This window comes from Prinia subflava, chromosome 1 (assembly GCF_021018805.1).
Source record: "Prinia subflava isolate CZ2003 ecotype Zambia chromosome 1, Cam_Psub_1.2, whole genome shotgun sequence".
NCBI classification, from domain to species: Eukaryota; Metazoa; Chordata; class Aves; order Passeriformes; family Cisticolidae; genus Prinia; species Prinia subflava.
In genome coordinates, this window is record NC_086247.1 from 122,134,723 (window position 1) to 122,187,949 (window position 53,227).

At 40.7% G+C, this 53,227-nt stretch overlaps 3 protein-coding genes, 1 long non-coding RNA gene and 1 other non-coding gene across 12 annotated transcripts; 2 read left to right on the forward strand and 3 right to left on the reverse strand.

Annotated features, from left to right (window-relative positions):
- Positions 1-4,975: 4,975 nt before the first annotated feature.
- LOC134557591 (uncharacterized) lies at positions 4,976-17,883 on the reverse strand. 5 transcript variants are annotated; one of them, XR_010082079.1, is made up of 4 exons: positions 17,572-17,883; positions 13,356-16,906; positions 12,375-12,410; positions 4,976-9,550 (listed from the first exon to the last, which is right to left on the reverse strand). It is a non-coding gene; the product is annotated as an uncharacterized LOC134557591 (long non-coding RNA). The 5 variants fall into 5 exon arrangements; XR_010082075.1 differs by having other exon boundaries at positions 4,976-12,410; XR_010082070.1 differs by having other exon boundaries at positions 12,375-16,906.
- Positions 12,033-12,120, reverse strand: LOC134563409 (small nucleolar RNA SNORD93). The gene has a single exon (XR_010083366.1). It is a non-coding gene; the product is annotated as a small nucleolar RNA SNORD93 (small nucleolar RNA).
- Positions 17,884-17,925: 42 nt separating the features above from the next.
- TOMM7 (translocase of outer mitochondrial membrane 7) lies at positions 17,926-23,140 on the forward strand. Its single transcript, XM_063410712.1, has 3 exons — positions 17,926-18,086; positions 21,690-21,738; positions 22,922-23,140. The coding sequence occupies exons 1-3, from the start codon at positions 17,984-17,986 to the stop codon at positions 22,935-22,937; spliced, it is 168 nt and encodes a 55-aa protein (XP_063266782.1). The 5' UTR covers positions 17,926-17,983; the 3' UTR covers positions 22,938-23,140.
- Positions 22,934-36,363, reverse strand: IL6 (interleukin 6). The gene is made up of 4 exons (XM_063410700.1): positions 34,049-36,363; positions 33,841-33,954; positions 33,476-33,622; positions 22,934-31,290 (listed from the first exon to the last, which is right to left on the reverse strand). Exons 1-4 carry the CDS (start codon positions 34,304-34,306, stop codon positions 31,099-31,101), a joined length of 711 nt encoding a protein of 236 aa, XP_063266770.1. The 5' UTR covers positions 34,307-36,363; the 3' UTR covers positions 22,934-31,098.
- A 1,487-nt stretch (positions 36,364-37,850) lies between these two features.
- LOC134563018 (uncharacterized) lies at positions 37,851-52,954 on the forward strand. Of its 4 annotated transcripts, none has more exons than XM_063420774.1 (5): positions 37,851-38,218; positions 39,113-39,276; positions 40,557-40,625; positions 44,893-44,997; positions 52,608-52,954. In XM_063420774.1, exons 2-5 carry the CDS (start codon positions 39,272-39,274, stop codon positions 52,675-52,677), a joined length of 249 nt encoding a protein of 82 aa, XP_063276844.1. In that variant the 5' UTR covers positions 37,851-38,218; positions 39,113-39,271; the 3' UTR covers positions 52,678-52,954. The 4 variants fall into 4 exon arrangements, with proteins under 4 accessions (XP_063276844.1, XP_063276823.1, XP_063276833.1 ...); XM_063420753.1 differs by having other exon boundaries at positions 39,113-39,264; positions 52,089-52,954; XM_063420763.1 differs by having other exon boundaries at positions 39,113-39,264.
- The last annotated feature ends 273 nt before the right edge of the window (positions 52,955-53,227 follow it).

The following is a 53,227-nucleotide window of genomic DNA, read 5'->3' on the forward strand; positions in this document are numbered from 1 at the left end:
TTGAGGTAAATGGAATTTGTTTGTCCTTGTTGCATGATGGACTGCAAGTTTTCAGATAAGATGGTCTTCTAATGGTGTTTATCAGACTTTTCACCTTTCCTCTGTGTTAACAGAAACTCTAACAGCCCCAAGGTGAGTGAGAACAAACACAGTTTGTGACAGTAGTGCAACCCTGCCTCTGGAGGAAGGGAACCTACCCCACTATTTGAAGATATTCTATAGTTTAGGTGTAAAGGTATTTATTCAATAATTTCAGTTTCTTCTCACTGGGCTGGTCAGGCCAGACAGTGTTGCTTGTTGAACAGCACTATGATTTTTCTAATGGTTCATATTTCACTTGCTAGATCTAATCATGACCTTCCAATCAGAGAGCCACTTGCCACCTATACAGGGCTGGGAGGGACCATGAGATTTTCTTACACAGAAATGCCAGCATGTTAAAATGCTCAGTTCCTAAATGGGACTTTTACAAGGAAAGCATGTCAGAAACACTAGTATGTGTCTTTTCCATTGTTTGTCTATGTGTTGTATTTAAAATATATAGAAGGAAATTATTTCAGTGAGGTTGGATGGGATTTTGAGGAGCCTGGTCTTGTGGAAGGTGTCCCTGCCTATGGCAGAGGGGTTGGGACTAGGAAATCTATAAGGTTTCTTCCAACCCAAACTGTTCTATGATTCTATGGTCCTATTCCATCTCCTGTCCACTCCTGGCAGCTTCCAAAGACTGTGCATGCGGCTGAATTCTGCACCCATGGTCAAAGATATTGCCATGACTGTTTTTGTATTATGGTCATATAAACTTCACAAGACAACTGTGAGAGGTGCCAGTCTTTCAGTCAGCTCCCCTCGGATTTCTCACTTGCAATTTGTTAACCAAAGCAGTATTTACCATCTACCTATCAGCAGATTGATAGAGCACCCTTTCCCTCTGTAGCCAGAGCAACGCACCAAACCTTTGCCTCAGCATGTACCTCATCTTCTTGGAGATTTGGTAGTCTGAGCTTCATTTGCAAGTGATGCCTGGGCTGGCCTCTTTGCATTGTGCTTCTATGCAAGCAGGTTCATGAGGCTTTTTTTTTTAGGGTTTTCCAATGAACTTCTTTATATTTTAATGAAAATGTTTATGTGATGGCTTCAAAACAGCTGTTGCACAGCTGAATGAGAGCTCACTACATTTTGGCAGTGGCTCATGCACCTCTTTTTTTGAGCTCCTGGTTATTGCCTTGCTGCCTGCTATGGAGCTGCAGCAGAACTGAGACCGAGCGCTCGTGGTGTGGCTGAAGTACTGTCAGTACCCAGTGCCTGGCTGCTTTCACTGCGTAATTAAACTTCAGCAGTGTAATTTTGAAGCTCTGTAGTTTAGCAATGCCTGAATTAAGACTCTTTATCCTTGAAGATTATCTAGCAAGTGGATTATTCGTGGTGCTGGGCTGCAGTGACCTGTCTTGCCTGACAAGTCAGAGGTTGATGTTGTCAACTATGAGCAAGGAAGACCTGAGCACCCCCAGTGGAGCAGCTTTTGTTGTCACCACAGGCTAGGCTCGACATCTTCCAATCAGGTCATTTCCTTCCTCCAGCTGGTCTTGGCAGTCATCTGAGAGTATCCCTCAGGTCACTTACCATGGTCCAGCTGTGTGAGGGAGCAAATTGGGTTTAAACCTATTTTTGCACATCACGTTTTTCACCCCTCAAATACATAGTTTATTGTGTGGCAGACACAGTTCTTAGCAAACCAGGCTTTTCTCCTCCCCAGAACTCATTTTTTGATTTGAGTGCCAAATATATATAAATGCAGAAGCTTGGCAAGCCTTCTAGGATCGATTGTAAGAGAAGAAACACAGAGTGAGTTTCTGCTCTTGAGCTCTACAGTTCTAGAGCGCTCCAGAGGACTGTGCTGGATTTAAGACATTTTACTTGGGTAGAAAAGCCAGTTTGTGATGTCAATAATGATAAAACATTTGGACACAAACTTGGTGTCTCAAAGATTTCACACTTATCAGGTTAGCAGTGCCAGGCATTGATCTCTAAGTAGCATCAACTCCTTATAGCACCTGCCCTCTTTCCCTTCAATTGCTGTGAGGGAGCAGCTCTTTTATGCAGCACTGAGCACACCACTAGTCCTTGCTAAATTAGCAGTGTGTAATGTTCTCAGTACATTTACAAAGACCAGCTCAAGGTTACAGCAGAGGCCAACTGGCTGGGGAGCTACCAGCAGACTTTTTACTTTCTGCAGAAACCTGACCTAAAATTGAAAGGATGAATATATAATTGTGTCAGAACAAACATGAAAGGTGTCTAAGATCAAATACAGCCAGCGCCCAGGTAACATCTGATCAGTCCTCTGAGAAAAGGCTTTTGCAGTACTTAACACAAGGACTTTGAGCCTCACTGACATCTGGCTGATGAGGTGAATGGACATACATACTGTAGCTTATTTTAGTGTTACTATGGTGAGGGAGAAGGACAAAGATATTTATTTCTCCATGAGGTTTTTACTGGGAGGTGCAAAGAGCCGTACAGTCTGCTGCCCTAATCTTGTCATTTACAGAAGTTGATACATGAACCCTATCAGAGCTTGTGAAAGAAAACACATCCAAATCTCCCTCTCTGCATGGTACAGCCCAGCCTTGCTGTAACTGAGCCCTTCTAGCAGTCTCCTTCTCTGGCTCTACAGATCCAGAATAGCATGGGGTGTTGGAAGGCATTATTCACGTGTCCTACCAACTTTGAGTAATACTGTGACTCTGGCTAAGTCCATATTGCCCTTGTATCAGGCCAACACGTTTTTTTTCCTCATTTTTGTTGTTCCAGGACTTACAGCACACTTTCTCAGCCTTCCTTCTTCACTTTCTTTCCAACCCTTTGTTTTACGTGTGGCTTTCCATGGAGTAATTTGCTTTTTATTAACTACTCAATTATGATCCAATGATTATTATACTTCTGTAGTGCATGGGTTTCCTCTAAGAAACTTAAATTCCATGTCTTGAAATGCTGTACAAAATCCATCTGCGTTGGGCAAACTTGCCTTCTGGAAAAACTGAAGGAGGAAATTATCATCTATGTACTTGCAGATAAATTGCCACAGAGTTTGTTACTATGCCATATCTTGGAAGAAATGCAAGAATTAGAGCAAGTAATGAGAATCTCTGTCCCTCTGTCTGTTGGGGAATTATGCTGTGGTCCTCAACAAGCATGACTGTTCATTTGTGTTACAGTGGGAAATGGCTGTAGCACAGGAATCAGTGTGAGAAAGCAGCATGAGATCTTATGAAAGAGAAGGTATTTATTTACAAAATCTTTAAGCAAGTTGATTTTATGCACTCAGACTCATTCTGCTGCAGAGTTAATTCTCTGACACTTGTATATTCTTGATCACCAACTCATAGAGTCCCAAGGGCCTGGCCAGGATCCCTTGAGCTTGACACAAAGAAATGGGGATGCTGCTGCCACTACAAGCCTGTGACTAGGCACAACAAAGTGGTTTCTGGACAGATCTGTTATTTCCCTTAGGAGGCATCAGCTGGTATCTTCTACCTCAGAACCCTCTTTACTTTGTTCTCCACAAATGATAGGCCAGGATTCTGCCCATTGCCTGTTTTTCCCTGTTTTCAACACATGTGTATTTTCCAGACAGGATAACAGGAAAGGCAGGGCGTATCTGATGCTGCAGCCTTGGTACCATCCTCCTGGGATCAGGATCCTGGGTCTTTTGCTGACAGGTCATCTGTGTCATGGCTGTTTTCAAAGTGCAGGTCTTTGGCCTTGATATAAACAGTGCAATTCCTTAACTTTTCTGCCGGGAATGGTTTTCTGCGTTAGCAAGTCCTTTTAACCCTATGTTCTGCTGCTTCTGCTGGTGCTTTCACACATTTTCATTTACTCTTAATTCCCATCATCTTTTGCTTCACTGTTACAGATTTCTATAACTGCTCTAGACACTCCTGATGCCCTTTTATTAGAATTTATAATCTCTCTAAAATATCTAATTTAATGCCCCCCTGCCAGGTTTGACAGCACACAGATGAATGCTCTGTTGAAGTGTAAATGAAGCTTGTAATTGTAATATATCATACTTGGTGAAAGAAACTCTAAAATTTGGGGACACACACACTGTATCCCCTATATCAGCTGAAGCACAGACTTCTTGAAATGCTGAAATATGTGTGAAATAATTAAAATACGGAGGTGGCCAATATAAACTCATTTAAAAATAACAAAATCATGCCTGCCAAAATAGTAATGGAAAATCCATAGTCTGTATTTCCCATGACGTGCTGGAAGATTTGAACACACTGCTCCCACTGATGTCATGAAATTACTGCTCTAAATTTACTGTTGGTAGGAGAAGACCAAACCATTCCTGGTTTAGTATCTTTTTGATAGTTCCAAACAATAGAAGTTACAGATTATTGCTGACAGGATGCAAAATGCTGACTCTGCCTTAAACCTTGAAGCTGAGGTTTGCTAGTGCTGACCAGTGCTGGGTATGACATTGAGTTAGCAGTCAGTGTTAGGTGTGCAGGTACGTGACAGCATTAGACACTTTGAAATGTAGCACAGCACAGTGAATTTACTCATTAGTCTTTTGCAGGTAGAAGCCAGTGCTAATCAACTGAAAACTCACCAGTAGGAGCTGGCATGCTCCTGGCTTTTAGCATTTTTTTAGCTACTCACTATTATTTGAAAGTAGAATCTCAAACCTCATTCTTTTAGTAACCTTATACCTCTTTCTGTAATTCCACTAATTTGTGACACCGAGGCTAAAACATGTTTCTGATGTCAGTGGCTTGTGACACAGATGCAGTTAAATGGCATGGCCTGAAAACTCCAGCTGCATTAAGGGGAGAACAAAATTGCAAATGCATGATACAGTACCTTAGAGAGAACAGAACTCTACTGATACAGCAGTTTACCCTGTGAGTTCTAATGCACGGGAATGTTTTCTAGGGACAAGTATTTGGACACCCAAGAGGACTGGAAGTTGCAAGGTTGGATTTATTAGAGTTGGAAATAAACCAAATTTTTCACAAGCTAGAACTTGCAATTTTTTTTCCTGCTGCTGAGTTTTAATAAAAATGGAAGTTAAATGCCACAGAAGAAAGCAGTAAGAGATGCCACACACTGTGCTATGTACAACCTTAAAGCAGAATCCTTGTTCATGATCTAGCATGCAAACATTAAGCCATGGTCTGTGAGTTTTTGTAACCACACACTTTCTGTCTTTTTCAGAGCTTGGATTAGACTCTGGTACAGCACTCACCACCACAACTGTACAGAAGTGCATGAAAACAACTTTTTAAACATTTGTTGTGGAAATTTGAGTTAGAAAAATCAGGACTACCTGTTCCTGCCTCTACTATAGAACTCCTATGTATCAACCTAACAACTCCAATCAAAGTGTTTCTAATTTTCTAATGACAAATATTTGCAGGTAGTTCCAGGTAGCTGAAACACTGAGGACTTCCAAGGAGCAACTGAAGTTTGCTATATGTGTCTATACATATATCCTCAGAAATTGTGCTGACACTGATATCCAAGCTGGTTCATTTTCAATTAATTCTGATAAACCTGCAGTTTTGTGTACATTTATATACATTTAATGCATAAGTGTCTATATACATAGACACTTATGCATAGAATCATAGAATTGCCTGGGTAGGAAGAGACCTTAAAGACCATCTTGTTCTAACTCCCCTGCTATGGGCAGAGGCACGTTTCACTAGACCAGGTTACTCAGAGCCCCATCCAACCTGGCCTTAAACACTTCCAGGGATGGGGCATCCACAGCTTCTCTGGACAACCTGTTCCAGTGCCTCACCACCCTCACAGCAAAGATTTTTTTCCTAATGTCTAAGGTAAGCCTACTGTCAGTTTGAATCCATTCCCTCTTGCCCTGTCACCATATGCTCTTATAGGAAGTCCCTCTCCATCTTTCTTGTAGGCTCCCTTCAGGTGCTGAAAGGCCATAATTAGGTCACCCTGAAGCCTTCTCTTCTCTAGGCTGAACAGTCCCAATTCTCTCCATCTTTCCTATGCGTTCTAACCCACTATCTTGGTGGCCTCCTCTGGGCTTACTCCCACAGATTCATGTCCTTCCTGCACTGAGAGACCCAGAGCTGGATGCTGTACATGAATGTGTGTAAGGTGCAGGTTTTTCAGAAGGAAGACTAGCTAGTTTGGTTACCAGTAGCATTCCTGTGGTAAGCACAATCTTCCTTTGCCAGTCATAAACCAATTTCTCCATGACAGGGACACTGGAACTTGCCTGATGAGAAATGTTTGTGCCTTTGTGTTTTCTTCAGCCTTCAGAAGGGCTGGTTACTCCACAACTCTTGAAGGTTTTCCCTGTCAACTGAGAATGCCATACTGAGAAGGAAGAATACAACCTTTGAAAGAAAATTTGATTAAATGTGTTTACTTAGGACTCCCATGTTACAGTAAGATGCCCATGAAATTACCACAGAGAAATAGTTTTATTCAATGCATTTAAAGTGAAACAAAGAGTCGTTTAGAAAAGGCATTGTAACCATGGGTTCATCACACAGCACCCATGGCAAGTACTGAATTTACTATAAAAGTATCCACCAACCAGAGAAGCAGAAAGAAAAATATATTACTACCCCCACCCCTCGCACCCCCCGGTGTGAACAAGGTTAAGAAACATTTGTGCAAATGGATATATTTCTAGCTTGGAGCCAACTGGGGAGAGAAAGCAATTGCTATAGATAGAATCCCAGAAGGTGTAACAGAAGTTTCAGCAGGCTGTTGGAGGCTGAACTATGTCAAGAATGAGGTTAGCAATTAGTAATCCCACAGACTTTTGTTTAAGTGGCATGTGCTCACAGGTAGCAGGCTCCACAGAAGTCTAAACATGGAAGCAGTTGCTGGTGTTCTTTCTACTACTTGGGACAGTAAGTATAAACATTTTTGATTTACTAAGAGAAGAACACTTTAACACATTTTTAAGGGTCCTGGCCACTTGACAGCAGCAGGCTTTAAATTCCATAGATGTATTTTCCCTATCATTAAAACTCTCACCTCTGAAGGACAATTACCAGAGGAACTGATCTTGATCAAACACGTATTTTATACATGGCATAATCAATTTTTTAAATTCAAAACCAAGTTTACTTTTCCAATAAGACAGAATTTTTTTGGCACAGGCACACAACAACATCATGTTCACTATTCAGACAGCACATACATACATCCCTTATTTTCCATGTAAAGAAGCACAGGGACAGGCTTTTGGCCAATGTGCCTACAGCAACAGCTACTGCTCTAATAGAGTTATTTTGTGTTATCTGTAATTCCCTCTCTAACTCAGTTGGACCTGCTCACACAACAAACACAACTTGTATGTAACAATGATGTGTTTCTGAGGCAGTAATATCTTAACTCCTCTTAAATCACTAATGTTTTGAATATTTCACATGTTTTACAAATAAAAGGGAAGGTTGGGTGCAAACAAAATACACACCATCTAGGATTAGTGAAAGAAAAGATCATCATGGAGGTAGAGGTGAAACTCACAGCAGGCAAAACCAGCCATACTCCTAAACCTCAGACCTATTTGCCCCTAATAATGGTTAACAGTTTTCAGCAATGTGTAATTAGGGATGAATAAAATAACTTTGATACTGGAAACCACATTTCTCAAAGCAGCAGTTTTCATTAATTGAATTGTTATCTTCTTGCTGCTTCTTGAGCTAAGGCATCCAGTGGTTTACTGTAAAATGAGGCTGTATACAAATGCCTTCAATTAGTGGTTATTTCGAGGAGAGTTTATGTTCTGCAGAAGAGCAAATGAACCTCTTCCCTTTTGAGATAATTGCATATTCAGGCCTCTGTGAATTATGGAAAGTGATGACAGTTTGGAGGTGACAACTCTTTATGAGGTGTACAATTACACGAGGTACTAGGAGAAGTGACCAAGATCTTTTTATAATACATTCTTACAAATCTTCACACAGTACTTAAAAATGTGTGATGCCATACCACATTACCCATAACAAGAGTCAGATACAGGATATCATAAGAGGTTTTTGGAAATACTATAACCTAACCTAATGAATGAAAAATATGCCTAAAAATGTGAAATACTTGTTTTAATAATAAAATACTACTTTAAAGTGACTCTTTAGGCATTTGATCTGACTGCCACCCATCTTCTTGGGAGGAATATTCTTCTGAAGATTTACAACTTGACTGTCAGGTTGCCAGCTATTTCATCAGTGTAAGCTCCTCAATCTCCACTATCTAGTCTGTTAGCAATCATTTCCATAATGTTCGTAAGAGTTAAATAGTTTATGTGTGCAAAGCACTGGATTAGATATCGGAAATCTGGATTTTGTTCTTGTTTCTGTATGTCACCCAGATGGGTAATCTGCAAGGTTACCACTCTATTCCTCAGTTTCCTCATCTGTAAAATGGGGGTAATTATATTCACTAGCTTTTTAAAAACATTTCAAGATATACATGGTTAAAGATCAAGCAGTGTGGATTATCCCTGATGAGTAACACACAGCTGCTGATACACTGACTTATTCACTTTCATATTAGCATCTTTATTTAAACATTCGCAAAACACTCATTTTGTCAAACAGCAACTGCAAAGAAGCTTTTATCGAGCACAAGGGTAATTAGAATAGCAGAGAAGTGATGAGACTTTGAGCTCAAGGCACTATCTGGTATTTTGACTTCAAGTAACTGCAGTAGCAAAAAGTTTCCAATTCAAGTCTGCCCTCCGCTGGCTTAAGCACAACACTGCTAGTAAGTTTTAGATCAATAGTGTCTTTCTGTAATGAAGGAACTAAATTAATAGAGGCTGATAAATTTATTAGTTGACACATTTATTCAGCATTTATAAAAATTTTGTAATGGTAGTTAAATGATTTGCAATATTTTTTTAAGTCCCATCTAGGCTCCCTATCAGATTCATGTTTTTCAGGATTTCAAAAGCCCATCAGCATATCATCCATTTTAAATGTTGCTGGAACTAAAATACAACATGGGAAGTAACATTCTGCACGTGGCTTTAAAGAAATTGAATAGAAAAACTACAGAAAAATATTCTGCTCGACACAATTAAGGACTCTAATACTAGTGCTGTATGTATTAGTCAAGTACTAATGCCCTAAAAGAGACCAGGATCAGTCTAGTCTAGTACTCTGTCACTAGAAGCCTGTCCCCTTAAAATATGAGAGGAAAAAAGAAGACCATTTATTACCGTGTTTATTTTAGAAAGAATTTTCCATCACAAATACCGCACACAAATAACTCATCTCTAAACTCGGGCCGACTCATTTTTCTTTCTATCTTTAAAGTAGGAAGGTAATTGGGGTGTGGGGAACTATCTCATTTATACTTACACAGATTCAACTAGAGTGATTTCAGCCCCAAGGTGACATTGGTGTCTGAAATACAAAATCTGTATCATTATGTGCTGGATGATGTGATCAAGCTGAAAAGCCTCTGGTTCATATATCTTGTCATCTTCATGCTTCGTTACACGTAACAGCATTTAATCTCTTGTGACTGCTACCTAAATCTAAAATAAAGGAGTACAATATTGTTTCTTCAGATGTGTACTTAATATACACTTGAAAAAAAAAGGGAAAAAATAAAAGTATTACAGGAATGGCTTTTTTTGGACTGTGTAAATGCTTGGAAATAAGGGTCAGATTCACAGTTTGTGCCAAATGTGCCTAACACACTTTATAAAGCAGAAGATAGGGGAATTTCACAAGTTCCTTGAATCTGCTAAAATTCTTGCTTAAATGGTTCTGATTCAAAAATGAAACCTTTAGGGGGTCTATTAACATTTTACAAGAAGCAGCAAAAGACACACAACTAACCTGCCATTATGGGTTTGGGGCGGGTTTGTTTGTTTGTTGATTTTTTCTTCTTCTTTTTTTTTTTTTTTTTTTCTCTAGGCAGGAAGCTATGGAAAAGCTACTGAAATCTCATTAATCACTGCAGTACTTGCTGCTACAAATCATCCTCTAAAACTGGACTCCAGCATCTAAAATGACTAAAATGCAGTTGTTCTGCATTTTTTGGAGAATAAATTTTGAGATTTTTAATAATCCTAACTGAAAGGCAGCAGTGATTGAAACACTGATAGGTATTTCCCTAAAGGTAATTTGTTTTCTGTGCAATAGTGGAATGAGTCTTAAATGAACTTACAGGCATGTGGATCAGGCTGACAGTATACATCGAGAAGACACACTAGTGTGTCTACTTGACAATGTTTTGAAATTAGTAAAATCTAAAAATGTTTGTCTGGGCTAAATATGGCATATGTCTCTACTAAAATAGACAAAGTATGGACAGAAATTGTGTATGAAAGGCAAAAGGGAAGCACTTTTAGAGACTAAATTTTATTTTAGTAAAATTGTAAAAACTTCACTAACTATGAATTGTGCTTCATTTAATCTTGATAGCACCAGATGAGACTTGGAAAGAAAGGCAAGAGGTTTCCTTGATCACCTTCAGTATCTAGGAAAGACCTTAATTACTTTGCATTATGATACTAAATTACTGATTCTAATCTTCCCTGTGCTGAAGATCTCAAAGAATTTTCAGTGAAATCTGAACTACTGAAATGCAAAAACTAAAGACAAACATAAACGTTGATACTTTTGTCCATATTGGTTGAATTCCCAAATTCTGAAATGCAGCTCTTGCTGGAGTGTCACCTTCAGCAGGAAGCTCAGGCAGCACAACCTGGGGCTTGGCCAGAGGAGATGTGAAATTCTCCTCACCTTATTGGTCATGGCTAGATCTTGCTGAACTAGGAATATGACAACAGGTTTGTCCTCAGGTTTCTGAAGTCAATTTACCCAAAGTGAGCAATGAAGATAAATTAATACTTATGTTCAGTTTAATTAAATAATTAGTTCAACATTTAGATTTTCTACAAACGAATCAGTTTGTACATATACCTGACACATTTCCTTTGCTGACTGGGCAATCTTATTCAAGATCTGAAAATACACATACTTTTACCTTTCCTTTTATGCTCTGGACTCTGTAATTTGCATTACAAGTTGTTAAAAACTATTATAATGACAAGACTAAAACCTAGACTGTGATTTGCTTTAAATTCTATTGAAACTAAAGCTATACTGAATTAAACTTTAAGTTACACTTTAAAAAAATCTTAGTTTCAACAACCACTCTTTTTGTTTTGGAAATTACAACCAAAAAAGGATACTTAAAAATATATACAGTAACTGAAATTACATGTAATTTGTTTTACTGGGACTTCAGACAAAACCCAGAACAAACTGGCAAAAAACCCACACAGACTTGTTCAGATCTACCTGGCATATTTCAACTCAGAGGTTCTTTTTTTAGCTTTACTGTATGTTTTATCTTAGCTTATAACCAGAGTTAATTAGTGGCTTGTTGTATACCTTTATCTTGCAAAATCTGAGCGTGCATCCAAAAGCTCTACTGTAAGTCAGTGAAGCAAGTGCTGTGCATCAGTTACATTTTCAAATATTTCATTGCCAGAAAAAGTTGTTTCAGCAGCATCTTTTTTGTAATTGGATGCTATGAAAGACTATTACAACACTCATTGAAGAGAGAAAGCAGAATGTGACTTATAGTTAGAATTATTATTTTTCAAATGCTGCAATTCTATGTCCTATACTGAAGAGAAATATGTCATTTATCTCTGCAAAGATTTACATTATCAGTTTCATGGTTGTTTCACCACAATACAATTTACTAAGGTTGGAACTGGTATAAAGGCAACCATATAAGCTTGTTTAAATCATAGTAAAAATCTGCCTAAAACAAGCATCTTTTAACTCCTTTAAAATCTTTATAGATATGTGCTGTTAAAACAACTTATTCTTCAGCAACAAAAATCTATTTGAGATCTGTTGACAAAGAAAAGGTTTACATTAATAAAATACCTTTAGAGGAAAATCCTCCTAGAGTTACCTAAAACTTTGCTGCTCAGCTGCTAAAAAAAGAGCTTAATTTAAAAACAATGAATGAGTAAATATGGGTATTAGTTTTGGCCTCAGAAAATCCTTTTATCCATCAGATTTTTGCGTATCACTGAAAGTCTGTAAGGAATCAGATTATTGTTTTCATCCTCGGCCAAGTACTGCAATCATAAAAAAATGCATTCAAGAACTGTTGTATTTTTAGAAAAACCATCTATGGTAAAAGGTAGCAGTATCTCTAAGTGTAACATTAAATTTTCATTATTAAGTAAAGATAGCCAGAATGGGAAAGTCACACTTTAAACAGCACCACAGTTGTGAAGCAGGTAATATTCAATTTTTAAGCACACCAACAGTTTTTCTCAGAGGTCTCTAAAAGCATTTAATGAGGTTCTTTCAATACTGTCTCACCTTAGACTGCTGTTTCTCCTTCCCTGGCCTTGGAAACTGTAATGAAAAATATTGAGATTTTAACTCCATGTCACCACTCAGTTTTGGTTAATTTTTAAGTAAATAAATTGCACAGTTACTGTATTAAATACACAAAATCACTACACTTTGCTGTTTGTTCCTGCCACTCTAATAATTCTACTAATTTTCAATAATTTTCAGCCAGCAGCCAAGCCCCACCCGCTCACTATGCTGCACATACACTGGGATCAGGAAGAGAATCAGAAAGGTGAAAGCCAGAAAACTCATGGGTTGAGATAAAGAAAATTTAATGGAGAAAGCAAAAGCTGTGCACACAAGCAAAGCAAAACAAGGAATTAATTCATTGCTGCCCAAGGGCAGGAAGGTGTTCAGCCATCCCCAGGAGAGCAGGGCTCCATCACATCTAACAGTTACTCGGGAAGACAAACATCATTACCCCAAATGTCCCCCTCTTCCTCCTTCTTCCTCCCACTTTATACACAGAGCATGATGCCCTCTGGTCTGGAACATCCTTTTGGTCAGTTGGGGTCACCTGTCCTGGCTGTGTTTCCACCCAGCCTCTCCTGCACCCCCAGTCCCCTCACCAGCATTACAGTATGAAAAGCAGAAAAAAAAAAAAGCACTTGGGTCTGTGCAAGCTCTGCTCAGCAATACCAGACACATCTCTGTATTATCAACCCCATGTTCAGCACGAGTACAAAATACAGCCCCATACCAGCCACTGTGAAGAAAATTAACTCTACTTCAGCTGAAACCAGCACAGCATCTGCCAATACCACTTTTCTTGGAAACATCCCATATCAGACTGATATCAGTGACTGATGTACGACCAACAAGTATCATACAGAAATTCATACAAAGAAGATTCTAATTTGGACAGAAATTCTTTATGTGCATTACAGCGCTGCATTCCAAGCATGTTTTGAAACTATGCTAAATGCAAGAACTCAATATACTCACCCCAAAGTAATCTAGGTCTCAATAACATTCAGGAGACATTTTAGAATTCTCATTATTTCGCACATGGCCTAATTGGACAGCCTAAGTCTTTGCTATTTTGACTGTAGTACTTTCCATTTCTCTTTGTCTTTTCTTGTCTTTGTGAAATGAAAAGGAACATTTCCCAGATCAGTGGTACTGCAGAGAAGCAGGCATTTATTAGATCCAATGAATAGGAATACTAAAATGGAATAGAAGGAACATCATTATTAAGACACAATAAAAATAAGAACTTTAGTCGTAACAATGAAGTGAAATGGAATGTCTAGTCATAATAGACTACTGTTTTTACTGACATCATAAAGATTCAGCCTGCAGTGGAAATCTGTTGAAGAGCTCTTTCTTATGTTCTTGTGCTACTTACACTGATTTATGGTATAATCCCCAAGTATGAAACATCCACCATAGCGTCTTTGAAATGCAAGTTCCTTCTAAATAGGGTCAAACTCAAACTTTGCTCCCAAGCAGATAAATTTAATGCAGCTTCTTGTTAGGAAATTGGGGAAATCTTGAAAGTGAGACTGCTAAGTGCATAATGGAGGCCTGCAGGGATTTCCTACGAAGTATACAGTGATTTTTCACAGCCTTCAATGTGTCACTGCACTTTGTCTCCTTCATCAGCCTCTGAGTTACATGTTCTGCTGCATGGCTTTGCTTTGTGGTTTGCTAAAACAAAGTTTTAGAGGTCTAGAATTCTTTAACCCAAAAGGTACCCTTTGCACTCAAAAAGACAAGTTAAAGCCATCTGACCAAGTGGCATTAATTCCCTGAACCTGACAATTCAGCAATTCAGTCATGTCTCTAAGAATCTCAATTCCCTCATTTACCCACAAAAATGGAAATATTTGGCCATTTTACCATAAGCATTAGTGATATTTATTTGCTGTGAAAACACTGGTGGAATTACTGCTAATCAAGTTAATAAAACAGTAGGGATTCATGTTCTTGTCCCAGTTGAAACCTCTGCAATTTTGTTTCTGATTTTATTGTTACTGCTGATCACATGAAACTACAAGGCAGAAGAAATTCAGAGAGATTTATTTTTTTTGCAACAAAAGACTTTCAACATCTATGGTATGACTAATTTTCTTTCATCACTCCACCAATTCCAGCTCTTTGTCTTCTTAGGTAATGGATACACATTTCCAAGGGGTTTTGTCTTCATTATCAGCCACAAGAAAAAAGCAAATAAAATCAAAATCTTTCATGGAAGGGTTACAATAAATTACAAACATGAATGATCATAGCAGACTCATGAAATACTGCTTCTGTGTTCTCGAGGCAGAGTCACCTCCATCTTACACTACCCATTTCTTTGGGAATTAGGTTTTGCCCTTTCAAAACAGCTGGATGTTTCATGCCCCATGACATTTGCTTTTAGAGGCTAAATTATGTGATTAGTGCTGTCCCATGAATTTGCAGGAAGGATGAATGCTGCTCTCCTTCCCCTTTGTCTGAGTCAGCAGATCACAAAGGACTGCTGAGCACTTAGACCCTCTAGGGTGACACAGGAGACAAATAAAGGCATGGAAAACTTCTGGAGTCAGCACAACCATTTACTGAGTTTTTTTTTGTTGTCAAGGTTTTGTGAGTTTGGTGGTTGATTGGTTGGCTAGTTGAGGTCTTTTAGTGCAAATATGACATGTTGGACAGTTTGAGACTATGGATATGTGTTATGATGAAATAAGTGCTCTTCGCCAGTCAAAATTCTTAGTTCACAGACATCCTTTCACAGCTTCAGTATGTAAGCCTGTGTAAATCTTGATCAGTACCTATACAGAATCAACACTGGTTTATTTACACACCAAACACACACCCTTGTGCTCTTATAGCACTGATTTTGTTTGTGAGAAAACTACAAACAAAACAAGGAAATACTAACTTTCTTGCTATTAATTTCCTGGCTTCTGAAGTTAAATCAATGAAATAAACTACATGCTTTTAATCAAACATTTAAATTGGCAGACATGAGAAATGAAGGCTAACAAGTTTCTGTGCCCTGAAAATTATTCTTTGACTGAATGTGTGAAGAGAAGAAGTGAAGATCTGGTACATGTGGCACACTTTGGTGAGCATTCTTTCTCAAGAACACCCACAATAACATTATATGCACTGTGTCACACGTGACACTGTTAAACCACTTCTCAAAGGAGACAGAGCAACAGTTCAACCCTTCATATCCGGTGATTTGTACACTGGATGTTGTGAATCCCACTTACACTAAAATTACAGGAAGGAAAAATACCTTTTGAATTTAATTCCACTACAGTAGGCCATATTTTATTGTAATATTTTGTAAGAGATTATTAACAAGCTGTGCGCTGTATGAACAGTTGGGTTTGTATGTTTAGAAAGAACAAGCTGTAACAGTGACTACAGTGTGAAAACAGATCTTACTTGGCCTCGTCTACAAAGGAAAACCAATTTAATACAAACTGCTGAAAAATAGATTCCTGCAAGTTAAAAAAACAGGTTCAATGGTTTGAGTTCTCTCTTGAGTATGACAAACCATTACCAACTAATGAATGTGCCTCTTGCATTCCACTGGTTCAGAAGAAGAGTTCTTTTGAAATTTTGAATGTTTGTACAATTCTACTTATGTGTACTAATTTGAAAAGTTTGATAACAGTGATATACCAAAAAACCTGAAATCCACCACAAACCTATAGATAGAAAGACTTGTTCTCTCAATTTTCAGTTAGAATTCCCAGAATTTCCCCCCCAAAGGCATATTCTTTTGGGAAAGGTATAGGCTTATAGTCCTATGAACTTCATATTGATGTTAGTGATGAATACAAACAGCACTAGTGCCTAAGCTCTCTATAGGGATAAGCTATCCAGTTTCTAAAGGACACACTCACAAACTCTATGCCTCCACTTCACTTGTCAGATATCATTGAATGTGTGTCAGTTATATGACTAGAAGTACTGGTGTATCCTATGTTTAATGTGTATGGAAGCACAGGGCACTGGGACTGGTGTACACCAGGAAAGGCTATGCATTCTGTAACATGACTGCACGTTTGTGCCATGACCTCACCAAAATATTCTTTCATCCCCCACACGTTGATTATTCACAGACTGCGGCAAAAGCAAGCCATGGTCTGCCAGAACCCCTCATGTTGCCTGCAGTTTGCTACCTGCCTGTACCTGGAGAACAAGTAGTGAGCTAAAAGCTCCTATTTTTATCATTTTGAAATGGCAGAACAGGCATCCATACACTGTAAGAGTAAATGGTATATCTGAATAAGTAATGTTTATTATATCCCTGGATTCTTTCTTGTCTCTAGAAAGCACTGATTTGCTGTTATTCTTAATGGACAAAATGGCAACAGAAATTCAAATAACTGCTGTAGGCAAACCAATATATATAGCATGCAGAACTTTGCAACAGGTAGCAGACATGATACAGCCTGATGGTGTTAACTGCTGCAGCTGCATTAGCAATAGCAGGAACCTGAAGACCTGCATCTGGCTTGGATCTGGCATTACTGCAAAAGGCAGGAGGTTACCTGAGAAAAAATGAAAACATGGTAAAGACAACTGGTTGAGTCAACAGCATAGACACTGCAGCAAGATGTCACGTAAGTTGTGTCAAACAAACAGTAGCTTGGTGGTTAGGGCATTGCAAGGACAGAGACCTCTCATTTATTAGATGAAAAAGAAAATGCCTCAGTGCTTATCTGGGCTCTGAGATGTTTAAGGACAACAAGCTCCAAGTGCTGTACTGGCAGTTCTTAGGTATCCGGTCTCTCCCCATATTTCTAGTCAAGTTTTCACTCTCTGAACTCCTTGTTTCCATGGACTGGATACATCACACAGCCTGGTATCAAAGACAACGGAATATTCTCAGCTGGAAGGGACCCACAGGGATCATGGAAGTCCAACTCCTGGCCCTGCAGGACATGTCAAGAGTCACACTAAGTACCAGAGAGCATTGTCCAAACACATCTTGAACTATGTCAGGCTTGGTGCTGTGACCAAGCAGGCTCTCTATAGGGATAAGCTCTCTAGGAGCCTGTGCCAGTGCCCGACCATCCCCTGGGTGAAGAATCTTTTTCTAATATCAAACCTAAACCTTCCTTGACACAACCTCATGGAGAGCTTTATGGAGAGGCATTTCCAGTTTCCTCTAGCGACACTTTTTCTTATCACTCCAGCTCTACCTTTCACTTACCAAAGGCACTTCCTACCCCTCCAGAGGCGCCGTGTGCGCAACACCTCGAGAGCTCCGGGGAAGAACAAGCACCAGAGGGCGGCAGGAGCCCAGGAGGACAGGAGGACGCACAGTGCTTGCCCCCTCACAGCCGCGCGGCCCCGCCGGGCCGGTCGATGCCGCTGCCGATCGCTCAGCCTGCGGCGCTGAAGGCGGGCGGGACGGGCCCGCCGGGCTGGCCGCGGGCACAGCGCACCCGGCGGGCCCCGCCGCCGCCATCTCCGCCCGCCCGCGGGCACGGCCAGCCCCGCTCCCCGCCCCGCGGCGCAGCGCAGCGATGGGTCCCGCCCAGCGCACGGCATTGTTACGAGCGCAGCCTCCGCCTCCTTCCCCTCCTCTTCCTCCTCCTCCTCCTTTCTGCCCTACCGCCGGGATGCCGAAGCTTAGCAAGGAGGCCAAGCAGCGGCTACAGCAGCTCTTCAAGGGCGGCCAGTTCGCCATCCGCTGGGGCTTCATCCCCGTAGTGCTCTATCTCGGTCAGTGCCGGGCGGGGGACGCGCGGGGGCCCTCGGCGGCCATTGCCGAGGCCGGGTCGGGGCGGCCGGCTCCGCTGGCCGCTCTCCGCCCCCGGCCCGTGCGGACGCTGGCGGGAGCGGCGGGGCCGAGGGAAGGGCCCGGGGACCCAGGGCCGCCCCGCCGCGCTCCCCCCGCCGCCCGCGGCCATCGCCGCGCATGTGCGGAGCGGAGGGCGGGGTTGCCCTTGGCCGGACTGTGAGACGGCGAGGCTTTTTATTAGAGTTGGGGTTTTTTTTCTTTGTGCGTTTGTATGAGTTTTGTTTGGTTTTTTTCCCTTTCTTTGTAAAGAAGTATGTGATCCTCCCAGTCTACTCGGCCCGAGCGAGGCCATGTCTGGAGTGCTGTGTCGAGTTCTGGGCTCCTCAGTACAGGAAAGACGAGGAGCTGCTGGAGAGGGTCCAGCTCTGGCACTGGGCCACAAAGATGATTAAGGGACTGAAGCATCTCTCTTATGAGGAGAGATTGCGGGTGCTGGGCCGGTTTTGTCCAGAGAAGAGAAGGCTGCGAGGGGATCTCATTAAAGCATACAAATACCTTAAAGGCAATTGCCAAGGGATTGGAGCCAGACTCTTTAGTGGTGCCCAACTACAGGATGGGGAACGATGGCCATAAACTATAACACAAGACATTTCACCTCAACATGAGGAAGACATTCGTTGCATTGAGGGTGGTAGAGGAACAGGCTGCCCAGGGAGGTCATGGAGTCTCCCTCCCTCCCTTAGAGAGATATTGAAAACCCACCCGGACACATTCCTGTCACCTGCTCCAGGAGACCCTGCTTTGGCAGGGGGTTTTGGACTAGGGGATCTCCAGAGGTCCCTTCCAACCTAATAATTCTGTGGTTCTTTAGTAATGAGGAGGTTTTGCCCCTTTTCTTCCCTGGAGGCCAATCCTGTGTGAGAGCTGGACAGCAAATGGGGCTGTGATTTAACCCTGTGTCAGGGAGTGCCTGCTGTAGTAGTCAAGGCTGTGCTTTGTGCCCTGGGGAGTCTGTGCTGAGGATAACACTGGGAGTGCTGCTTCATGGCACTGAGGGCATTGCCAGTCTTGCTGAGGTTGAATTTCCAGCAACAGGAGTACAGTCTCTCTCCCACCAAAAATGGTGTGGTTCCTATTTCCAAGCTGCAGTGGAATGTTAAGGGGATGCCTTGATGTTGTGCCTGGTGCCCAGGATATATTTTGCTGGCTCTTGTCGTCGTCAGGCTGGCCATGCATCGCTACCACATGGTAGTTCTCCTGCTGACTTAAAGCTGTATGCCATCAGCTGTCCTTGGTAGAGAGAGGCTGGGCACTTTTGTTCACTTCTGTTATAACAGAGGGCCCAAAAAGGCTGATTTCTGCAATTCATTTGGCTTGCTTTCTGCCCAAACTGTTGGGCCTTTTGGGAGGAGCACCTAAACCAGGCAGGCATCTCTGCATTGAATGCAAACATGAAGGAGGGCTGGGAGCTTGATGTGTTTCCAGTCAAGTCTGAGAGCTTGTTTGGATTAATTGAAGGGAATGCAGTGCCTGGTTTGAATGGCTTTCATTGTTTATAGATAACCACCAGGAAAACGTTGATCTCTTCAGCTGTTACAGAAGTGCTTTAACAGCTACAAGCAAAAGAAGTCACTTCAAAAACTATGGAAAAAACTGATTAGCATTTTTAGGTCTGAACTTTAATTGCATTTCCATTTTTAATTTATCAGTGATTTTAAATTAATAAGTTTTGGGTGGGAATTTCAACAGTGTTTTGTGACCTAATTAGTTGTTGAAGTTTTGTTTTGATTTTACTTCCATGACAGTATCTGGAAGTGGAAAAGCACATGTGGAAAAGATGCTCTTTTTTCTTAGTGACATCAGAGTGTCACATTAGTGACACTTACAAGTTATGTTAGTGATATTAAATAAGTTACAAAGCCACCTTATTGTATTTACAGTTGCACTTACACCAGGGTGCCTAATATATTTTTGTTATGTAGCAGTGAGAAATTTAAGTTGTAGTACTTTAGGTTCATATCTTCAAAAATAAGTGTGCTGTACACATCTGCATTTCCTTCTTATAAATTCATCTGCAGTTATGAAAGTACAAGCAGATGGGAAGAGGAAGTGCAGATGCCACCTTGATTGCCATAGACATTTGGAGGTGGCATGTACCCAAAGTCTGCAGGATTAGAAGAACCTCTTCTCTGCTGGGATTACTTTTGAATCTGGGAGGGAAGTTGTGATCCCTGTGTGTATAAAATACATGCTAAACTAAACATAGGCAAGGAAATGGTCAGAAAAATTGAGCCTGTAACTTTTCTCTGTAAGACTTTCTAGCTCAGGGCATGAGTGAGGAGCCCAGTATGAGAATGCGCAATTATAGGTCATTGGTGGGGTTTTGCTGTATTTTTTTAAACTTGCTTTGAAGTGGCTGCCCTGGTTTTAAGTCAGTAAATTAGACCAATATCGTTTAGTTAAACCTGGTTTGCGTATTTAAAAATACTGGTTGTGAGGGAAGGAGCCAGAACCATTCACACACACAGAGTATGACTGCAATTCATGAATTTTTAAGCTGAGCTGCTGGACAGTATGGCAGCCAAAGAACTTGGGTTAGGATGTCTAATGGTCTCAAATCATTCAAGGTTATCTTCAAAGAGCTTTTCCAGTGCCTGTGAAAATAATGGAAGTTTTTTCATTAACCTTTGTGGCCTGTGTTTCAGGCACCATTACATTAATTATTTATTTTCTGTAAATGAGGGAAATAATATATTTTTCATGAAACATTCACTTCCAGATAGCCAGTGTAGTGTTGAACAGTGTCTGAATTGCATGATTCTGTTTCAAGACTTTTATTTTGCAATCCAGAGAGCAAAGACACTTCATATACTAAACCTTCAGTTGCTTCCTTAGCATACATATACTTTAGTCAGTTGGTATATTTGAGTCATTGGGGATTGGGGATGAACTCTTCATTTCATTTTCCTGGGTATTAGAAAACATCTTGTTTGTTTGCAAGCCATAGTAGTATGTAGCTTTTTTCCAAAAAGTAACAATCAGAATAGAAGACTTGATGTTTAATTGATGTAACATTTAGCATTCTGTCATGCTAAATGGAGTGAACTTACTGAAATATTGCTTTTAAGTTGTGTGTCAGATGTCATTGGACAATTGCCTGTTTAGGCCTTGAGGTGCTCATTCTACACCAGTTTTAGGTGTCTTGGTTGGTAGAGCCCTGCTACGTTTTTTTCTGAACAACGATTAAGATGTATAAAAGTATCTGTGTCTTGATCTCTGGGATAGATGACTTCCTTCATCTCAAACAGTTAGTTGACCCTGAATTTTAAGTCAGGTAAAGATGCAGGTAAGACATTCTAAAAAAAGAAAAATGTACACTGGTATTTATTTTCTTTGCTTTCTAACCCTCATAAGAATGTGCAGTTTTTATTCAGATTAGTGTACAGCTTCATGAATCACAATTCTATGTTCAGTAGTTTTTTATTGTTAATGGGCTGGAATAACCTTATAGAGATTTAACTGTGTAGGAATCTGCACATACTTGTTTATTTTTATATATGTATGTAATGTCTGTTTCACTTCAGGTTTTAAAAGAGGTGCAGATCCTGGAATGCCTGAACCAACTATCTGGAGGTATGTATTGGTTCTAAATGTACATACAAACCCCGTGCAGATAGTTACTGCTTTGGGTGCTACCTCCGGCCAGCAAGAGTTGTGACTGATACTTCCATCCCTTGTGTTTAACTGTGGTTATTGTTTCTTAGGAAAATCAAATGACAAGTCAGCAAAGTTCTAGTTCTTGGGAAGACTTTTCTTTTAATCTTGCACAGTTTTTAAGATGCAGAACTTCCTGTGTCTTTTGCATGACAGCTGCCCATCTAATCTGTTGTAGAGCTACTTTGTGCAAGTTTCTGCACTGAATAACTTCTCAGATTTCTAGCACGGGTTGAAACCAAACCCCAGTCTCCTGCCTTTGCAAATGAGGGAATAACACTGCCTAAAAGGTGCATGAAATAAAGGGCTATATCCTTCAGTATTAGTCACTGTCATAAAGCAAAATGCCTTTGGCTCGTGTTGCCTCTTTCTTGTGGGACTCTTTGTTATGCTGCGATATTATGGCATTAGTAATGCTTAAGTTCTAGTGACACTAAAGTTTTATTGAAGGGCTTCCTTGGGTCTAAGTAATGAAAGTTTTGGGAAAAGAGTGGTTCTCAACTAATTCCTTTGATTACTGTGCAGGATGAGGTATTCCTGAAACAAAAAATTGATGGACTGTATTGTTTGCCAAGTCATAGATAAACTCTTCTAGCTTCACATAGTTAGAGTGTATAGAAATCCCATTTTTAGGATTCAGTGATTCAGTAGAAAATATGGGAAAAAAATAGTAAGATCATATTACAATTTCAGTGGAATCTTCTGTTGTCTTAATAACCAAGTTGCTGCAGTAGTTTGCTTGCTCACAGTGTTTCTATGTTTAGCTTCGCTCGTGATTTGAGACTTCTTTTTTTGGTGTGCGTCTGTACAGAGTAAAAGATGTGTTTTGCACCAGAATATATATGTGTAGATACCACAAACAGATGTTTGGTCTAATCTGAAGCTTACAGATGCTCATTTTTGTGAGCACGTGTTGGTGCTCTGTAGGCTTAAATTTTACTTTAAAGGTGGCATTATTTCAGTTATTGCGGGGTGGGTGGGCTAGTGTTTATTCTGTTCATTTGTAAGGCTGTTCCTCCACACTTCTGTTTTACAAATGTCAATTTAAAGACAGTTACATGCTGCAAATCTGACTTCCATTTCCTCCCCCGTCCCCTTTCAGCCTGCTGTGGGGATGAAGGCAGTGGTGGTCCTGTAGTAGCGGCAGCCGATGGACGGAGTGTCAGAAGATGCGAACATTCCAGAGGACGAGGCCGACACTTAGACCAGCTGGCTCGGTCAGCTTGCTAATGCCATAGGTTGTACATACAACAAAATGAAGTTTATATGGACCTAACTTATTTGCATTACGGTGTAATTAAATAAATACTGTTTGAATGGATGCATATTGTTTTTAAGTCTTTACATACTATACTGTAGCTGTTTATTTATTACAGAAACCCATGGGAGGATTTTATTTTGTTCTGCTTTTTTTCCAAAATCTACTGATATTTAACTCCCATACTTATCCCTGTTAACAGTTGCCTTTTGGGTAAAGATTCCACTTTATCTTCACAGTAACCAGAAAATTGACCTAATGTTTTAAATACTTCAGTGTTCTTCATAGGTTCCTTGGACAAATGTTGGTAAGCCTTTGTGGCTGAGCCACTTCAGGTTTTTTATTTCCTTCTGGATTCTTTTCTCTATGGTTACAGTAAGGATTGAGGGATGTGTATGTTTGTGTTTTCTAGCACAGTCAGATACTAAAAAAAGTATACTTTTCTGCTAAACTTACCTTTAAATGCTATCTATGTTTTCTGTGGTGGGAAGACACAACAGTTGAGTGCTCTGTGTGTATGAGTATAAATGGCTCTCACTGTAAGGGAAAGTTATTAATGCATAACTGAAGGAAGAAAACAAGTACACTAAACAAGGTATGTGCTTCACTGTTATGCTGAAATCCTGCTCTTTGGACCATGGTTGTTTTGGTTTCAATTGATTTTCTCCCTTTTAACCCTGAAGTTCAAGCACTAAAATGGTGACTGTTTGGTGTCTGTTAAATAGAAGCTGTTTTGGGTGGATTGCTCTCTCTCTTCCAGAACTGTGCAGGGTAGTTTGTATCTGTGGTGATTTTTAAAAAATAATGTTTATTGGCCCCAAACTGTCATTGCAACATAGGTATTCTAGATTTTAGCATGGGTTTTTTTTCAACCCACAGATTTTCAGGCAGTTTTTACATTAATTAAATGTTTAAGAATAGGAGATTTATCAGTTTTTAATCTGCCATGACAATTCATGGCAAAATGTTACTGTGTTTAAGGGCTGTGATTGGAAAATCAGAGAGAAATGAGCCAAGGGAAAAATCTTTAATTGAAAGACAAGGATTAGAAAGAAAAAAGTGAAAATGCTTATAACAGCTAATGCAAACCAGCATGTTCTTTAAAATTCCATTAATCATGATAACTCAGTCAAATGTCATGAAATACTGGCAAGGCTAATGCTGATAGACTGCTAACAGTGGAACAGAGCAAGGACTGAATGCAGAACAGTTTCTCATGACCATTGATCCTTTTGCTATCCTAAAGCCTTTCTAGTGCCTTTTCTCTTATGCTAACTTGAGATTAAGGTAACTGCTCATATGTCTTAAATTATGAAAGAAATTAAATTTTTGATTCTTTTTCTTCAGTTATCCTAAGGATAATAATAATGAAATAATCTGTTGCTACTTTGCATGGTTTTAATCATGATTAGGAGCATTTTTCTTCTGTTGAATTTTGTGCAGTAACCTGAGATATTCAATACTAAGAGATACAGTATTCGATGTGAAATAACTCATATTTCTCAATCAGATTTTGCATTTCACACGGCTGTACAACATCCAAAATGCAGCAGTGGGTGGATGGACCCAAACACCTGCAGAAGTGTATTTCATGTGATTTCATGTGCTCTGTTGTGTGTCTGACATTTGGGGATGTGGTTTGTGGGTCGTAACCGCCACATGGTTGCTCTGGCTGCTTTCCAAGAATGATAGTATTTGGCAAGAGGTAGAGAATAGGGAAGTGTTTCCTCTTTCATTAAAAGTTTTACAAAAGCATGCATATATCAAGCACAGGACAGATTCTGTGACGTCTCCATGCTGAACGTTTGTCTTAAAAATAGTTGCATTTCAGGTTTTTTGCGACTTGGAATTACTGGATAAATATTGCTTATGCAATTCTTACTTTAAGCACATTGGATAGGAAATTTTTGGTAATTCACTGCTACTGAGGTATGTAATTAGCATAGAAATCTTGGGTTTTCAAATTGAGGGGGAAAAATCTTTTATAGTACTTTCAAGTCAGTTAAATTGAATGCCAGTATGTAGTATAATGTTTTTTGTTTCATTCCATACAGTGCTCTTCCTGTAATTAAAAGATGAGTGAAACTTCTCCTTAAATAAACATTCTTCCCTGGTGAAAAAAAAAAAATAGGTATTAATTGTTAAATCTTGGTAATGAATTGTAAGGTAGCAAAACCAAAAAGAGGCATTTTTCTTCAAGTGTAAAAATGAAGAAATCTTTGGTATGGATGTTTTGAAGTTACTTTGCAGTTTTTGTCATTTTCACAAAATTTGAATGTGCTTGTAAGAGCAGATCAGTGGTTTGGGAAGTTGTACATTAAACAGATTGCTGTGAAGAATCTTAATTCCCTTAAATAAGGTCAGGAAATATGCTAGTTTTAGCAAGACTGAGGATTTTTTGGTGGTGCTTAGGAGAAGAGGGCAGGTTTGTGGAGTGAGGTGGAATAACTCTCATGTTGGTCAGTTAGGTGTTATTAATTTCAAGTGGTTTAATCTATGATTTTTTCCATTCTGTTTTTCTCCCAGTAGAACTTGAGAAAATTTTATTTTACTGTCACATGGGAGACACTTAAAAAAGAACAAATATGAGTTCCTGCTTGACAGTATTGATCTCTGTCGCTGAATCAGTGCCTTCCACAGCCAAGTGCAGATTCTTTTCTGTGATGGAGTCCTGTGACCTCCCAGTGTTGGAATAAAGCTAGTGAGCATAATTTACTACAAAAAATGGGCTCTGGGTACCACAGGTGAGCTCAAGGCTACAGTGTAGATGTGTGAAATAAAATCACTGATGCCTTCCTGTGTTTGCTGGAGATTGCACTGACTTTGAGGTATCCTGTTGATCTTAGCCTGCAGATAGGGATTGTTTGGCATTTTACTTTGTGCCTTCAAAGTGGAGGGAGGTGGAGTGTGCTTATGGCTGCCTCAGTGTCAGGGAAATGTCACCTGTCACTGGAGCCTGTTGTACCTGGTGACAAGCAATTGTGCAAGGGACAGAGAGGGAGGCTGGTGAGTTTGGTGGTTTTCTTGGTCTTGGCATATGGACTGTGGATCTCCTGGTGGCAGGGTAGAAAAAGAATGGTCAGTTTGGTGTCATCACTAAAAGGAAGGAAAAAACCAAACCCTGGCTTTCAGTAGAATTTTGTTCTTAATCTACGAAGAAATCTATCTGTGTGCTCCATAAACTCTTCAAGGCCTGGCCAGTTGTGAGGCAAAATTAAGGTGATCAGGGATTTGTAACAGGTTTTTAGTTCTGCTACAAATTCCTGCTGTAGACACGCCTGGTACAAAGTAACTGTACTGTATCTCATCACAGGTGTAAAACGGGCTGGGTGATTTTTTTTCCTTGAATGAATTGCAAATGAGCAAAGCTCCTCTTAAAGATGAACTATAACATTTAAACACACAAACTGCAGACCAAATCAATGTTCAGAATTTTGTGGCAACATGCCCATTTTGGTGAGGTATAAAACTTGTCTTTTGCTACTTTGTACGGCTGTTTTCCAAAATGGCTGTAGGTGACAAAGAGCTGCTTAAGATCTTGTCTTCTTTTATTGAATGGTAAATGAAACAGACATGTAACATAATGGTTTTTATCAGGAAAAATGGCTAAATCAAACTATATATACCCTGGATATTTTTGGAAATACTTTGTTACAGGCTTGGAATTTAAGCTATGATGGTAACCAATGATATTTGGAAATTAAAGCTCATTACATCTGTTTTCACCACAGGAGGAGAGACCACATCCTGTTAAATGTCATATGACTAATTTAATTTTTACAAATAACAACTTAATTGCAATTTCTGAATACTTTTCCAGGATGGTGTGTGATGCAATAGCCATTTCTTGGTTAAGCTTGTGGGTTACATACATTGTTTCTTGGTCCTGCTTATTTAATTCAAAATTAGAGGATGGATTAAAGAGAGGGAATGTTTATCTGCTGTGTGAAAAAGAATATGGCAGGGCAAATCAAATCTCAGTGTTTTGATTCTGATGGTGAATGTTTGATTGTGTTTTTTAAACATTTTCTCAAGAAGGATTGAATCTTAGATTCTGGTCACTGAATAGAAATCCAGATTGTAAAATTTCTGCAGAGTGTTTTCTGATGACTGCCAAAGCCAGTCCTGACAATATAGGAGGATTTGGGTAAATATGTTTAGATGACAGAAAATAGTTGATTTTGCTAGTAATTCATGGAGGAAAAGTAGTACTTTAAGGTTGGAGCTTGCAGAGGTTGCATTTTTTGGGAGCAAAGGAATAGGTGGGTTTTGATTTTCTGCTTATCAAGAAAAGGAAAATTCACTGAGAGATCAGAAGTTATCTAATCATTTGACTTGAAAAGCAAGGACTTAGTCACAAGGTTTGTAGTTATAGATAGACTTTTTTTTTAAATTTTTTTTTTTTTTAAATTTTGCCAGCACCTTGACCATGAGACCTTTGATATATACTACTTCATACTTACCTTTCCACCATTTTTTCTTTTAAATTGAAAGTGGAAAAGATTATTAGTTACAAATAACGGTGGCAAAGATGGGGGGAAGTTTCCCATTAAGCTAAGCCAAACATAATGGCTCATTACTGCTGAAGAATGATCCTGCTGCCATCCCTTACTGGTGGTGTAACACTTCCATCTTTTGTAGCATCAGCGTGGTTTTGCTAATCTCGCCATCAGCTGTTAATGAAATCTGTGGAGCTACTAGAGATGCAGGCAGTGCCATTCAAGTAGCTGTTGTTCTCTGCCAAAATTTAGAGTTTATACTAAAGTACTGGGTAGAGAATGGTACTGCAGCCTGGGAAGTCGGTCAGGCTGAAATGTTTTCCACTTTTTTTTTTTTTTCCTGAGAAATTTTTTACACAATAAAGTAGGGATACAAAATAGAAAAACGGTACTTCAGAGACTATTTGTTACCCCTCCCCCCCACTTTTTTATTACAGATAATTTTAATATTAGGTTGCATTGTCTTTTTGGTTTTTTTTGGGGGGGTTGTTTTGGTTTTGGTTTTTTTCCTTCTTGTCCAGCATTCTGGTGTTAGGGCAGCTGCTCTTAGGGATATTTTGTTTCTCATCCTCAACACTGTTTCTGAATACTGTGGGCTTTTCTTGAATATTGTATCAAGTATGCATGCTTTTCAACATAGCTTTACCTTCTTCCTTCTTTGGGAATTCAAAATCAGGATGACGGGAGTTGGTAATCTGTGAAGCATTCCAGAATCTCAGTGTGAGGTTAACGACTAAGGATGAATGGAAATGTGGGGAAAGGCTGGCTGGGATGTACAGGGTGAGGCTGGTCCTGTACAGCAGCAGCCAAAATGCTGCTTTGGTGGGTAATTTCCTATTTTTTAGGTAATTATTAGCAAGTCTTTTTTTGTTTGTGTTGTGTTAGTGGGGGTTTTGTTGTTTTGTTTTGGGTTTTTTTGAGTTTTCCTTGCTCAATGAATTGGCTGTCAGTTAGGAAGAGCTCTCTTCAGCAGAAGTGTTGAGGCATTGTTGCTGACTTTAGTTAGGACTGCTCACTTTTACTATTGTTCTAGGTTTTTTATGTGTTTGTGCTAGTCTGCCAACTAAAATAAATGCCTTTGTGTGTTTACTGATGTAAAATAGTTTCTACACAGAGACTGGAAAAAGGATGTAATTTGGTTCATTTGAGAGGCTCTGTAACATGTTCAGCAGTGTTTAGGTCTTCTCTGATTTCATCTGAATTCCCCACTGCAAATATTTGTGCTCCAGAAGCACCAGTGAATGTTGGCTTCAGCAGGTGGTGCTGATCCTGGGAGCAGCCCCTGAAATTGCCTCTGTGACAGGAGATTGATGGGCAGCAAGGCAGGTGCTGCACTGAAGGGCCCTGAGAACTGTGGAGGAGCCACAGGTGAAATAATGGCAGCTCAGTAGCACCATCAGGGATAACACTTTGCTCCAGGAAGGACTTGAAAGTTGACCTCACCACCCAACAAGTGGTAATCTTTGCTCGTTTTCTGCACCCTAAAATGTGGCAGCATTTACATATTTACTAGAATTACAGAAAGCCTGAGGTAGCCATCAGCTGAAGGGTGCTGGTGGAAGTGTTGGTGCTTGTCTGTCAGTTGCAAGGGATTTCAGCACTCCAATTCTTAGATGATTTTTGGCGTTTCAGGAGATCAGTGCGAGTTTGTGTAGATGCAGTGTACATAGTAACTAATGGTGATCACAGCCACTGGTGATAGGCAGTCATTATCTACTGGGAGAGGTGAAACCAGGAGATTCCTTTCCTTTTGGTCAGGGGTTTGGGGTTTTTCCCCCCTCTCTATTCTCACATAGTAGTTAGTTCCAGTGTAGGATCCACTTTGTGTCTTATAGCTATTATTGGCATAATAAAAGCCAGAAAGGTCTCTAATCAAATGGTCACTAAAAGAAAATCCCTGTGAATGCAAGCAGTGAAAAGGCTAAGCAAGGCTTCCCTATGTTTCTTGGAGCATGTTCCAGGACAGTTAAAGTACGATCTTATGTGCTGTTAGAAAACCCATTCACCACAGCCCTCTTTAAAGATCACCTTGAGCTCTCCTCATTCCTTCTCCAGATGTTGCTCAACTTGAGATGACAGTATTTTTACCATATTGGGCAAAGCAGTGGTTTGCTGTGTTTTGAGCATCTGAGATGTGAGTAGTGGGTGGACTGGTCACTGTTTTGGCATCCCCAGTGGTGGAATGCATATGTGGACAATCAGATCACTCAGAGGAAGAGGAGAGTTTGCTGACATCCTTATCCACATTCCAAGGCATGCCTTTCATCTGTGCATCTTCACCACTGTGCCAGAAGGAAAATAAAGGGTAATTGAGGGTAATTAATATTCTACCATTTTTAGGGACAAATCTTGAGGGACTTCTGCTGCCTGCATCCCCTATGTGGTCTGTGAATTCCTCTGAGTTTAGGTATATGAGGTACCTGCACAGTGCTGTGGATCCTGCAGCCAAGGAAAATTTCAGTGGTTTGGTATTCAGGCTTAAGTCCTGTTCTGTTTTGTTGGTTTTTTCCCCACACAAGTGTTCAAGAGTATGCATTCATGGTATGTGGCTTGTCCATACTAGTGAAATATAAATTATAAAAGACAAATGCATGTTGCCGCATTGCTTAGCAGCAATATAATGATTTATATTGCTTAAGGAAATAACCTAAATTTTTTTTTCTACTTCTTGGGGTAGGGGCCAGAAATGTTTAACCAAACTTGGAAAATTCCCCTGGATGACAGCAATAAAACTAATCAGAGGATAGTATTCATGTCAAAGTGGTTAATGTGGTTGCCTCACCACTTTATTTGTTTAAAAGACACTATTTGACTTGTAAGAAGATCCTTACAAACAATTTTATTGGGTGTTCCTTGTTACATATAAGGCACCTGTCCATTTGTTTCTCAGGCGTATTGATGATTTATCCTGTTCATTTTTAAATGCATTTGGTTCCTCCATATTCCATTTTAATAATTATATGGTAATCAAGTTGTTTGTATGTGTGTACATATGTGCTATGTAGAGAACTGGCCTAATTATAAGCAGAGGTTCTTGAAAGTGATTATTCTGGTAATTGCAGTTACTAAAAACTGGATATATTAGACTGCTTCAGTCTTATTTAAAATTCACAGAGGTTATACAAGCTTTTTTTAAAAATTGCTTTATTTGTCCTAAAAATATAAAAAGTCATAAATACCATCTCTCAAATATATAAAAACATAAGTTATACAACAATTTTTCTGGGTTCTGAAAGTATTTTTTGTTGAATACATGTTAAATAAGTTTATATCTGAATAGTACCATTAGAATGGAAATAAAATACATTATTTGTTTAAATTATTTCTAAATATTGAAAATATAAATAGGAAATATTAAAAACTAATAAATATTTTAAATACAATAAATAAGTTCCTAGAAGGAAATGGGAATGTTTATAGATGCAAACCATTGTTACTATTTCTAGTTCTTAAAACAGAACAACACTGTTATCTGCCACCTGACAGATTTGTAACAAAAGGATTGTGCCTGAACTAAAACATTCAAACACTGAAACTCCTGGTGTTTTTCAAATAGCGCACGGCCCTCACTGTCTTCTCCATAAACGAAGTAAAATCTCGGAGGATGAGATGGATGATGATTTTCTCTGTCCAGGCCTTACTGGACTTCAGCTTTGTGTGGAGGGATTCCTGGGTAGCTGCATCTGGGATGATCACTTCTTCGGGATTGATCACCTGTGAAAAAGACAATATTGGGGGGCCTTGGTTAAAGCACTGTCACTGAGCCTGTTGGAGAGCATTGCTTTGTGTGATCCCAACCCGCTGCATGTCCACTCTTTCTGTGCTGCAGACACCAGCTCTCCCTGGGACCTGTGCTGTCCTCCAGCCCTGTTTCTGTGGAGGGCTGTGAGGAATGCTGATGCCTGCTATGACAGCTGTGTTGGAGTCTCTGGGCTATACTGTTCGTTCTGGTTTGAATGCAGCCTCTGGCATTGTGGTCCAGCAGGCTCTGAGCAGATCAATACAGCCCTCCTGCTCTCTGGCAGGCACGTGGTTGGTTAGGTAGGGAGGTGCTGATCATGGTTTGTCCTAACCTGTACTGCTCCATCCTGAGTCATAAGTTAATTGGCTGACATTGGAGTACTCTCACATTTTGTAGCAGATTAGCAAGTTTCCAAAGATGTCAAGCTTGTTTAGCTGCTTAATTCTTACTTTCCAGGCATTTGGTCACATGTAAGACTAAGTGCCATCAACTTTCACTGAAATGATATGTAAGAGCATAACTACAAGATGAGTAAAAGTTATTTATCTGATGAGTTATTTATCTAATGCTGACTCACAGTCTTGTGCACCCAGTACCTAAAGGCCTTTGAAGAACTTGTCCCAAGAAGTGGGACTTCTGAAAATGGGAGTTACACACCCAAATCATGGAGCTGTTTTACAGGATGTGGAGTCCAAAGTTCTAGCAAGCATCTGCTTAATCCTGTGTTTAGGACCTCTCCTACCCTTAAACAAGTGACAAAATATGCAAACTTCTTTCTGGAATATCTTTTTTGTGAAAAATAAGAGAGAAATATTCTTCCTATCCAGACTACCTGGGAGTGTGTTCTCATCACACCCCCTTTTCCTGGTATGCCCAGCTCCTTATTGTGCTCTGGTAAAGTCTGAATCTGGATTTCCACAGGTATCATGCTGGTGGATCTATTTAACCACAAGTGGATTCTGGCTTTGCTGTCCTTGCCTTAAATAGCAGATTTTTCTCTCACAAAGAAGAATATCAAGGGTCTTTCTCAAAAATCCCATATTTTCCACAAGTGCAGGTTTTGCTTTTGATCACCTTGGTCAAAAAAACTCACATCCAAAGCCCCCAACCCAAAGAACCTAGTCTCTCTGTTATGAAACAAACTTCCTGCAAACTTGTGTATCAAGCCGGAAGCTAGTACTCAGTTGCTGTCTTATGACAGGACTATTATTCTCAGCTAGCACAGTGTGAAAAAAAGCAGTTCAGCTTCCTTTCACATAAAGAATGATGGGCATAGGTAAATATGTTAAGAAAGGTATGGCAAACACACAATACACAATAGGCTTTTCACATGCCAAAAATTGCCTGGAAAGAAATGATGCCCCAAGACTTCTGCAGTCCTTACCTGGGTGATTTTTAATCAGGCATATAATTTCCCGAAAGAGAAAAGGAAGTGTTCATATTAAGGATTATGAAAATGAGCAAGAACAACAGTCAATTAAGTGAATTTTTCAAGTGTGATCTTTCAAAGCTCTCCAAAACATAAAAAAAGTCTGTCAGAAATTAATAGCATTTTAGTTTACCCGATCAAGAGAGAAATTGATATTTTTATGGAAGATTTTTTTTACCAGTAAAGTATGTGTTTTTCAGCAGGGAGCTATCTGGTATATTGACAGCAATCTCTCAATATACTGTATAGTTTGGCTTAAAAGTTAGGTTTGGAGAGTTTTAAAGATAATATTGTAAAAATACACTTGGCTTTTTCTATTATTTTTTTTTAATGTGGGCTGTTAAAAAAAGTTGCTGACTTCTCAGTGGATTCCAACATTAGTATGGGCTGAATTGCAATTCTGCAATTAGAAACAATTTCCCTGAGAAATCTTATTTCTGTCAGCCAGTTTAATATATTTGTTCTTAAAACAATGATGCATTTAGTTGGTTTAGAAATCATAAGTAACAGTAAAAAGTAGGAAGAAGAGTTGTTTCTTTGAGAAAAGAAAGCAAAACTTTGTGAAACCTCTAAGTCATAAGGGTAAGATCAGAGCATAAGGAACTGTCACCTGTTTTTTCAGGGAACTGAAACATATCATCCTCTGTTTCACATAACATCCTCTATTTCTGACTTCACATCAGTATTAAGCCACAAAAATTATAAAAGTGAATTTAAAACCAACTCACCATCTGTCTTAGGGTGCGTGCCAGGTGCTCTGTACTAAAGGATAGCGATTCAACATTTTGGTTTTCACTAATAAAAGTTTCTTGTATGTATTTGAGGTATGTCTGAAATGTGTAAAGCCCGCTGGAGATTTTTCTCAAGCATTTATCCTGAAATGAGAGAAAGATTCTCAGTCACTTAGAGTTCAAAATGCCTTGATCTCAATGCTGTATGCAGGTTAGCAGATGATGCTTATATAGTGTGGAGGTTTGGCCAAAGCCGGCTAGAGCCGGCATAAATCTTTAGGTCAACTTCCACAGTTCTTTTGAGCAGGCAAAGCCTGCCCCAGGTATAAAGGATTAGACCAGAAAGGAGAGCGGTTCCTTGCCTCATTAAAGCCGGCGAGCAGACACCCATCTTCCTCCGTCACCCTGGGGAGGTTGAGGTTGTTGTGGAGGAGCATTTCCATGCTGTTCTGGCAGACGGTAAACTTCTCGCACATCTGGGGAGAGACACGGAGAGATTTGTTCGCACCTCGTCAGGAGGCGGCCGCGGCCGGCCGTGCGTGTGCGGTCCCGCGGTGCGGCTGTACCCACCTCGTCCTGCAGCTGTGCCGCCCGGGCGTGCAGCAGCCGCGCCAGCCGCAGGCTGTCGGGCAGCGCCGCCCGCCGCGCCGCCGCCTCGTCCAGCTCGGCCTCCCCCGAGGAGTCTGTGTGGGGCAGCGGGGCGGCGGCGGCCCCCGGCAGCAGCAGCAGCAGCAGCAGCGGCGGCGGCAGCAGCGCGGCGCGGAGGGCGGGCGGCCGGCGGCGGCCGGCGCGGACAGGGTCGCAGCCGCAGTCCCGGGGAAACTTCATGGTGCGGTTTCTTCTCGAGTCCGGCCCCGGCCCCTTGTCGTCTGCGAGGCTGGTGGGTTGAATGAGCTCCGGACATCCCTGAACGTGTATTTATTGAGGGGGGCTTCGAGATTATTCATGGCCTGGGAAAATCCAGCATGAGAACACGGGGGGTGTGTGCCCGGCTTGACAGCGCTGCTCGAGAGCCGGGATTGTGAAACGGGCCGGGGCGGGCAGCCGAAAGCGGCCGGTGGGAACATGAAGTAATCGTGCTCCGTAACTCCTTGAGGGCCGGGCTGCCCCCCGCAGCCACCGCCGGCTCACCTGCCCCGCGGGGTCCCGCTTCCTCCGAGCCTGCCAGCTCCAGCCCCACAGAAACTCAGAAACAAAAATCATACCTGCATACCTACCTATACACACACATACTTTATTTATGCTATATACTTCCATGTATTTTAATGTTTTAATGCGGTTTAATGTGTTACGGATTTTGTATGATGTACAATTATCTCTGTGTCTTAGCTATTGTTTGTATATGTGAAACTAAATGCCCCTGTTTAGGTGCTGGGTAGTACAAGTCGCAAGTTGCTTCTTTCTGAGTGAACGACATGTGGGTAGGATTAAATACATCAAATGCTTTAACTGGACTGAAGCCAGCTCCTACGGGAGAGTGGCTGCAGGAAATGCCACGAAGTTCCCTGTTATCTACTCCTTATCTCTTTCTACCTACCTGGTAGCTGTTGCAGGAATTTTAACCTTTCAGGGGGACTCTTCACCCAGGGCAAGTGTCTCTTGGGATCAATCTTGTAGAATGCAGGCTGAGTCAAACTGTATAAGGCATGCTGACATTGAACTTGTGGAATGTCTTGAACTCGTTTTGGCCCAACTGTCTTTTTCTTTTTCTTTTTCTTTTTCTTTTTCTTTTTCTTTTTCTTTTTCTTTTTCTTTTTCTTTTTCTTTTTCTTTTTCTTTTTCTTTTTCTTTTTCTTTTTCTTTTTCTTTTTCTTTTTCTTTTTCTTTTTCTTTTTCCTTTTCTTTTTCTCTTTCCTTTTCTTTTTCTTTTTCTTTCTTTTTTGTAGTATGAAATCAATTATGTTTTCTCACAAAGGGAAGGCCAGAATCTGCATTGGGAATGGCTAACAGGAGGGTACAGTGGGGAGAACAGAATATGGGGTATGAGAGGTGTTAGAGACAATATAGAAACTGAAAAATACCCCAGATACTTCTACTTTATTTTCTAAGAACAGTCTGAAAAGATAGCCTCAGGAAAGAAGCAGGGTACTATTGGTTTTTGTTTAATTTCTCTTTCTGCCAATAGCAGAAAAGCAGTTGCAGTAATTTTTGCCCAGTGGAGAGATATTAGAGCTGGAATGCAAGTGTGAGAGAGCAGTTTTCAACAGCAGCAATTAATCCCTGCCCAGGTCCCCGAGTGCAGCAGGGAGGATGTTGCCAGAAGAGTATCTGCTGTAATGCCAGGTCTGTGGCGTTAGGCATAGAAGAAAGCATGCCACTAGCAGAATGTTTGGCTATTATCAGTGAAAAGATCCAACTGAAATGTGCTAAAGGATTAAACAGCCAGGCCAGATGAGCTCAAAGCCTGGTATTTGCTTTTGGATAACCATCAGAGGCAGATACACCAGGGAGGGAACTCCTGCCTACCTCTTTTTCCACTTGCGATAGCACATGGATGTACATGTCTCAGGGATTTCCTTCCGCGGCCAGGCGACTCATAGGCTGTTCTCTGCAGACAGTCAAACTTTCCCTTTACCTAACCCAAGTGAAAATACTGTTCTTAACATGATGAAAACTTGATAGAAGCCTGTGTTTTCTCAATAATATATTTTCAGCAAGCATTCTGTAATTTAGTCTTGCCTGTAGCTCTGTAATTCTTAAGTTTGTAAATTTATTTTATGAGTTGTCATAGTCTCATTATGTCATGAAAATCTCTGTTCTCTAGAAATTTTCAAAGAACATTTTTGTGCTGATCACTGTTATACAGTCTTGCTGATGTGTGTAGCTGCATCTGCAAAGTGAAATAAAAGCAAGTTTCAACTGTTCCTCATCTAAAAATCTCTAAGCCTTCAGTTATGTTTTCTCACTTCAGGGTTTTGTTTATTCTTTTTTATATGAATGTCCATGTGACTTTTCAGAAGTACAAAGTATACTTACATGCTCCAGTGAAAGGTGCTCATTAATGGCTTAGAAACTCCATTTGATAATCTAGGACAAAGCATAGCATTCAAAGGAAGAAGGAACTGGAATTTACACAGTAACATTAGAATGCTTCTATTGCTTTGGACAGTTTATTATGGAAAATCACTCATTTAATTGGTACTGTACATAGAAGAAATACTTTTGCACTGATCTGTCTATCTATAATAATGGTTAAATTTTGGGGAGGGCTTAAAGGAGGTCCACACTGTATTACTAATTAGTCCACACTGTACTACACTGAATTACAGATTCATCAGTAGTCACATTGTTCAAAATTTAGTAAGCCCCGAACAAACAGCACTTGCTCATGAGTTACCTAAAGATCAGGAGATCTGCCTGGTATTTAAAATGTAGGAGTATTATTACTGAGACTCTAAGGCATAGTTTCTAGATGCCAAGGGATTTCTTTCCTGCACGGCATCTTTGTAATACTGCAGATTACTGTTCTTGCCTTTTATTTCTATTGCACTTTGTTTTACTGTACAATTTTTTTCTTTTTGTTTTCATTTATACTGCCAACAAGACGGCTGCATCCTGGTATGTAAAAACTTCCTAAGGTGGGATTTCAGAAATTCTCAGTGTTTAAGCAACTTTTTTCTTCTGTCTGAGAAATGCTCACTAGTACTGCACATTTCTGTAGGAGCAGAGGGACCTTTTCTGAGTGTTGTAAAAAATCTCTCTTGATTCTCACACATGAAAATTATTCCAGTCAAGGGTCAGTTTATAGCCAATCCAGGATCATCCCATGTCTGTTTTCTAGGATCAGTGTGCAACTCACTGACCCATTCTGGAAAAGGTTCTCTTTCTTCTAGAATTCCTCTACCTGTGGGCAAGCCTTTACCACTTCTGCTCTTAGTAACCTGGGAGATTTGCAGAGAGGAGCCTGTTTTCAGGACAAGTGGGTGACACCAACATGGAAATGGTATTGCCACTGAAAAATTCAACGAACTGCAGAGCTGTCACGGTCAAAGCTTGTCTCCCCTCTTCGGTCAGCCATCAGGCAGATGTCTACAAGGAGCCCCACCATGTGCTGGGGCAAAACCATTGGCAGCAGCAGCAGACCTTGCTTGCTGGTTGTTGTGAGTCAATATAAATGGCATTCCTAGACAGAAAACTAAGGTCTTTCAATGAAGTAGAGTTACTAGGGTTGCAGTAAGTTCCACTCTGATCTGTGTGTTTGGTTTGACTGTTGTTTTCTTCCTAATATTCTCCACTATTTTACAGTAGTAAGAAAACCAGTAATGTTTATTTGGGGATTCTGACTTAAAATAGTACTGTTTGTAGTAAGAGAAGAAATACAACTGCAAATGTGGTGTTCTTCTGTAGAAGTGTTAGACTGTGTGTGGAAGAAAATGCCACTTGTCAGAAGTGGGATCATGACAACCACTAAGCAAATAACTTCCAGATATTTTGAATGAGGAGGGAATCTGATGCCTGGTTCCCCTGACATATTTTACGTTGAATTCCTCAAAGCTTGTAGCGAGGGAATTTGAATCCTACAGATCTTGTAAAGAGTGTCAAAGTTCCTTGTAATGTTAAACCAAGCTGCCCTGTGCTGTATTTGAAGTGAACAGGTTGAACAGGTCAGTAATACTCTGTGCTCATGTTTCTCATAAGCAAACATTGCTTTGACAAGCTGCATGTCAGCAAGGAGCACTGGTGCACTTGACTAACGGCCCATCGCTTTTGTGCTTGGCTTCTCTCTTGGTTGTTTGCCAGGTAACTGCAAAGTTGGTTGGGGATTTTTTGGTGAAAAGCTTTGGGGATTGCTCATTTATCTTTCCTCATTTTCTTTCCTTTTTTTTTCTTTCCTTTTCTTTCATCATTTTTAAACAAGACTAAGATGTGTAGTAAGACTTGAATTTTTTTTTCTTGAATGCATCATATGCAAATGCAGTGAATTTCCTTGCCTTAAGCTGAATCAGAGGTTTACAGAAAAATTTTTTACTTACCTTTAAATTATGTCCTGCTTTTCAGCTTTATCTGCTTAATTTCAAGAAATAATGCTATGGTCTTCTCTAGTCAACTTCTAGCAGATAACTTCCAGCCATGCAGTCCTAGGTGAAAGGTCCTAAATATAATGGTCTTGGGAAGTATCTGAATGCTACAAGACACATCTGATGCTAAATAGACACATGTCCCTCAAGTCAAAATGATTGCAGGCATTTTAATGCTGGAATGGGAATATTGTGGCACCTGACAGTGAAGCTAGATTTATACTAGGAGCACTTTGGTGCTGTGGCTGTGCGGATAAATGGCACCAGGAAGCAATTAGATGAGCTTTTCTCATGGAAGTAAGGTAGCTGTTGCTTTGTCTCAGTCACAGCACAGTGTGCCTGATGGGGTGGGTGGTGCCCCTGTTAGGGCTGCATGAGACACCAGAGCAGAGAGCTAGCCAAGTTAGAAATAATGGTGGCCTTGGGTCTTTCACAAGCAGCATGCTGTTATCGGGCTTGTTTTGTGAGCATCACCCTCAAGGACAACACATTGTTTTGACAGGGATCCCATTTTGTCAGCATTGTATTTTGAATTACTGTAGATCTGTACTGCTAAAAAAACCCCTCTGTCTGTTTTTAAAAATGAATTGACTGTTAAGTTCCACTTGTGTTTAAGGAACTTCTCAGTTCCCATTGAGCTTGCTTTCTAAGCATGAAAGATGAAAATTCAAAGAAGTTATGTGATGAAGAAGAGTGACGTATTTCAGTCACCAGAGAAGATGACAGAGCTGAAAAGAGAACACAGTGAGGAGCCTGAGTATATGCGAGGTACTGAATGGTGTAAGTATTTATCTTTATTGTTTGCCATTTTGAACATGGTACATTAGATGTAGATTGTGTTTTACAAAGCATTCAAAAGGGGGTTTTCCCTCCAAGGAACTTGCTCAATGCCAAAGGAAACTGAATGGTGTCAATGTTTATAATCTCACTCATGAATGCACACCAAGTCTATCTCACCTCACTGAAGAGGATCTATTTCCCTTTAAATAAAACTCATGTGTCGTTCCATGAGACATCTGTAAATCTAACTATGTTTGCCCTTGTCCATGCCCAATGTTTTTGTGCCCATAATCTCATTGTCAGATTATTGTCTCGCTTGGTTTGACATTTAGCCTTGCATTCTCCTGCATTCTCATTCTGCTTTTCCTGGTGGTTGCCTTTCTCTGACTTGGTAAATTACCTACACATAAGGCAAGTCACTTAACAAAATTTTTATGTTTTTTTCCTGGAAAGCAGCGGTTTCTTTCTGTAGTGAGAACAAAAGTTGGGTGGTATCAGTGGTAAAAGTACTGTAAATCCACTGTCAGAAGGAGATGCAAGGCTTCAGTATATTCCTTTTGGGAGATAGCTTTTCAATAGCACTTTATATGTGTTGGAAGTTTCTCCTAGCAGATGGGTAGTTGGAAAACCAAAATGCAGACTGCACCTTCAATAAATGTTGTGTGCTTTCATAAAGATTTTCTAACTCAAGGATTCTGTAGTGACACTGAAGCTGCTATGGAGTTTGCCACTTTGGTCATACCATTTTGTTGAGGAAACTGAGTATCACTACTCAGAAAGTGCCTTACACTTGGAGGATTTGAGTACTTCCTTTCTGGGCAAGTTCTAACAAACTTCTTTATTATTCTAAACTGAATTTGTGAAAGGGAACCTGCTTACCATAGCAGAAGCCCTATCTAATTGCAAGCTCTGCACTGTAATAGGATTAGTAGGTTGTGCTGGATCTGTAATATTCACTCTTCCATACTGCTGTTCTTGAAGCAAAATTGTCCTGGGGGCCAGGTTAGCTATAAAGACTTTGGTCCCATCATCAGAAAATCTGAGTGGTCTCGGTCCAAAAAGATTTTTCCTTCAGATGGCCAGTTAAAGGTCTGATGCTTTTTTGTTTAGATTGCTCAACCAGGATGTGGGAGATGTTGAATCATATCCCTTCCTTATTTAAATGTATTATGAACCCAGATTTACATTGTTACAGGAAAGTCTCCCAACTCCCAAGGAAAATATTGGCCAAGATGTTTTTCTATCCCTCCTCTTAAAGTGAACCATTTTTTTTTGGTCAGAAAGAGAAGATCAGGAGCCTGTGTGCCACCTCAGTGGGTTGACCTGGATTCCAAGGAAAGTTTGCTCAAGTAAGTAGTACAAAAAATTCAGACTCTGGGCAGAAATAGAAAGTGATTTCCAGGCACACTGACCTCAGTGCTGCTGAGTGAGCCTGGGCAGATGTGAAGGCTTCACTTCCTTCATGGGCTGCTTTTTGGAAGGAAGAGGGGTTTCTATGTTGAAACCAAGGAGAATTGGGTGGCAGGTCCTCCCTGGCAGAGGGTCCTGGCTACGTGGCTACCTGGCATCTGCTTCCTGAGGGGAAAAAGCTCCTCTCCCTGGAGTTTCTTTTCTACTGGTGCAAGAGCTTCTCAGGCAGCCCAGAAGCTCTCACATACCCCTTCCTTGGCAGGGGCTCTGTGCGTGCCTGGCAGGGGAACACCACAGCTGTGCCCACTCTGGTCAGGCGCTCCTCGCTGTGAAGTCCCCTGGTATCACTCATTGAAATGCAGACTGTACTCAGTTTCCCCTGCTGATGTTAAAATTACGTGTGAGACCAGAAGTTAAAAATAAAAACCAGAAGCAGTCAAGCTGAACCGTTCTGATACGAAACCATCCCCTTCCCCCCAGCCCTTCCCTACGCTACATCCAGCCCTTCTCTATGGCTGCAGCTATGTGTGACAATGGCAATTTTGGTGTGGAGAGGGAACTTCTTGGGAATCTCCCTTTGTACTTTAGCTCAGCATCATCAACCATCACTCCCTGCTCTCTTAGATTTTTATTGTTACTCACAAATATTCAAATATTGAGATCTCTATGGTCTACTTTTTTCTGATACTCCTTGTCTGGACTTGTCAGTATTTTGAAAGTGCCTAGACTTTCAAAGCATGCCTACATGAAGGCAGCAAGGGGTATTGTCTTTACAGAATACAGGAACAATTGGCAAACATGAACAGAGAGCAGAGGCCTTGGTCAGACTTAGAGGCGTTTTTAAGGAAGAGTAAATTCAACTTTTGTGTTTCATTTCACACTGTTTTCATTATCTGTTTGCAATAGTCTATGCAATTTTTCTTGTGGGAAGTTGCATAATTTATATATTTTGCAAAATTACTACTTTCTAAAATTTGCCATTCTACTATTTTTTTAAGTAATATAGAAGACACTCTGTGGAGACTCCTATGTTGTTACCAACTGCAATTAAGTCTCCCATTTTGCCTGGGTACCACACAATTATTTAGTGAAATCTGCTGCTTTCTGCATAACATTTAGCATATAGTTCCACAACTATTATAAGCTGATATAGAAACATAGAATCGTACATTATTATGCTGCCTCTGGGCTTATTTATTACTCAAATTTAGTTTAATGATCTTTCAGTGAGTCCTGCTAACTCCTAGGAAGTGGGGACATGCTGCCAAATGGGTACAAAGGTGAGAAGGATGCTACTGAAAGAGAGTATCACTGCTGGTCTGTATGCTGACTTCTGCCACGAGTCACTTTTTCTCACCACTTCCCATGTGTGTCAGCACTGGTGTCTGAGCTATTATGTCAGACTGGGGAGAGGATCTAGCTGGAAAATAAGACACCAAAGGAATTTAATAGTTTTCATTAGGATCCTGTCTGTGATCTGAGTGATGCTCTGCCTGCCTGAGCAACTGGGTCAGTATGATGGAGCAAGCTACAATGCCTGACTCCTGGGAGAGTATCAATAACAAACTAATAAAAATCACTGTGGTTTTGTGTTGAGCATGAAAACTGTTATACCTCATCTCAAAATAAATTTCACCTCTCACACCTCCAAAGCAGTGCACACTCTTGAAAACAGATTTAAAAGGAAGAAGTTTTAAGACATTGATGTGTTCATCACTTTTTATTAAAAAAAAAAAAAAGCTAGTAGCTAAACTCAAGTTGAATTAATGAGAACCTTTGTCTCCCCATCTACTTTCAACTCCAGACAGTATTTAGGACAAATTGTTATTATTATTGTTATCAGTCCCTGACTGATCTTTTTGGTCAGCTCTACCCTCTTGCCCATGGAAAGCCATTGAACATGTTTTAAACTGTTGCAACTCCATTGATTTTGATAGAACTTCACTTGCCTGATGAAAGAGCAAAGGGAGTCATGCAGCTGCATGACCATTGTAGTGCTTTGCCATCTGAATGGGTAAGTTGACAGCTGTCCATTTTTTCTGCTATGTGATGGGGTTGCAAGACCCTTTAGACAGCAATTCATGAGCTGACAACCCCTGGAAACAGAGTGTTTGAAAGGAGCATTGATGTGTTAGGCATATGGTTTATTCAGATCTTCCAGTGCTCTTGGGTTTGCAGAGAACATCTGCAGAATAAAAAGCATGAAAACAGTCAGGAAAACAAAGCTGACTTTCCTGACTGATGATGATGATGAAAAAAAAAAGTTTGAAGGCTCCTCTAACATTTCTAGAATTCCATTGCTTTTTGTTCCATGTTTCATATCTTCCCTATTGTGTCCCTGTAGAGAAAATTTTTGTAAATCGTTTCAGGGAATCTGTCACAGGGGTAATAAAATATCTGCTTCTCAGAAGAGTAAGATCAGTGTCACAGAGAGGGAAAGTTGTTTTAAAACTTTCTCAAAGACAACATAAAATTACTGTAACAGGGTGAACTCAATGGCAACATTTCTATTGAATTCATTATGAAACTGGCACTGTCTTATGTGTAAAAGGAAAGACAGACAAAGTGGGAAGTGGCTTCTACCATCCCTCCTAAAATCTGTATAATTTGTTGACTCTCTTCTGAGCCTGAGCTCCTTCTCATCAGGTTTTGAGGAAACTCTTTTTAAAGCACTACTATCAAAACCAAGCCTAGCATAGTTAAGAAATATACTAATTTTTGGAGATACCACAAGGAGGAAAGTGAGATGATATCAGAAAAGGAGGAATTTCTAGTTGCAAATATTAGATGACATTGTTTGAAATCCTTTGCTTGCCATTGATACAGGACACTTCTTTGCCAGGGGACAAAGTCACTCTGCTTGTTCTGCCACTCCTCCCTTCAAGTTGGTCCCTTAAGCACTAGTAATCTTGATGTAGCCTAGAGTAACTCTTCTTAGAGTGAAGATTAAATATTTCAAAGTACATAATCATGATATTTCATAACTCAAAAATGAAGTGACAGGTTTTCTGTAGTAACAAACTTTTTATTTTGAAATAGATTTTCTGTGGCCACTTGCCAGAAGTTATAACTAGTGCCTAGAATGTTCATTTTTGTGGTAGGCTTCCCCTCAGTCTTAAGACAACACCAAACTACAAAGAATAGACAATTTTAGGCTTTGACCTGGACTGGAAACAGCCATGGAATATAATTTCCTCAGATAGCCTTAGAGAATATTTATGTTCCTGATAAAGCACTGGTGAAGTCCTTTGGAGCAGCTCATGCACATATTTAGTCTACTTTCTGCTCTTTCCTATTGTATTTTTTACTTTTGCTTCTTGCTTCAGCATTTGCAGCCTGTCATTCTCACCAAGAGTTTGTCTGGAAGAACAAGGTCACATGAAAAGCATCCTTTACACTAATGCAAGCCAAGGCTACTCTGCAGTCTTGCAAAGGAAATATCAGCAAGAGTTTTCATCACTTTCATTTTCTTCCCTTCAGTAATCTGGAATGCTTTTAGTAAATCATAAGTTATTTACATGAAATAGAAAATATTTCTTTTTATCTGTGAATGCTCTAAAAATCAGGAGTGGCTCCTGGCATGTCCAAATTGTGGGAAAGTTGTGATAGCTGCTCAGATTTTTTGTCTTGACCACAAAATGAATTAGGAATGATAATCTATAATGGGGGGTTTTGGTGCTAAAATGGGACATATTTAATGAGGTGGCTATTTTCAAATTGAATGGATATTAGGTAAGTGTAAGTGATCACTACAGGGGGCCATTGGCCCATGATGTCTCTTGCTCTGGAGCTTGGACCTCAAACACAAATGTCCAAGGCAAGGGAGTGCTGGCACTGCCACAGGGCCTGATTGGCACCAAGTACTGCCACACAACAGATGATTCAGAAGCCACAGGGACAGACTTTCTGAACCACAGCTCCTGACGTCTGTAATGTCATCCTCAGTGACACAACTGTCCTCCTCCTGATGTAAAAAAGGGGCACAATTTCTTCAGTTGTGTCCCATACCTCCACTACAGCCGTGGTTGTGCTGCACTGTGCTGTAGTGAGCTGTCCTGTATGACAGCTATCATGAGTAACAGGAATGAGCCGATGCCTGAGGTGGTTCCTCCTCTGGGAGGGGAGAGCATTCGTCCTCTTTGGGTTCAAGCTTCCACGGGCTGCTTTGCAGCGAAGCTGCTGAAAACTCCACGTGGTGTTTTACAGGCTCAGAGCGAGGGGAAGCAGCTCCTCTGGCCACTGTGGGACCGAAAGTGTGGCGATTGCTCCTCTCGGCGGTGGGGAAGCTCTGGTGGAGGGAAGGTACCTATGGTAAGTTTAGCCTTTGCTCTGAAAGGAGCCAGAGGATGGCCTTGGGCACTTCACACGGCCTGGAATTGCTCCTGATGGTTGAGGCATCCCTGTTCGCATATCGATTTGCCCAGCTCCTTTCACGGGGTTGTCTGAGGTGTGCAAGAACCACGAGCAGGTTCTTCGGCCGATGTTTCCGAGCCAGCCCGTGCACACCGCCGGAGGCTGTGGGGCCGCGCGGCAGCGGGACAGGTGAGGATGGCTGCTGGGCCTTCCTCCTTCAACAAAGCGGTTTTAAGGAGTGCTGTTTGGGGCCTTTAACTTCAGCACACATTTCTCACCACACAAGGAGCTGGCAGATGTAATTACCTTCCTCTCAGACAGAATTTTATGCAACGTGGCAGGAATATGTTAACTGTTTCCTGAAAATAAACGAAAAATTCACAAGACTAAGCAATAGAGCACCAGGAGAAAAAAACATGCAATATTCTGGCATTTAACAACATGTTTAGGCACAGTAAATAATCTGTTTTTCATAAATAATGTACTTCATTCCCATTACAAATAACTATTCACATATGCAAGGTTTGTGTCATTTCTCTCTGCTGACGTCCAACTTTCCAGTCTTTTGCATTTTATTCATTACTGTTGTTTACAGTAGTGATAGATTTAATTTTTGACAATTCATGTGATATAGATGCAGTTTTCCCGAAACAAATAGCAGCACCCACAAAATTTAGCTTTTAAGCTAAGTGTTGTTACTATTGAGCTGCAACTGAAGTTGAAGCTATTGTTGGCAGGTTTTTCTCATGTGATGTTTTAGGTGTTTTCTTAATAAAGGTTTTTTAAAGGACTAAACAGATGAAAGAGTTGGGCCTGGTTTGAATTACTAGAATGAAATTTCAGAATTAGGATGCTTGTAGTATATTTTGAGCAGAGGATCAGGGATTTCATTCATAACTCTATTTGAACTTAGAAAATGAAACTGTTTAAATGTGGAATATCACATTACATCTTGTTTAAAAATCTATTTCTACATGGAGATTCTTTAAATATTACAGGATAGAATTTTGCCACTTCAAGAACTGTTTAATAAAATTGAGGGTATGTCAACAAAATGCATCTAATTGACTTTCCCCATATTGCAAAACAATCTCAGTTATGGGTATTGTAAAAGCAGTGCTGGTAATTGTGTTACTGGGAATTGTGATTAAAAAGGATAATACAACGGGGATAATCAGACATGTCTCAGCGAAGAAAGGGATTAGAAGGAAATTGAAATCTCTCCCATTGGTGGTTAACTCCTCATTCATGATTTTGCCTCTTCTCATCGTTGTTTTTCCAGCTAGTAACTCCAGAAATGAAACTCCAGTGCTATCACAACATTTTGGATCTCCATAACATATCAGATAAGCTCTGACAATAGAAATACAGTTGAAGAAATTCCTGCCTTCACAGCTATGGACATAGTGCCAACTATTGCACAGTTTGTGTCTTGTTGCATGCTTTTGGGATAATCATAAGTAAATTTGGATCTCAATTGTTTCATTATCAGTCACTGCCAGCACAGCTTCATGAGAGGAAAGTCCTTCTTATCAAACCTGATTTCCTTTATGACAAGGTAACCCAACTAGTTGATCAAAGGAAGCCAGCTGATATAATCCTTTTGGAATTTTGTAAATCTTTCCATCCTGTTTCTCACAGGATCCTTCTGGACCGAATGTCCAGCACACAGCTGGATAAACACATCAGGAGATGGATGAGCAGCTGGCTGGGTCAGGCACAAAGGGTTACAGGGAATGGGGTGACATCAGACTGGGGACCTGTCACTAGTGGGGTTCCACTGGGCCCCATCCTCAGCCCTGTGCTCTTCAACAGCCTAATTTATGACCTGGATGCAGGACTGAAAGTTCACAGATGATACAAAACTGAGAGGAGCTTCAAAGGCAGGGAGGGCCTGCAGAGAGGCCTCAACAAATGAGAGGCCTGGGCAATCACCAACCCCATGTAGTGCAACAAGAGAAAGTGCTGGATTCTGCTCCTGGGATGGGGCAATCTTGGATGTGTGTACAGACTGAGGAATGAGGGGCTGGAGAGCAGTGTCATGGGCAGGGACCTGGGGGTCCTGGGCAGGGGCAAGGTGAATCTGAGCCAGCAGTGCCCTGGCAGCCAGGAGGGCCCACCCTGTCCTGGGGCCATCAGGGACAGCAGCACAGCTGGGCAGGGAGGGATTGTCCTGCTCTGCCCTGAGCTGGGGCTGCCTCACTCCAGTGCTGGGGAAGGGTTTGGGTGCCCCAGTGTAAGAAAGACACTGAACTGTCAGAGAGGCAAAGGAGGGCAGCAAAGAGGGCGAAGGGCCTTGGGGGGAAGCCGTGTGAGGAGCAGCTGAGGGCACTGGGGCTGTTCAGCCTGGAGGAGACTGAGTGAGACCTCACTGCAGTTAGAGCTTCCTGAGAGGGGAAGAGGAGGGGCAGGCAGGATCTGTTCTCTGTGGTGACCAGCAACAAAGAATGGCCCGAAGTTGTGACAGGGGAGGTTTAGTTTGGATATCAGGAAAAGGTTCTTCAACCAGAGGGTGTGTGGGCACTGGAATGGGTTCCCCAGGGAAGTGTTCATAGAACCAACCTGACAGAGCTCAAGAAGCATTTGGACAATACTCTGAGGCACCTGGTGTGATTCTTGGGTATGGTGCTGTGCAGGGCCAGGAGCTGAACTCCATGAGGCCTGTGGATCCCTTCAAACTCAACTGATTCTGTGATTCTGTGATTATCTTTCTGGCACTTCTGTTGTTCAAGATGCGGTATCAATTTTTTTCCCAGAAACTTCCTAAATTTTTGTGAGGCAAAGTGTGCCTCTGAGTTTGGCAGGGACTGGTACATGAAAGCACAGCTCTGGTAGCAAGTATTCCTAGTTTCAGACCTCTTAGGTATGAACAGTTAAACACATATGAAGAAAAACAAACCCATGCCCTTTAGTTAACAATGTGGGGAGAAGAGATGATCCAGGCAGTCTTAAGTGGCTGGCTTCAATAGTATGCAAAGCTCTCAAGAAAATTTTGAATAAAAGACAAATATAGGCTAGGAGATAGATAAAATGAAACATGACTTTGCATTGTTGGATTGTGTCAGCGCAGTAGACTCATTGGGAAACTATTTCATACACAAAGAAAACATGTTTCCTTCCTGGGAATTTCAGTGAAGCCTTTTCATGGAGTCTTGTGGAGATGGAGTGAGGAGGGAACAAAGAGAAACAAGGATTAGATGTGCAGGAAGCTGGCTAAAAGGGAGAGAACACTGCTGAGTGTTGATAAGCAGATGGTGAGGAAGGAATCAATAAACTGCGTGCTATAATGGCAGCAAGTATGCTGTATGGAAATAACTGTGGAAAGGAAGGATGCTGGTGTCTATGGCAGGTGTGCTGCTAAGGTGATCTTAGAGCAGTCTGGTGAGGTATATCCAGCAAAAAAGGGAGAATCTTACTGCTCTAATTCAAAGACATTTGTGATATTTCACTTCAATTTTGCATATGCATCTGTTTGCTCTGTGTCAAACACAGAGCAATGAACTTTCAAACATGAACTTTCACTGAAGGGTGCCAATAGTGGTTAGAGGGATGGAGGACTTTGTGCTGGAAAGGAAGTGGAAAGTGGATACTGTGTTCAGTCTAGTGAAAGAAAGCCTCAGTGGGGACCAAGTCTACTTTTTATTAGCAGTGTAAGTACTGGAAAGGATGCCAACAAACTGATGGGACTGATCTAGCTCGAATAGAAATGTGTCTTTCAAGTAGGAAAGTGCTGCCTAACCCTGGAACAAATTTTCTAACCAGAAAAGTGTTATACAATGGGACTGGTCAAGCACTGGCAAAAGGGCCCAGAGGCTGCTGAATCTCCATCCTTGGACGTCTGTGACAGTTGACTGGATAAGACATTTAGCATCTTGATCTTACTTCAAAATAGATATTTCAGTAATGGGATGGCCTAGCTGGCCTCCAGGGTTGCCTCCTACCTGAAAATCAGAGAAAAGCTGCAGGGAAAGGATACAGAACCATACATATATTGCATGTACAGCTGTCCTGCACCTCAAAGAGGCCAAGACTTGCTTGCCCATACAAGGAGAGTTGCATCATGACTCAGTGAAGGTTTATACTTATATTTTGGGTCCACAGTTTAAGGTAAGCTGAGCCTTAGTACCTCTTTACTGTTAAAAATAACAGTTGTAGTTCAGTCCAATTATCAAAAGCTTATGAAATTTTTCCTTTCATATACAAAAGAATGCAGTGAATAAGATAGCCTTTCGCATTAAAATATCTTTTAAATTATTCATCTTTCCCCTTGTATGTTTATTTTTGCCTGCTACTTCAATGCTAAAAAAAAAAAAAGTACTTAAAAAAATTTCCTGGGCCTCAAATTATAATATTATCTTTTAGTTCAGACAAGTATCAGCCCAGTCCCTGCACATGTGTTCCTGTGCTAATGTTATGTCTAATGGACTAAAACCAAATTGCCTACATTTATTTCAGTGGAATGACACTGGTAGAAAACTGCCTAAGAAATAGGAAATCCTGGGCATGAAGTTCTCACAAGCTAGGGGGAAGATTGGTTGGAAAGTGGCCCAGCAGAAAAGGACCTCAGGGTTGATGGCAGCTGAACAAGAGCCAGGGTGTGCCCATGTGGCCAGGAAGGCATCCTAGCCTGGATCAGCAACAGAGTGGCCAGCAGGGCCAGGGCAGGGATTGTCCCCTGTACTCAGCACTGGTGAGGTCACACCTCAAATCCTGTGTTCAGTTCTGAGCCCTTCAACCCAGGAAGGACATTGAGGTGCTGGAGCTTGTCCAGGAAAGGACCATGGAGCTGGTGAAAGGCATAGAGTGTAATTTAAGTCCTATGAGGAGCAGCTGAGGGAGCTGGAGTTGTTTAGCCTGGAGAAAAGGAAATTCAGGGGAGACCTTATTGTTCTCTACAAGTGCCTGAAAGGAGGCTGCGGCCACATGAGAGTTGGCCTCTTTTCCCAGGCAACTGGGAGGAGGGAGTACAGTCTTAAACTGCACCAGAGGAGCTTTAGGTTGGAAATTAGGAAGAATTTCTTCACAGAAAGAGGGATTGAGCATTGGAGTGGGCTGTCCAAGGAGGTAGAGGAGTCACCATCCCTGAAAGTATTTAAGAAAAGACTGGATGTGGCACTTAGTGTCATGATGTAGTTGATATGGTGGTGTTTGGTCATAGGCTGAACTTTATGATCTCAAAGGTCTTTTCTAACTAAATTTATTGTATGATTCTCTAATTCTATTGAGCCAGTCTACTGCACCAAGCGATGACTTTTTTGGATCCTACCTTGTAATTACCCAGAGCCAGATCTCTATTTACCTCCTTTGCCATGCACTGCCACAGCCTGCCTTTATTCTTCTGGCCAGTTGTGCCAAATACAGCTGGTACTCTCAGCTTTCCAAGGGCACAGTGTAGCAAGGACCCATAGCCCAAGCACACCACTGGAATACACAGCCTAGGTTTGGAACAGAGTGCTGGGACCTGCCCATCTTATGCACCCCAGCAGAGACATGGTTACATCACCCCAAGTGCTAGATGAATGCTCCACTGTGTCATCTCATGCTTCTGTTTTATTGCCTCATGCTTACATTGGAGAAATTAAAATCTTTATTAGCATTGTTGGTAAAACACCAGTGGTCTCTGGCAGGTTGGTCCTGTCTTTTTCCTTGGAAAGGGAAGCACTTTTCAGGGGAAGTACTGTGATTCATGAAGGATGTGGGACACTCTTCCGGCACAAGAAGGCAGAGGACAGTGTAGATCTTGGAACTTGGCTGCACAGGGCCTTTTCAGGACTGTCAGGTCTGAGATGGCACAGAACAAAGATATTCTTTACCAAAATCCCCCTATAAAAGGGGGCAAATTAAGCATGCCATTGCCAGATGTGGAAGTTTAAATGAATGTCACAGCTGCTTGATCAGATTTTGCTGCCTTGATTTCTGGTTGACAGGCATTACAATAGAAGCACCAGTCACTTCAGTGTAATTACCTGGCTTGGAAGCATAGGCCTAAGTTCAGGGAAACTTCTGCTTCAATTAGTCTTTGTTCAGTCTTAGTCTTTGTTCAAGATAGCAATTAAATACACACGGTAGGTGAAATATATGCCTAAAATTAATTGAATTTGTATCTATGCTTTAAATATATTCTTGATACTGCTTATTTCAGTCACCATTTCATTTATTACCTCATGAAATCCTTTTCTTTGGGTTTAAGCTAGAATTATAGCCCTGTAATTCTAAAGACCAAACATTACACCTGAATGCCTGAAAATATCAATTTAGCTATTACAAACCCAAGTTATACAACTTACCTTTACATTGCTGCTGCACACAGTGAAGGAGCAGCAGAAAAAAGAAACAAAAAGAAAAATTATTAGGAGGCATGTTTGCCCTCCAGCTGGACTATATTCTTGTAAAAGCGATAATCTGCGTCAAAGTGATCTAAACAGAGCAACCAGTGAAGGAAATTAAAACTGTCGTTCTTTGACACAGGATACCACTTGATAAGAATGCAGAACAGCTGTAAGCTAAATGAGCCACGTAAGACTGCATTTTTCATGGCATCCTTTACACAGACTTCACAATAATGTTAACAGCCTATTGCACTTGTCTGGCAATTAATGATCTGTCCTAGTAACTTAGTTTTGCCATTTAAAAATGTATTCTTCATATTTTGTTGAAAAAGAAACAGGACAAGCTGTAATTTGTAACTGCTTTTGGAATCTGAATTGCATTCTAAGTCTTCCGACAAAAGAAAATACAGTTGCCAGGCCTAAATCCTAAAATAGCAAAAAACTGAAAGACTTATTAGTTTGTTTAGATGCATAGTTTTAGAGAACAAGTTTTGCTTATTTTATATATATATATATATATACACACACACACATACATATACATAAAATATAAATTAATATGTATTTTAAAAACGAAATTTAAAGAGAAGTTAAAACTCTGTCAAACCCTACTCTCATTTTGGCCTGGCTGCTTACATAATTTTAGAAAAGAAGATCTTGGCATGTGAAGAAGCTAAAACTTTCCCATTTTAAACTGCTTTATCTTTTATCCATTTTCAGTAATTTCTGGCAAGTTTACTGGAACCTTTTCCTGGGATTTCTTGGAGTTGCGAAAACACATCCCTCTGACACTCACTCTGCAAAAAAGACCCACTTCAGGCCCTGCACTGAATAGGTCTTACCTTGCAAAAGAATTTCATTGCCTTCTCCTTTGGACTTGAAGATGCAAATAACATTCGGGAACTACCGTGCAAGTTAGATAAAGAAATGCTCTTTTTCCTGCTGCTCCAAGATGGGAAGAAAACACCCACTCTGTGCCTTAGGAGAGAAGGGCAGTGAAAGGGCAGGCTGCTGCACCAGCCTGGCTGCCGGCGTGTGTGGTGCTACCGAGGGGGCTGTTACCAAAGGGGAAGGTTCTGCCTAGAGATGGGAAGAGCGACAGGATCCTCACCTCTGTTTTTCCCTCTCCCCTGGAGCCTCCTCAGGCAAACTCGCCCCTTTCGACTTTATTTCCCAGCCTCTGAAAGAAGGGAACTCAATCAGCTAATCCTATCTGTCCACTTCTGTTGTGTCTTGCAGGTGGTTTCACAGCATGAGCTCTATCAGGACAATACAACCGCAGTATTGCTACTCTGACACCATGCATTAAACAAACATCCCAAGGAGTAAGGACACTAAATATGGTTTTCATTTCCTATATTTTCTTTACTGGGGCATATTTAGCTGTTACTTAAACTCCTATCTATGAACACAAGGCTTGACAATTGCTTGTTTATTATAATTGTCATTAGTATGACTTTTAGTGAAAATCCAGTCCACTTTAAGGACTCCAAAGATGTTATAGCTTGAATAACACATGTTGGAACACTCAATAAAGTCGTGGGACCTCATGAGGCTCTAAAATGAGTGAGACTGCAAATAAATACTTGCTCTCAGCGTGTTTGTAGTCATTTTCCCTGAAGATAAATTGCCTAAGGAGGAAGACACAAGGCAGTTAAAACTGCTGGTTTATTTCAGAATAAAATTGCAAGGAACATTACTGTCAAAGCAAAGTTAAACGTCCTGTCAAACATGTGTAAGGACCTTAGGTCCCACTTCAACTGAGGAAACATCTTTGCTGGCATTAGTCTAGTACAGCTGGGTTTTGCTCTGTAAAATGTCAAATGTTTCTCTTCCTTTTTGGACATTCACAGTACTAA

What these genes read in the sequence shown, in the direction of transcription:
- IL6 (XM_063410700.1), bottom strand. Translation starts at nt 34,306, where the DNA reads ATGAAGTTTCCCCGGGACTGCGGCTGCGACCCTGTCCGCGCCGGCCGC. An exon ending in CGGCACAGCTGCAGGACGAG is followed by an intron (nt 33,955 to 34,048) that starts GTGGGTACAGCC and finishes GTCTCTCCCCAG; the next exon opens with ATGTGCGAGAAGTTTACCGT. An exon ending in TGCTCGCCGGCTTTAATGAG is followed by an intron (nt 33,623 to 33,840) that starts GCAAGGAACCGC and finishes CTCTCATTTCAG; the next exon opens with GATAAATGCTTGAGAAAAAT.
- LOC134563018 (XM_063420745.1), top strand. Translation starts at nt 39,156, where the DNA reads ATGAAAATTCAAAGAAGTTATGTGATGAAGAAGAGTGACGTATTTCAG. An exon ending in GGAGCCTGAGTATATGCGAG is followed by an intron (nt 39,265 to 40,556) that starts GTACTGAATGGT and finishes TTTTTTGGTCAG; the next exon opens with AAAGAGAAGATCAGGAGCCT. An exon ending in TCCAAGGAAAGTTTGCTCAA is followed by an intron (nt 40,626 to 44,892) that starts GTAAGTAGTACA and finishes GGTGTTTTACAG; the next exon opens with GCTCAGAGCGAGGGGAAGCA.
- TOMM7 (XM_063410712.1), top strand. Translation starts at nt 17,984, where the DNA reads ATGCCGAAGCTTAGCAAGGAGGCCAAGCAGCGGCTACAGCAGCTCTTC. An exon ending in CCCCGTAGTGCTCTATCTCG is followed by an intron (nt 18,087 to 21,689) that starts GTCAGTGCCGGG and finishes GTTTCACTTCAG; the next exon opens with GTTTTAAAAGAGGTGCAGAT.